This window comes from Sinohyriopsis cumingii, chromosome 5 (assembly GCF_028554795.1).
Source record: "Sinohyriopsis cumingii isolate HCF-2022 chromosome 5, ASM2855479v2, whole genome shotgun sequence".
NCBI lineage: Eukaryota > Metazoa > Mollusca > Bivalvia > Unionida > Unionidae > Sinohyriopsis > Sinohyriopsis cumingii.
In genome coordinates, this window is record NC_142965.1 from 71,384,944 (window position 1) to 71,457,032 (window position 72,089).

General features: G+C 39.5%; 3 protein-coding genes across 3 annotated transcripts; all 3 read left to right on the forward strand.

Moving 5' to 3' along the window:
• The first annotated feature begins 10,758 nt into the window (after positions 1-10,758).
• Positions 10,759-32,587, forward strand: LOC149799410 (ovochymase-like). Its single transcript, XM_089958751.1, has 11 exons — positions 10,759-10,859; positions 12,606-12,828; positions 13,124-13,284; positions 16,389-16,567; positions 17,501-17,645; positions 18,127-18,237; positions 20,137-20,311; positions 23,411-23,498; positions 24,632-24,803; positions 25,509-25,645; positions 32,335-32,587. The coding sequence occupies exons 1-11, from the start codon at positions 10,793-10,795 to the stop codon at positions 32,506-32,508; spliced, it is 1,632 nt and encodes a 543-aa protein (XP_089814877.1). The 5' UTR covers positions 10,759-10,792; the 3' UTR covers positions 32,509-32,587.
• Positions 32,588-56,697: 24,110 nt separating this feature from the next.
• LOC149799411 (uncharacterized) lies at positions 56,698-63,216 on the forward strand. Its single transcript, XM_089958753.1, has 2 exons — positions 56,698-57,162; positions 57,964-63,216. The coding sequence occupies exon 2, from the start codon at positions 58,859-58,861 to the stop codon at positions 63,200-63,202; it is 4,344 nt and encodes a 1,447-aa protein (XP_089814879.1). The 5' UTR covers positions 56,698-57,162; positions 57,964-58,858; the 3' UTR covers positions 63,203-63,216.
• Positions 63,217-65,491: 2,275 nt separating this feature from the next.
• On the forward strand, positions 65,492-71,844 carry LOC149799412 (uncharacterized). The gene is made up of 2 exons (XM_089958752.1): positions 65,492-70,473; positions 71,275-71,844. Exon 1 carries the CDS (start codon positions 65,501-65,503, stop codon positions 69,869-69,871), a length of 4,371 nt encoding a protein of 1,456 aa, XP_089814878.1. The 5' UTR covers positions 65,492-65,500; the 3' UTR covers positions 69,872-70,473; positions 71,275-71,844.
• The last annotated feature ends 245 nt before the right edge of the window (positions 71,845-72,089 follow it).

The window sequence follows — 72,089 nt, forward strand, 5'->3', positions numbered from 1 at the left end:
TCCATACCTGGTTGTTCTTAAATTAGGAATATCCAAGGTGTTGATATACCTAAAAGATTGTAATGCATTCTTGGCTGTTCTTAAATTAGGAATCTCCCAGGTGTTTACATACCTAAAATATTGTAATCGATATCTGGCTGTTCTTAAATTAGAAATCTCCAAGGTATTTATATACCTAAAGGATTGTAATCCATTTCTGGCTGTTATCTCCAAGGTGTTGACATACCTAATAGATTGTAATCCATACCTGGCTGTTCTTAAATTAGGATTCTCCAAGGTGTTTACATACCTAAAATATTGTAATCGATATCTGGCTGTTCTTAAATTAGAAATCTCCAAGGTATTTATATACCTAAAGGATTGTAATCCATTTCTGGCTGTTATCTCCAAGGTGTTGACATACCTAATAGATTGTAATCCATACCTGGCTGTTCTTAAATTAGGAATCTCCAAGGTGTTTACATACCTAAAATATTGTAATCGACATCTGGCTGTTCTTAAATTAGGAATCTCCAAGGTGTTTACATACCTAAAGGATCGTAATCCATACCTGGCAGTTCTTAAATTAGGAACCTCCAAGGTATTTACATACTTAAAATATTGTAACCCATGTCTGACTGTTCTTAAATTAGGAATCTTGAAGTGTTCACATACCGAAAAGACTGTAACCCATTCTTGGCAGTTCTTAATTAAGAACCTCCAAGGTGATAACATACCTGAGTAAGAAGAGTGTTTTTAAAATGAGCAGATAATTTAAGTACTTTGGACATTTCTCTTAAAAATAATTAAATTAAGTGCCATGGTTTTCATCCTACAGATGTGTAGAGCTGATATATTTGCCCAGTTAAAGAGTTGAGAGTAAGGTCTCTTGAAATTACTAAAGACAAATCTCAGAGTTCTTTCATGGAGTTTTACAGACTGATGAAATGACAGGTTAGGCGACACTGCTTGATGGATAATATGTTTCATTGTGTACATGTATGCTGGATAATGTTCTAAAGATTACATTGTGTAATTTGTTTCACTGGATCTGTGAATATGGTCAAACAGCAGTTTCTGTTATTTTCTTTTTATATTCTTCCGACACCATCTTTCATAATCATTGACAAACTTTTTTAGCATTTAGTTGTTAATCAGATGGTATTCATTGTGTATGTGCTATGACAAACATACACTGATTATGGTTGCATGTGAAAAAAATATGCAGAATCAAGGGTTCTTCAGAAACTCTTGGGATCCGTCCGTCTATGGGAGACGATGGCGTAGCTCCAACGTAAGCTTTTGTTTATCCTTCTTTCTAACTCTCTTTTCAGCTTGTTTTATTTTTCTCTCTTCCTCTGCGTTTTGAACTCCCTGCCTGACAGCAAGACACCAGCTGGAACGGTTGTTTGCACAGCTCTCCCAGTCGTTGACATTGATGTTTGCCGTCTTCATATCATTCTTGCAGACATCTTTGTAGCGCAGATGTCGTCGTCCAGTTGGTCGTGCACCTTCTGCTAACTCCCCATATAACAGGTCCTTGGGAATGCGGCCTGGGTCCATTCTCTTTACATGGCCAAGACAGCGAAGGCGACTTTCGCTGAGAATGGAGAACATGCTGTTCATGTTGGCGCGTTCTAGAACCTCTTTGTTGGGAACTTTGTACTGCCACTGGATGTGCAGAATGCGGCGCAGTCTGCGTTCTGCACCATGACGTTCGTTTTCTTCAAACCGATGGTCAGTCCAAATTCCTTACAAGCATGGGAGAGGCGGCATACCAGCTGCTGAAGTCCATCTTCCGTGTGTGATGTCAAGGCTGCATTGTCGACGAAGAGCAATTCACGGATGAGTACCTCTGTGACTTTAGTCTTAGCACGGAGACGGGCGATGTTGAACAGCTTGCCGTCAGCCCTGGTATGGATGTACACTCCCTCGCTGCAGTCCTTGAATGCGTACTGGAGAAGCATGGAGAAGAATATGGCAAAGAGCGTCGGCGCAAGGACACAGTCTTGTTTGACTCCGCTGATGACTGGCAATGCTTCAGATGTTGCGCCATTGAAGCACACTGTACTGTGCATGTTCTCGTGGAACGACATGATGACAGCAAGCAGACGTGGGGGCAGCCAATCTTCTGCAGGAGTCTGAAGAGTCCACTCCGACTAACCAGGTCAAACGCCTTCGTCAGGTCAATGAAGGCAATGTAGAGTTGCATCTGCTACTCGCGACACTTCTCCTGCAGCTGACGTAGTGAGAAGATCATGTCTACAGTTGACCTGCCGGCTCGAGATCCACACTGGGACTCTGGGTAGACGCGGGAGGCTAGGATCTGCAAGCGCGCCAAGGCAACACGGGCGAAAGCCTTTCCGACGATGCTGATGGGGGAGATGCCCTGATAGTTGTTGCAGTCGCTACGGTCTCCTTTGTTTTTGTACAAAGTGACGATGTTGGCGTCACGCATGTCCTGTGGGATGTATCCCTGTTCCCAGCAAAGACAGAGGAGTATGTGTAGGGGCTAGAGCAGTGCTGGTTTTCCGCTCTTGGGGACTTCAGGCGGAATGCCGTCGCTTCCAGGAGCCTTCCCACAGGCAAGGCAATCTATGGCTTTCCCGAGCTCTTCCAGGTGGTCTGTGTGTCTAGCTCCTCCATGACAGGCAGGTCTGGAATGGCGTCCAGGGCAGTTCCAGTGACATTGTTTTGGGTTGCATATAGCTCCTCTTGTATCCCCGGTGTCGGCAGCTGTCTGTAAACTGTTGCAAAGGTTCAGCCAGTAGATGTTGGCACAGCGGCGGGCGGTCTTCTGGGTATTGTTCCTTGCAATCCTGAGGGCTTGTAGTGTTCTGGGGCTAGGTGCAGCCTTGTATGCCAGGAGGGCTTTCCTCTTTGCCTCAGTCATGGGCTCCATCTCCTCCCAGTTTGCCTCATACCAGTCGACATTCTTTCGCTCCCTCTTCCCGTAAGCTGTGATGGCTGAATTGTACACAGAGTCACGGATATGGGACCACTTGGAGTCAATGGTGTCATCAGGTGTCACTTTGGTGAGGGCTTCCTTCAGTTTGCTGATGAACTGCTGTGTGTTCTCTGGGTTGCTTGCACAGCAGGTGTTGATGCGTGGGTGACCCTTCTTCTTGGTGTGGTGCAGCTTCTTGGGTAATATTCGCACCTTGCTGGCCACGAGGGAATGGTCTGTGTCGCAATCGGCACTGTGGTAGCTGCGGGTGAGGAGAACACTGGCCAGTTCTGCACGCCTGGTGATGACGAGGTCTAGCTGGTGCCAGTGGCGTGAACGTGGGTGTCTCCACGACACCTGGTGGATCTCCTTGCATTTGAAGAAAGTGTTGGTCACACATCGGCTGTAGGAGCAGCACATCTCCAGCAGTCGCTGACCATTCTCGTTGATCTTGCCCCTTCCGTAAAAGCCGAGACAGGTGGACCAGGCGTCATGGTCAGCTCCCACTCTAGCATTGAAGTCTCCTAGTAAGTAAAGGCTTTCATTGTTGGGGATGCTGGATATTGCCTGATCCAGAGCCTCATAAAACTTGTCTTTCTCCTTGTGGGTGGAGCAGAGGGTTGGGGCGTACACGCTGAAGATGTTGACCGGGCTTAACGATGTTGACAGCCGGAGGGCAAGGATTCTCTCAATACCTGATGATGGAGGTTTAATGAAGGAGATTAGCGTGTTCTTTACGGCAAAGCCTACACCAAGCTGCCTAGGTTCATCCGAGGGCTTCCTCTGCCAAAAAAACGTGTAATTGGCTTCCCTAATGGTGCCGCTGTCAGCCAGTCGGGTCTCCTGGAGGCAGGCAATGTCGATGTTCAGTCGGGAGAGTTCTCTATCAATGACGGCAGTCTTCCGTGCATCGTCGATCTGCTGTAGGTCAGCGGTCAATCCAGGACACATGGTCCTGATGTTCCAGGTTGCAAAACGAAGATTTGGAGTCTTCTTATTTCTTCTTTTAGTCTTTCCTGGTGCGGAGTTTTGTGGCCCACTTGTCGAGATGGTTCTCTAAGGTCCACGCACCCAGTGAAGCAGGCAGGCCATGGCGGGCAGCACCTTAATGACTGGGGGCTTCCCAGCTTGAGGCGGGCGGTAGCTGTCCTGTGAGACCTGGTGATCTCTCCCACCGTCAGAAGTAACCCCTGGCGCCAAGCTCTACGCCAATCGAGCTTTGACTTAGAACCGGTAAACTGCTACTTCTCATGCTGTGCCGACGCCGTACGACGACGCTGGAGTGTCCTCTCCAGTGGAGCTATGAAGCCTGGGCAGGGTGGTATGGATAATCAGCTGTTGTCCATGCAGCAGATCCCCCCTATCCGCGCAGCTGGTGGGCCCGAGGGAATGACGAATGCCGATACAGCTTGGCACCAACGGCGTCGCAGGAGTTGCCGGAATGACGTTGAAGTCAATGTCAGACCGCCTTAAGGACTCCATCTCCGGATTTTCTGTCAGGGTTTACTCCCTTAGCCTTTCCCATGAGTGGGTATAGCCACAAGGCAGCAGAGGTTTGGAATCGGAGTTTTCCTTTTCCTAGATGAACTACCATCCAAGGTTTACGAGTCGCATCTACCCGAAGCAACTGGTTTTAAGGCGCCAGTGGCCCGCCTTCACCCCTTCTCCTGTTAGTGGAAAACGTGGTCTGCAAGACTTCAAATCTAAGCCACTCGCGAAGGCCAGGAGCTGGGTTTTAGTTGACAGAGGCAATCGGACACTCAGACACGCAATCCGTATGTGGCATTTTTGGAGGATTGGGGCGCTTGACTCCCACTCCCACCCCGGGCAATGTCAACCTTAGACCACTCTTCTTCAGAAAGGCAGGGGAAAAAGTAGAAGAAAAAATAAGTAAAATGGTTTGTGTGCAAAATGTTTGTTCTACATCACAGACATGACCCAAACTTTGAGGAATTGCCTGCAATTGGGGTGAGAAAGAAATCTATTGATCTTGGTAAAAGATCAAGACCACGGTGAGTTTGACTAAAATAAGAAACAAGGTTTTTGGACAGTAATTTAGTGATTTAACACAGACATGGACTAAATATTGTGAATGGCTTGCTCTTGGAGTAAGGAACAAACCTTTTACACTTTGAGTCAAAAGGTTAAAAGTCACCGGATTACTTTGTATGAAACACAAACAAAAACCACCTAAAGCAGGCCAAAGAGATCGGTACACATGTCTGTACAGATGTTTAGGCCTTGTAAAGTTTCCTACTTGATAGTAGCCACATTTTTTTATACCTCAGTCATCATGTTCTTTCATAGTCTTTGATGTCACAATTAAACCTGGCATCCTGGTATAAAGGCTTTTCAAGTTTATCCAAATTATCCACTTTGTCATCAAATTGGCCACTGAAACTAAAAATGGCAAACGTCTAAAGGATCAAATTTAACAGAAAGCATCCCAGTACGGAAGCGATTCAAGTTTGTACAATTTGCCATCATATATGGCCTCCATTACTAAAACAGAGAAACCTTTATACTGCTTTTTCCAACGAAATATCTCAAACACTAAACAGATTTTGACATGATTTGGCAGAAAAAATTCTTGCATGGAGGGTTGTTCAGATTTATACAATGATACTGAACCGTTATTGCCATGATAATGAATGAAATAGACAAATCTTTGAGTGACTTCTTCATAAAAACTGTTGAACAGATATTGACCGTATTCGAGACATCACCGACGTGTGGACTAAATGTTGTAGATGACTTGTACTTGGAGCTACGAATAAGCTTTTTTGCTATTCGAGTCAAAAGGTCAAAGTTCACTTGTTTACTTTGTGTAAGCATGTTTAAGTAAATACCACCTAAAGTAGACACAAAAAAATTTGGTATGCATATTTTGCTTTGATTCTGTGTATTTCATGCTATTTTCCAACACATGATAGACTTATGAATGGTGGATAGCATATTTGGTGGATGAAGAACCATCGACTTATGGGAAACTACTGGCTACATATTTAGGAGACCATGTTAAATTTTCATTTAGTTAATGCAATATTTCAACATGTTTTATTTTTTTTTAAATGTTTGTGACAAGACTTTATTTAAGTTGTAGAGCACTCTATTACAACAATTTTTTAGTTAAATCTTATTTCAAGTTTCAAATTCGAAGATATAATTGCCACTTTTTAGAAGGTTATTCCTACTCTTTCATCACACAGAGTATTTCTTTCTGAGTCTTTCAAGTACATGCAAATGATGCCAGTTCGTCATCAAATTTGCGGCTGAAACTAAAAATAGCCAAACCTGTCAGAAAAGCAAGCAGCATAATTTGACTAAATTTAACAAATTGTATCATGGTGTGAAAGCAATTCAAGTTTGTACAAAATGATGCCAATTGCCATCATTTATGCCCTCCGTCACTAAAAAAAGGGAAATTTTTAAACTAACTTTTTCAACCTCTGAAAACAAACATAAAACAAACAAACCTCAACAGATTTTTATGTGATTTGACAAGATTCTTGCATAGAGGATTTTTCATATTTCAGGAAAGTGTCCTGGTAATGAGTTGTTACAAATGACGCCAATCTGCCATGGCCAATGTTACTAAAATTTGATGCAGATAATGCCGATTAGCTATCCTATATTACTGTTGTTACCAAATAAGAGTACAAGCTCAACATTTTGAAAACGGCTTGATATAATTTAATTCAATGTCACATAAAGCATCTTGGAATGGAGGCCATAATATAATATCTTTAATATCTTCTGCTCAAAGATCACTCAATGAAATTTTGTCAATAAATATTTATCAAGGCATAGAGGCCATTCAAATTTGTATTTTTAAAAAAATGCTGCTCGACTATTCCATATGACTAACAAACCTAAAGCCCAAAGAAAGTAAAATTGCTTTTTTCTTGTTGTTTTAAAGAAATAGACTAGTAAAAAAATGAAAAAATTAGAGAGCATCCTCACATAAAAGAGTTTCAAAATTTTGACAAAAGCATCATGGCATAACAATGACCAAAGGGCAGATGAGCTTATGGTGTGGCTTTTCATCATTCATGCACCGCTTACACGTGAACACTCTTAAGGCTTCATTTCTCAGAGACTTTGATCTCATTTGGTATGTAAGCTTAAATTATCAGGGTTTCTGAAGAGTTCGCTTATGTAGCAACATCTGTGCAAGATGATGAGGTCATGTGATTGAGCTTGTGAACACTCGTATAGGCCTTAATTCTGTTTAGATTTTGATCAGATTTGGTATGTAAGGTTATATCATAATGATTTCATATCACTTCGATTATAAGCGGCACCCATACATCCTTCTGATAGGCTTAGCTTGAGCACCTTCTAGGGACCATATTTCTCACGATATTTTTTTTTTTAATCAGATTTGGTATGTATGATCAAGAGATAGGGTGAGTTCAATTTTGAGTGGGATACACGCATATTAATGAGGATCTAGGCTGATTAGAAGGCGGAAATCAAACACGTTTGTACAGAAGTAACCAGATATAGACAGCCATCCATTCACTTATGATAACCTGTACAATATGCATTTACAAAATTACCGTCGTGCGATGAAGGTTACACGAGGTTGCTCGAATAAGATCAATTACCTAGTTTAATATTGCAAGCTGTTATGCTTCCATTGTTATTGACATTTTAGAGTGCTTCAAGTAAACAAAGTGGCTATTAATGCACCTATTTGCATTGGACTCATTGTAAATGCAGCAGATGCCCAGTGCTTAATTGTATTTCGTTATATGGATTCTATTAATTTTCAAATGAATAGCTTCATCAGCGAAATTTAGACAGAGATATAAATTATACACTTACATTGCAACCTTAGTCAATATTTCAAATTGATGTGTGGTGAGTTAACTGCGAAATTCGCGGTTTATTTTAGATTCAGATTTTAAATAGATTAATTCTTTCCCACAAAAGAAGTAATCAATGGGCACAAAAACTAACTTTTCCGGTCATAAAGTTAAAAAGTATATAGGCTTTATATAAATTAAGAATTATTTTAAGTCCTGAAGTAACTTTATTATGGGGGACCCCGAGTGGCCGAGTGGTCTAAAGCGCTCTCCGTTACGGATCACTGCCATCTCACCTCTGTCTGCGTGGGTTCGAGTCTAGGATTCGGCCAATGTGGGTATGTAAGAAAGCTTGCCAGTAGCTTCTCGTGGGTCGGTGGTTCTTCCCGGGGTTTTCCCGGGTTCTTCCTCCACCATTAATACTGGCCGCCATGCATAGCCTATTGTGTGCTGAAAAATGGCGTTGAACCCCACATCAACAGCAACAACAACTTTATGACGATTTATTATTTGTCTGCGCCGAGTCTCTTATGAAGAATTTTGGCACGCAGAAGGAGATACCACCGTTTCAATGTGATGTGACTCAGAGTTCGAAAGGACGAAGAAATGAAAGAAGACAGGCAACAGAGAAAATCTCTTTTTAACATGTGCATTCAGTGCACTGACTGCCCCTATCCCCTTCACGATGCAAGGTTGCTCAGTGGTTTGCATGCCGGATTGACTCTTTGAGTCAGTTGCGAATTATGTTACCCTTCATACAGTCCAACGCATTTTACTCCTGTTGTCTCAACACTATATATGTTTTTAAAAAATCTGGGCGTTTAAAATTAATCATTTAATCAATCAAACAATCAAAACTATTTTCGTAAGATTAGAATTCTGCTTGAAAGCGTCATAATCACGACACTTTATCCAGTACATGGTATCACAAGTCGAATCAAGTGGACCGTCATACCCACTGCCCTATCAACTACATGCGATTTTTGTAGATCCCGATATCGATATACTCTTCTAGACATTAGGGCTGGGTACCACGAACATTTTGTCTGTCGATAGCTGGAAAAATATGTTCTCCTCTTTTATAGTAAAATATTATACCCATTATATTATTTGAGAAAATAATTATTTTTAGATAAAAATTAAAAACATACAGCACCTCAAAAGAAAATTGTAGCCCCCCTCCCCCCCGCCCTCCCGAAATGTTTATGGTCGGTACCTTAAACCAGATTATTTTTGTATGTGTACGTTAATTGTTGTACATTTTGGTACAATTTGAAATCTACGAACTGTAACTAGACTTAGCTGATGAAGCTTACAGTATAGCTGACACCACGTAAATAACGTTCTGGCATTAGAAAACTTGTTGATAAAAGGAGAGAAGTGTTCACACCGAAAGCTACAATTCACTAGTCAAACTACTGAAATAATAGGCAAAAACATTTTATCAGAGAGGGCCAATAAACATAAAGCAGAATGACTCAACAAAAGTAGAAACTATTTAGTAGACCTGAGCAATTAGGTAAATTTCAAACAGAAAACAACTGGTTTCCTGGGAATTTTTTGAATAATTCTCGGTCTTACAAATGCATGTTCTTAATACATTAACATACAAAATCTCTGAATAATTCTCAGTCTTACAAATGCATGTTCTTAATACATTAACATACAGAATCTTTGAATAATTCTCGGTCTTACAAATGCATGTTCTTAATAGATTAACATACAGAAGTAAATAACTAAAAGATTACCTTTATGTTTGTTTTTTTTAAATCCAAATCTTTTCACAAATTTGGATCTTAACCAAATATAATTCACAAATCCCATCTGGCCACCATATGGCACACGTGACAGGTGTCAACAAGTGGCTAAGAGATGTTGTTGTTGTTGTTGTGGGGTTTAACGCCATTTTTCAGCACACGATAGGTTATGCATGGCAGCCAGTATTAATGGTGGAGGAAGAGCCCGGGAAAACCCCTGGAAGAACCACTTACCCACGAGAAGCTACTGGCAAGCTTTTTTACATACCCACATTGGCCGAATCCTAGAATAGAACCCACGCAGACAGAGGTGAGATGGCAGTGATCCGTAACGGAGAGCGCTTTAGACCACTCGGCCACTCGGGGCCCCTGATTAAGAGATGATGAATACAGTTATATTTGTAATATTCAAAATTAATTTGTGACAAATGCAACTACTTTGTAACAAAAAAAGAAGATAATTTCATGAATTATTTTCACATGTGAAGCCAAAAAAATGATATTAATAGCATTAAATTCCTAACAAGATTACTCATGAATTTCCTTACATTTCGTACCGACGGAAACTACAGAAGTACCGGTACGTGAAAAACTACCATGATACATACCATGGGACCCGGACCGCTCCTGGCCTAAGTGGTTAGAGCGTCCGCCTCTGTTGCGGTTGGTCACGGGTTCCAACCCAGGCAGAGTCATACCAAAGACTTATAAAAATGGTACTAACAGCTGCCTCGCTAGGCGTTCAGCATTAAGAGGTTAGTGTTAGGACTGGTCGGCCTGGTGTGAGGATAATGTGACTGGGTGGGACATGTTGCTACATGTCTGCGGCTACAGATCTCAGTGCTAGACAGCACTATAAACTGTCACACTGCAGACATCATAGCGATATGACTATTGTTTTAAAGGTACGTTAAGAAACCAAATCACACACACACGCACGCACACACGCACACACACACACACACACACACACGGTAAACTGGTACTCTACTATTCATATTCCCAAATTCTAAACCAGAGTTCACTGTAGAAGGAGGTGAGCGATCCAAATACGAACGGGGGACATACATTACACACACAAATTCCCTGTATCATATAACTTAAAGTGTCCCATAAAATGTAACACTTGATATTTTCTCATAACTGTAAGAACTTTTAAAGTATTATAAAATTTATAGCATAATAAAATATGGTCGCCAAAGAATGGACGAAAATGTGCAGCGTCTTAGCATACGTAACGGTATAAATAGGACTTGAGCCCGTTTCTAGTCACTGCTGTTTGGAACCTAACGGACAACATGATGCAGTCATTACTCGTCATTTTCGCTTTGGTTGTGGCCGTCACATCAGCCGCGAGTACTGTTTGTGAGTATATTCTAATATTTTTAGAACATGAAATTTGAAGCAGCATTAGATTGTGGCAGAATGCGCATGTGTGTGTGTGTGTGTGTGCGCGCGCGCGCGCGCTCTCTTTGGATTTTTAACGTAGCTTTAACAATTTTAGTAATATTGCTTCGATGTCAGCAGTGTGGCAGTTTATAGTGATGCCTAGCACTGGGGTATCATGTCTCAGACTTGTAGCATTATGTCCCACCCAGTCACATCATCCTGACACCAGGCCGACTAACCTCTTAATACTGAGCCGATAGCGAGGCAGACGTTAGTACAATTTCTATGTCTTGTGTATGACTAGACTGGGGTTCGAACCAGCGACCTCCCTCATCACAGGCGGACACTCTAACCACAATGCCACTGTAGAGGAGCGGGCAATGAGCATGAAGGAGACATCCATCATTTTAATTAGTTGCCAACTTCAAACACTTTCTCTTTTTCCGTCGTGTTGAACCAAATAACTATAATTCACAAGAACTTCCGTGTATACCATGCATTATTTTAAGGACTCGGAGGTCACATTAAAGTTGCATTGAGGTAAGCGAATCAAGACCACCCGATGAAACTTGCCAGTGATAGAAAGGGAGTTCACTAATGCACAAAGCGAGACACTATATGGAAATGTGTATACCCGGAAATTCAAGACTTAGAAAACTGAGGAATGGTTATTTCAATAAGAAAGCTTCCTTCATCTCGAGCGATGGCTGTCTATGGGAGCATGAATCAGCAGAATCTCAATCTATATCTGTCTGTCTGTCTGTCTCTCTCTCTCTCTCTCGTGAATTTTTTAATCGTATTGCTCATCGTTTGAATGACGTTAAAATTATTTGTTTTTCTCGTAATACCTTGCATTTGATATAAAATGATAAGGTGTCCGTATTGTACTTCGTTAACCATGCTTATTATTAGCGGAAACCAAAAAGAAACACGTTAAATAGTTTTATATTATAATGAGTACAAAGAATTGCTGAAGGCCTGACACCAGTCTAAAATTAAATACTTTTCCTTTTTTTACGACGAAACCGTTAACACCGGCTCTGTAGCGTGCAAGAGTTGAATTTAGTTTTATTTATTTATATAAAATTTAGTTTTATTTATTTTAACCGCACATTTAGCATGTTTTTTATTGGAGCGTTTGCCTTTCCAAGGAGACACCCATGCAGCCGACTAGGAAGGGCCAGGGTGAGAATAGAACCTGCGACTCTTGTATTATGAGTCATACGCAATACAAACAAAGCTACCTGAATTCTGCAGCATGCGACAGAGTATCGCTTAGTTATGAGTCTTACAGCTTAAGTCTAGATGGTGCGAACATTCAGATGTCTGATACAGTCAAAATATGGAAGAGCAGACATGCAGTGGATATATATTTACCAGGTGTTTAAACACTTTAGTTCAAACGCCTAACCGGCCCAAATCTTGTGATCTGATCTTAAATGATTACCCGTAGTTCATTATCTTGAATGCGTCAGGCATTACTTTTCGAACCATTTCGACTTTAGACTGCATATGGGCAGGATTTTAAACACAATTTAAACATATATACATTTATGATCCAGCTGTTTAAAATCTATTGACTGTAATCTTAATCTAACGAGCATTCAAAGACCGAATTTGTAGAGGAAGGTAAAAAAATCTAGAATTTTTGCGTGAACAGGATGCATACACCGTTCTGAACATTTCATTACCGCATGAACATGTATTATTATCATTTTGCAGACAATACCTGCGGCGGAACATTTACATCAACATCCGGGGTTTTGACCTCCCCAAACTACCCTGCTCACTATGGCAACAACCTTGCGTGTGAGTGGGTCATCCAGACCGGTGCCTCCATTTCCCTGACATTCACCAATTTCGAAATCGAAGGATCATACGTGGGCAATAACTATTGTCCTTACGATAGTGTCAAGATATACAATGGGAACTCATTGATAAATGAGTAAGTCAATATGTGTGTGTGTGTGTGTGTGTGTGTGTGTGAGAGAGAGAGAGAGAGAGAGAGAGAGAGAGAGAGAGAGAGAGAGAGAATGGATGTGAGTATTTGAGTGTGTGAGTGATTGTGTGTGTGTTTGTGTGAGAGTGTGTGTATGTTTGTGTATGTGAGAGAGAGAGAGAGAGAGAGAGAGAGAGAGAGACTCACAAGGGGTACAGATATTCCCTTTTATACAATAATTGCACCTACATACATACATACATACATACATACATACATACATACATACTATTACTTTCAGATACTGTGGCAATCTGTCCCCATTCACCATTACTGCTTCTTCTGGCACCATGAGGATTGTGCTCACCTCCGATGGTTCCATAACCCACAAAGGATTCTACGCCACTTGGGGCGACGCACCAGAAACCACCCCTGCCCCAGCAACTACGCCTGGATCTACAGGTGGGTTGTTGCTTGATTGTTTCTATGTTTTTATAACTTCGAAAGAAATTTATGCTGCTTTATTTACATTGTATAATCTAGTAGATACACTCTGATGAAGCATATTGTTTTCACACTAACCCATTTTATACGACAATACTAAAATACAAACATTAAAATTTATAGCACACTAGCGAAATAACAATCAACTAATTTAAGGTGTAGCAAGGGGGGATACGATAACGCTACAGTAACAAGCCACGTTCACTAGCGCTGAGCTTTGGTCAAACTGCAGGCGGAACGGTAAAAGCCGCATGGTCCCTACGAGACAACCCTTCTAGTGGAGCCTCAATGGCGGAGCGAACACAAACAATAAAATTAAACTCATAAATAATGGCGCAAAATTATATTGTATTGAATTCAAACAATTTTTGGAGAAGTGATGTAAATAGTTTACTCGAGTTTAACACGAAAGCAGTAATGTCGGTATTTAAAAATATGCCTATTTGTTTACAAGTTTGGAAAGAGATTACACATTTGTCAGAGCTAATCGTGTTGAAGAATGACATTAAAGAGTATAAAAGTGCAATTATATTGATTTCAAACATCAAAAAGATGTACTCCAGTTTTTTTGTAACAACGTTGCAGAATAGCAGGTAGATTTCAATAACATTGAAATAATCAGCATCGGCTCTGTAAACATAATTGTTTAAACCATACAAAACGAAGAAGGAATAAACTGCCTATTTTGTTGCTGGTCAATACACCCATTTTAATTCGGCCAAGCTTAAGGAAGAACTTGAAGATATCGTAAACTTTCTAAGGCCAGTTTACAATGATCCGACCAACACAGAGAAAGAATGTACTGGGGACATTTCGATTTAAAATATCACATGTTGATTCCATTGATGAAAATGATGTAGCAGCCAGAGATATAAATGTCAAAATTTTACATAAATCTGAAATCATTCACATTGTTTAAAAGGACTGAAGAAACGTTGCAAACTACTAAAAGCGAAGTACCCGCTATAGGTGGATATCCAGTTGGCATAAAATAAACAACAGTTTATTGGGGGAAAAGTATTCTCAAGACGTTTTTATTGCTTTTAATATATAAACAAAAAACAACAAAAACAAAAACAGTTTGAGAATTTTTACTTCGATTATAAAAATCCAGATTCTTATTATTTTTAAAAAAAATCAATTATAGGAACAAAATAAAAATAAATTCTTTACAAACTGGACTATCTGAAGGCGTAGGGTGTAGAGGCTATGTTTACAATCATATGTGCGAATTTCAACTGATCACAAAGCCACTGATGAGAAAGAAAGGGCATTATAAATAGTAAATAAAGAAAATGGTAAACATGAAAAATGTAATAAAGCAACTACACTGTAGTCAATATCCACTCATGATAATATATGTTATGGAAGAAATGAAGTAGGAGGCTTTTAAAAATATCAAGTTGATTCCAACTTCATCTCAAAAAGCTGAATAATACATACGATACAAAACATTTTAATTACCAGAGAATTACCCAAAATCAGTTGGTTGGCGAAGATTTCTTACATCACAAAGAGGAAATAAAATGCATCACACCTTTGACATTGTGTAAATATACGGATTTTAAAGATACAGTTTTCTGTGAACACTTGTTTGAAATTTTGTAGTGATTTTTTAAGATTTTTAATTAAAAAATCGAACAATCAAAAATAGATGTTGTAAATGTAGTCAACTTTTGCTCAAGGTAACGTGTGCTGGAGATACATTTGGTTGTAAAATGTCAAATACAACAGAGAAAAACTGATGGTAGAAAATGGTAAATCGTAACACACTTTAACAGTTGGCAATTGTAAGAAACTAACATAAAGCTATGCACAAACCTATTTGTCTTTAGAGCTGTTTTGTTAAAAAAATCCGTCTTTCATGAATCTATAAATTTTTGAATCGTTGCTAAATGCACTATTATTTTGCCAACGTATTAATGAATAAGTGAGCGTCATAATAGGAGACGTGATGAATGACCAATGGCCTGCATTTTGGATATTTGTAATTGGAATAGCATTTACCATTCCAATGGACCTAGCCTGATAATTAAGCATGGACTCTTTATTTTAAATTATTTCTCCATTAGAGTTATGGTATATATTTTTCTTTCCTTGAAATGTTATTTCATCTACCTCTTACAACACGATAATTTTGCACGTGTTGGTCTTAACACTAGTATTGCTTGCTTACTCAGCTCGTCGTTACATAAAAGTTGTCTCACCAGCATGGCTGACTAGTGAATATTGATTTTTTGGGGTCAAATACTACCATCCGAGTCATGCTGCGCTGATAAATATTTATTTATTTTTCGCATTCAAATTAGCACCAACCAGTCTTACTGCATTAATGTATAACGAATTTTGTAATGTAATCATACTGATATTGTGACTACCGTTTTTTGTGGTGTTTTTATATGTTGGTAATATTTGGTGTGAAAATTCTATTGATAAAACCCTCAGAATATATGTACTCACTTATACATCTATGTTTCACCCACTATCAATGAGACGATGCTGTATAGTTCATTATTTGCGCGATATATTTATTTTCAGTACATTCATGATAAATCTTCAAAAATAAAATACTCGGTAACATTTTATAAAAATGAATTTACAATAACCAGTAATAAACAAAAGATATCCTATATATAATGGCTGGCGCAAAATTTAAAGACCGTAAAAACGCAGCAAGTTCGTAAACGCGAAATGTTGTAACTTTAAAACTAGCCGGCAATAAATTATTTACCAGTCTTTTCATAATGCTTTCTTGATTCTTGTGGTCATCAATTTCTTTTATAGAAACGTTACTTTTGCACAATTTACTTTGAGAATCAATAAATAGTATTTTCACGTATTTTCTTTTTATGGTTTAATTAAAGCTTTATATAAATAAATAGTTTCATTAATATTTTTCCAGCCTAATTTTTCCCGGTAACAGTGGTTTGTGATAAAGGACCCATGTTTTTGAATGATTATGCAACATTATATTTACTTCTTTTTAATTAAATGTCAAAGATTTCATACTATTTATACTTATTTCGTCTATCGAAAACTGATGATATTTGTCTCATTTGTAGGATGTGGTGGTACATTTCCTCAGATTCCAGGGGAAATAACGTCTCCCAACTTTCCCAGTAACTACGGTAACAACCTGAACTGTATATATAACATACCTGGTGACGGAAACTTAATGTACATGACGTTTCCTAGTTTCAATGTTGAAACTGCTTCTGGATGTACATACGATTATGTTGCGGTAAGAGTTTAGAACATAGGTAGATTTGAAAAGTGACTACATTTCCATTTACAAGAAAGAGATTGTTAAACATGTGTAGTATTGTTTTGGTTAATTATTTTTTTTAATCAGGGTGCCAACATTATTGTTCTTCGACAACATAATGCTTAAAAAGGCTAACCGAATTTAATTCCTAATACGATTTTTTATCACTATAGATACCACCATGTCGGCTAATTCTGCCCGTCTGGTAATTCTGCGCAACGATACGTCATTTCTGTAAACATTGGATCACGTGTTATTTTTGTTTTAAAAAATCCATTTTGTATCAAGAAAGAACGATCGTACTTTAATTAAGGAAAGTGATATTCATAAAGTGTACGAAAATATTTCGCATTTCGACTCGAAATGCATATGAAAATGTGATTTCTAAATGTCAACATCAAGACCCACTCCATGACCGTCATGAACTGGTAACCCAGAAAATTCGATTTACTATTTATCTTTTAGAATCATACAAATAAATACACTATATAAAAGATGGAAATGTATACCTTAAAACAATACTGCATTTTAATCCAAGTTTCCAATTTTGCAAGAAGTTGTCAGAATATTCTGGTGACAATTACCTCTTTCCAAATGGTAAGCACTGCTGTATTTTATTTTGGTCAATCGGTCGAATTTGGTATGCGTATTCCTTCAGCATTGGAGACGGAAATCTTAAGTGCGCAGAAATGCCCGACAGCATTGTAATTGAAATTAAACTAATTTCAGTGGTGTTGAGTATTATACAAAGATGTAATTATGCCTCAAAAATGCAACGAATCATTACCATGACAACTACAGCTTTAAACATAATATTTCACTAAACGGATTCGTCTTCGCATTTCATCTCTATTGATTAGGTAATTAAATTATATTGTTTCTTTTGATTCTTTCCATCTTTGGTTTCAGATATACGAGACTTCCGGTACTAATGCTGTCCTATTGGGCCGATTTTGTGGAACCTCTGTATCCAGTGTTGAGGGACGGTCTTTTAGAGTTGTCTTCTCAACCGACAACTCAGTGGTTGCAGCTGGTTTCAGGGCAACATTCCAGCGTAAGAACCTCTTATATCATTTTTATTTTTGTTCTCTCTTTGATCCTTCTACTCCTTCACACAAAATAAAGTGAATCTCAGATTCATTGTTTCATATGTTCTTTGGGCTCGAACTCTTTCTCTTGCTCAGTTAAAAACGTTTGAACGCTTTGATATCTTGTCCATAGGATAGTCCTATATGTAAGACCTTGACGCTGATATTTATGTTTAGCGCTAAAACAAAACCAACATGTACTAGATCTTACATTGTGGGACTAGTCCATAAGACAATAACGTATACAAAACAACAGCAGCGCTATCAAACAAAAAAATAAAACCAGGTGCAAATAAAGAAAGAAAACTTTGAGAATAAAAAAAAAATGAATAGAGTCAGCATACCGTAATTTTGAGAAGAAACTTAATGATTAGGAAATGATGTCACATCCTGTTCTGGTACAATCCTGATTTCTATGATATGAGCACGTGCACTTTCATTTTGCAGATGTAACTTGCGCCAGCAAAGGTGGAACCTGCCAGAGCTCTTGCGATGCTGGAGATGAAATAAATAATGAGTTTCCCTGCGATTCGGGTGTTTGCTGTTTCAAACCCGTGTGTAAGTTGATTATCTGCCCAGCCGTAATTTGTTCGTGCAATTCTCTATATTTGTTAATAACTTAGATATACCTGAAAATGTATTAATTATTTACAACATAGAGGAACCGTTCCCTGCAGACTGATTGTTTGTTTTTAAGGTACGTATGTATTTCGGCCAGTGAAATAAAGTAATACTAGTAATATATCATATACGAAATATGTTCAGTTTTTAAAATCGCGACATTGATTGTTTAAAACTGTTCTTATCTGCAGTGTTATTTTTGATAAAGCACACATCTATTTGATGATTCAATGATTGTCCAAGAACCAGGAGTTGATATTCTCTATCGGTCATTTTTGTTCATTTCTAGTAATAGAAATGTGTCTGACATAGCTCGACTTTTGAAATGTCAATTAATTATTCAGTAAACTCAGCAGCAAAAGCGTCCTATGATTTTGTATTCCAATGACTATAAAACTTACAGCGTTAAACTACACGATGAACATCTCTTTATAAAGCAATCAGTCAGTAGCATGCACACGTGTCTAGTTACGACTGACTGCAAGAGTTAACATGAAATTGCAAGAGTTTACAAAGAGGGGGCCATTTTGGGTCAATTTTTGTGTAAATGAGTGAAAACCAGATGATGATGATGATGACGACGATGATAAAAATAATCTTAAATAAAAAGAGAGAAAATAGCAACAATGATGACGACAGCAACAATAAGAACACAAAATAATTTTTAATTATCAAGAGATATTGTTTGCAGTTCTGTTAAAATTACCACTTACCTAGAGGTACATTCACGCGTGCCAACCTCTGTTGGACCTTGATGCCATAACTTCAGCATGTACTAAGTACATGGTGTTGTCATCACTTGTCAACCCCTTATCTTCTGTGCATACCGTCGAAATGTTGTGAGCCTTATTAGAATTGCTTACGCAAATTCTCTTTTTGAGGCCTTTTCCACTTCATTTTGGCTGTCATTAATAAAACCATATTTTTTATGTGTTGGTGGTTTGTAATATGTTTAACGTAGTTTTAACAATTTGAATCATATCGCTACGATGTCTGCAGTGTGGCAGTTTACAGTGATGTCTTAAAAATTGGGTCATGATGTCGCAGACATGTGGCATCATGCCCCCCGCCCCCCCGTAACATTATCCTTACACCAGGCCGTTAAGTCCTAACACAAACCCGTTAATGCTAAGCGCCAAGTGATGCCGCTGCTGATACCGTTTTTATAAGTCTTTGAGATGACTCGACTGTGGTTCGCAAGATGTTGATTAAGTATTATCAACTTTGTAGTTGCTGGAACACCGGGCATATCAAATGTATCTAGGTTGTCATCTATATTGTATTGTGACCCTGAGACCTGAATTACACCATAAAGTAACATGTTCATGAGTATTTCCTCCTTTGTGTAAGGTTTTGTTCGTGCTTTAAGTTAAATAAGCTTTCAGCTTTCAATATCAGAACCTAAAATACCAGCTATAATTTTAAACCACCTAGTAACTGAAAATATAATTCTCTGTGGAGTAGAACGTTGAGGTGGCTTTATCTCTTTTCACTCGGTTTACGAAATAAGTAGTTATTTTAATTGCTTTACCCAATGGCCTATTAAACATAAGTGAAACGCTGTAGCTATTACTTTAGTCAAATTTTCAAGCCTCGCGTGTGATCTCGCGGATCGAGCACCTAACACATGGAACCAGCTGCGCGCAGACGCTTAAACTTGATAGCAGGCTGTTGGTCAATAACGATAACATTTGCAAGTATTTTTCAGTTGACAAAATGAAAATAAAAAAGTGCATTGATAACATCCAGATGCCTTTGTAAAATCAATATCCTTCTTATGACAACTACTATTAAATTGTCCCATCTAACATATATTTTGCACCTTCTTTTTACAAGTGCCGGATGATGTATGTGGCAAAGTGTCGTCTTCACGAATCGTCGGAGGCAGTGAGACCAAGGAACACACGTGGCCATGGCAGGTGTCTCTTCAGACCAGCTCCAACTTTCACTTCTGTGGTGGATCACTCATTAGTGACCAGTGGGTCATCACGGCCGCACACTGCGTCGATGGGTAAGTGGTTAATTTAGTCCTGTCACTCTGTCTGTGTCTGTGGAATAGGAGGTAAGTAGCAGATCAGAAGGATATGCGCGACTGTCTAGATGGGAACGTGAGGCAGTATAACACTCTAAACTTCGAAGGTGACACGGTTAAATACTATTTTCACCCAGCCTTGATCTAGGTTTAGCTTATATGGCCGAATCCCTCACAAGTAACAAACGGGTCATTGCAACTGCCAGTTTGTGTAAAGATAAGTCGATGATATGCCGAATTGGTCGTTTTGCCGTTCTATCCGTATGTTTATAGTGGAAAGCAAGCAGAATGGAACTTTTTACATTGACCACATCATTACCCTGCTCTCTGCATGGATCCCTCTATATTGTCCAGTGGGTCTCAATTACATTCCACAGCTTGGATGTTTGAACAGTTGACTATTAGGGTCTGACTTCCTCCCCATCTGATTCTTAAGAAAATTTGAAAATTGCCTTGGTTTTCTCTCTAAACCAACACCAGCTTTATCTAAGGTATATCCTTGGCGAACAGTTGGTTCTCGTCAATGCTCATCGCGTCGATGGCTGCAAAGAGGACCATCAGGATCTGTTTTATCTTTGTCAGTCTGTCTGTGAACAAAAGGAAATGCTCAGGCGTTCACTTCTTTTGATTATAACCAATAAGTGCTCTGAGGAGAGTCATCAATACTGTCTACTGTGTGGATTGGCAATTAGTAGCGATATCGACTGTGTGAGAGAGACTGAAATTGCTTGGCAAGCGTACCCAAAGTAAAAAATCCACTTCTGCGAGAGATCACTAAATATATGGCTTTTTCCTCATTTGATGGAAATGACTTGTGAGGTTTGATTTTGTTAGCGAGGAAAAGCAAGACTAAGAATCATATATCGATAAAGCACGTGTCTTTACAGAGCAGCACAGGCTTTCATGTTAGGGCGGGGAAGGGGGTCGGGCATAGGCCTAACAGTGACCAGCGCTCTCGTCCTCATAGGATCAAAGGATGACGAGCAGTTTTTCTCTCTGTCATTTAGAGAAAGGGAGAAAGATTAAGGTTGCGGACCGTGGAAGATGTTTCTCAAGTCAAAATACAACTTCCACTTCTTTAGAAGGTTCCACATCAGTGACCAATGCATTGCCACGGCTGGTCACTCTTTGAAAGTATAACATGTATACATTCAACATCTATATAGTTGAAGAGAAGCTACAGTGCAAAACACTTTAAATTCTATCCATAAACTTAGCTCCAGCTTCCATGGTGACTAAATGGTCGTCAGGACTGCCAGCTGTGTTGATGAGTCATTAAAAGTTGATCAGAATCGGTTCGTCAGTGTATCCTTTTCTCTGTCAGAGTAAGTGAATCTGTATGGCTGTTCTCTTTCTAGCATAACCCAGTATTCACTTGTAAGATTCCTGAACTTGAATGTACATCCGGTCTAAATTTGACATGTTTCCTAAGTATGAAAATGTCTACCTTTTATGAAATGAAGCATCTTTACCATTTAATATTATTATTCGGATTAATATCAAATATGTGCATGTTTTGTGTGCAAATCAGTCTGCTCGTTCTTATATATCAAAAAATAATTTTAGTGCCTGCTCACTCACAGTGAATTTTGTGAATACGCGGTTTGGCCTGGAGATCATAAAAAAGTCTGAGATTTAGTGTTCGCTATCAGCCAATCAAAAACGAACTTTCAAAAGTGATCTCAGTTGTGATTGGCAGAAACAAAATCTCAGGCTCGTGCATTGCATTATTTTTAAGTCGGATCTTATTCCACTTCTATTGGTCACTTATCAGTAACTAATAGATCGTTATAATTGCGCACCTTTTGATTGAGGTCTTTACTGAGAGAGAAATACAAGTAGAATATTTAATTCTGAGGCATTTGGAGTGCCTTGCTCAAAGACACACCACGGTTGCCAAAAAGGGCTGATCCGATGGTAGGATTCTAACCTGCATCTTTGCTAATTTTGATGTGTATATATATATTAATTACTTAATTTTTATTTGATCGGACAGACATATGCGTCTGTTCATCTGACTTTCCATGGGAGGGGGTGCTGTAGAAGGGTTGGGGTGAGGGAGAGGCAGGGAAGGAGGAGACCGGTATGGTACATCCTTAATTTTGTCACTTCAAGTACCAAGTCTTGTAAAATAGCTTTACCAGTGACGAGTGCGTCCTCACAATTGCTTGCCGTGTAAAAAGAAAGGAAACGAACAGCGCTAATCAACCGCTCATGTGACCTAGTGGTTGGATCCCCGACCGAGTCATACCAAAGACTTATTTAAAAAAATGGTACTAACAGATGCCTTGCTTGACGCCCAGCATTAAGAGATTAGTGTTAGGACTGGTATGCCTGGTGTCAGGTGTTAGGACTGGTCTGCATGGTGTCAGGATAATGTGACAGGGTCAAGCAACATGAATACTCAATACCTTTCTGTCCGTGAGGGGAATATAGCGCGGCAGCTGTCCTGAGTGGGTTATAGCGTGGTAGCTGTCCGTGAGTGGGATATAGTGTGTCAGCTGTCCGTGAGTGGGATATAGTGTGGCAGCTGAATACTGGAGATTAGCCGTAGCAAGTTTCTGTCCGAACTAAGTCTCCTGTAATTTGAGAAGTTGTACCTTGAGGTGGTTGGTGTTTCGGTAGAAGCAGGGTCCATCGATTTGAGCTAACGGCATTATCACTAATTCTGTGGAATTGAAGAAGCCTCTGAGTAAGCAATTAATCGAGTTGCTCTGATAGGCTGTAATACCATCTCTGACCCAACCAGACAGGTAAAAAAAGACAAAAATACAGCTGGACGTTTGCAGTATATTTGATCAGTTCATTCATTTTTAGAACTAAGAGAATAATAGAGAATCTTTAAACAGACGTCGTATGATAGTGTAGAGACTTACTGACTTCTTTCGAAAATCGTTAAGTACATAGTTAGTATTCCCTGAATAATTATTTGTTCAATATATTAGAATATCTGGGAATTTGTCATCATCATCTTCTTCCACATCCTCTTTCTCTTTTACTTCTTGATGTCATCAATATGTCAACACTCAGAGAAGAATGAATAGTAACATATATTTTTCCTGCGTCCTGTATTTACAGAGGAGTCGCGAAAGTGGTTCTTGGAGAACACGACAGACGTACATCAAGTGGCCGGGAACTGGCGCTAAGTGTGTCTAGAATTATTCCGGTATGATATACTATATTTAAAACTACATAATTTGGGGCATAACATAGCAAATCATATTTTGCAATTAGTCTCTCCTTTGTTGTTCGAATGGGCAGCAATGTTTGCAGCAAGTAACAAGACAGAACTCACATGAACACCATATTACAGATGACCGCTAAAAAGACACCTTTGAGCAAAGATGAGTTAAACTTGGGAGTTTTCAACGAATCTTGTTTCTGAGGTCACGTAGGTACACATTAAACCTGTATTATCCAAAATAATTGGATTACCTAAAAACTAAACGAAATCTGATCGAGAGGTAAGATAATAAAGCGTGAACACGTGTAACGTAGTTAAAGAGCCATCCCACCCCTTCAAGTTCGGATCATGAAGCTGTGCCAAATGCTGAACTTTTGTTTTGTTTGTTGTCACAATTTAATACACTTACAACGATTGCCTTAACTCGTTAATATTTGTTTTGTGAAATAAACAAGGTTTATTAAAATTGTTGGTTGGTAAAATTAAAAAAGTACTAGGAGATAATTTGCGAGTGGAGCCCCAAGATTTCGATTGCCTAAGGGCCTCCACACGGTTTAATCCGGCACTGCTTAAATTCTGCGATAATAACACGAAAGACTGTCGAATACAATATGCAAAATTAATGCAGTATATAGCTTTCTTCTCTTTAACCTAACTGTATTTTAGTTTGCGCATGATTTAAAATAAAATTAAAGAACCAAGTTCAACACACCTAGATTTTGGTATATGCCGCCACGTTATCAGTTAAAGCATGTTTCCACTCTGTGAATCTTGAGCTATCGCAACTGAGAGATCTGGCAATTCAGATCAGTACCGTGGTAATGCCTTGGTCATTTTCTGCTTTAAAAAAAATGGTAATGATGATGACGACGACGACGCAGAACCCTTGATTCTTGCATATCAACAAAGCAGAAGAAAGAAGAAATATGTTTAAGACATATTTTGTTTTTCATAAAAGAGGGGGGCTTAATGTCAGTGCACGAATGGCTGTTTAGTATGTAATCCTAGAATTACCTCTTGATAAAGATAGTCATATTCGTATGTTGAAAAATGGCACGAAACTGAGGAAGGTATTAACTTAAGCTACTGATAAATTATTATCTTCATTCATGCAGCATGAGAGTTATTCATCCGGTGCCCCCTACCCTAATGACATCGCCCTGCTGAAGCTGAATCAGAAAGTGACATTTTCAAGCTCAATGTCTCCGGCCTGCATTCCAAAAACGGACACGGAATTCGACACAAATACAGACGAATGCTGGATATCCGGATGGGGAGACACGAAAGGTGACATGTAATTTCCATTCAATCGCTTTAAATAAAAGTTGGATTTTCTTATGATTTAATTTCACATTAAAGGGAGCATGGAAAGAAAACACTAATTACAATCCTACATATATAGTTAAAAGTACCCCTAATATGTTCGTGTGATAAATAAGGACAAATCTCGTTTGCGTAAGATTCAGATTGAAGCAATTTGTTTCTGCTCTTTCCTTTTCTTCATCTTTATTTCTATGAAGACAATGTTACATCCAAACACAAACAATCTAGCTTAGCAGGTTTGACTAGACTTTCGAGTTTGTGTAAACTGAAGGCTTTTATACCTTATACGTGTATTATGCTTCTTAATCGTGAGAGAAGTTGTAACAATTTATGCAAATTACTTTGACAGCTCAGATATTGGCTTAGTCACTTCATGAAGTGGAGAAAAAAACCCCAAAGCGACAGATAACCGTTTACTTTTCTTTGGTTGGCCCACCAAATTTGTATGTGCAGTTTGACCTTGTATGGGTAACCACTTGCTCTTGCATATATCGGGACAAAGGAGCCAACCCAACACAACTTGGATCCGAAGCGAATGTTTGGCGTCATTCATGTAATTCACTTAGTTATGTAATTGGGCAAAGGATTTTCTATGCTAACTTTCCATAGTTTCTGATAGTTGACTTTTTCACAGAAGTAGGAATTTAAGTAAGCAATCTTTACCTAAAGGAACCGGAAACGAGAACCTTTTGAATGAGCTGAAGGTGAACCTGACTCCCCGATCTTCTTGCCGGAACATGTGGAGTGCCGACTATATCTTGGATACACATATATGTGTGGGCAATGGCGACATTGGCGCTTGCAATGTAAGTATTTTGAATTAGAATATACTGTGAAGTAAAACTGTTCAAAAATGCCTTGCTGGAAGAGCGCATGTTCAGTGGAGTGGACACTTAGACCTCTGCTTGTGGTCCTCACAACTTTGAGGACAAAAACCGAAAATTAATGAATTTTAATTAAAATAGCGATATTTTACATTTTTAGAAACGCATACACACGTGTGTGTTTGTCTGATAGTGTGAAAAGAAAAGCACGGAATCCTGCTTGGTTTCTGACACTGCTCTGCAGGTGTGGGCCGAATTTTTACTGGCATCGAATGATTCTAAACTCCAAAATATAATGTGCGACCAAAAAGATAATAACCACATTTCATAATATTTACAATAAATAAATACAATATGTTTAATATTCGTAATAGTAACTAGGAAGCGTATAATTTCTAAGGAAGTTTTAAACATTGATCTAGAAACTATAGCCACTGAACCAGTCGGATGAGGTAAACGGATTCTAAATACAAAGTAGACATGGCTCTATTACCATGTCGGATTATAGAGCGAATATGCCATAATTACGGCAACTTGACGTTTTAATTCTTGTTTTGTCGATTTCCTTTCATTGTTTTCCATGTTACATACTAGGAAAGCTATAAAAAGTATCCGCAAAGACATAATTATAAATATTTACCTTTAAACAAACCCAACAAATAACAAAGCTTGACCTTTTGGTTCATCATAGACATTTTATTGGTATCAAAAATGTAAACTGTAAACAACTTGCAAAATTATATTCACGCCAATTATCGTATAAATATAGATGAAACACTGGCACATATACAAGTACGAACACATTATTCCCATAGACTTGGAAATTGAAATGGCACATATATAAGTATGAACACATTATTCCCATAGACTTGGCAATTGAAATGGCACTTATACAAGTACGAACACATTATTCCCATTGACTTGGCAATTGAAATGGCACTTATACAAGTACGAACACATAATTCTCATAGACTTCGAAATTGAAATGGCACATGTACAAGTACGAACACATTATTCCCATTGACTTGGCAATTGAAATGGCACTTATACAAGTACGAACACATTATTCCCATAGACTTGGAAATTGAAATGGCACTTATACAAGTACGAACACATAATTCCCATAGACTTGGAAAATGAAATGACACATATACAAGTACGAACACATTATTCCCATTGACTTGGCAATTGAAATGGTACTTATACAAGTACGAACACATAATTCCCATAGACTTGGCAATTAGTATTTGATCTGATTGGGTAGCAACTTGATATGTTTACAAAGACCATTTATTCTGAAGCAAAAAACCCACAACCTAAATAAATATACAAATATTTGCTCCAGTTAACTGGTGTAATTTCAGAATCCGAACGTAACATAAGTCCTTTTCATTTCAGTGACCTGGAATAATTCATGCAATGAATCAGAAAAAGGGTGATAATCCGCCTTGGAATTTGCATATATATATATATATATATATATATATATATATATATATATATATATATATATATATATATAACTAGTATTGTTGGGGTCTTAAGAAGTTCACAGTGAATGAAACAAGGTTGGCAAGCATATTTCTTTTGTGACAATTGACGAAAAATGTGAAAGTTCTAAAGATGTGAATTTTTTGATGTATTATATAAAGAATGTTTATTATTTTCCCTACTCGGCTGGGCAATGCCCTCATCTGAAAGTGCATGTTACAAAATGGTTCACATCCAGCTTGTAAACGTATTGGTTCATTGTAATCTTTGTTGTGATGGTTGACTAAAAGATGCCAACTATAGTAATGAGCTCAGTTATTGGAGACGATACCCCACACACACAAAAGACGGTCTACCTATACAGCTGTCTTATTGCCTTAAATATCTTCAGAACATTTTAGCATCAATTGTCCATAATAAATAGAAAGATTCAATGAAATTATATAGTATTTAATTCACTCCACTTTTTTACGTTTGTCTCACACTTTACGGTGCTGCGTCATCGAACTTTAACACTTAAAGGCACGCAATGGCGTTAAAGGTGAAAATGACGCTTATGAATATAAGCATTTCCGAACAAATGGTATAATCTGAGTGTGTGTTTTAAATGGCAGACTCTTGGCCAGAATTATTGGGATTTTATAGGGAATTGGGCCTAGAAAATTATAGGAATTTTACGGGGAAATCCTAAAACAAAATATAGCGATGATGACCGGCCTATATTACGAGTTGAAAAACACATTTTAAACACTTTATCATATAAAGTAACCAACAGTGTTAGCATAAACAATATTTCTCTATATCACGAAGGATCCGACCTTAATATGACAGTCATTGTCACTGAAGAATGTTGTAAACCGGAGCTAATACCAACCACAAATAACACTGGACAACAAATTTTTACAAAAGTCATGTTACTGAAATAAAATTAGTCAATTCTTATCAATTTTTATGTGCTGAACACGAATATGACAGTCAAATTGCAAAATTGGCTCTAGTTTTTTTGTAATCTGCAAGAAATTAATGTTTACATAACGAAATGCATTCCAATAGTAAAAGGTCAACTGTAATAGCCTACCTATAAAAAATCAAGTCATTGACTACATCTTAGATTTCTTCGCCTGTCTCTTGTACAGCTGTTCGGGAGCATCTCTGAGGAGTGTCCAGCAGTAGTCAGCCAGCATTGTAGTGGACCATTTTCCCTGGTATCTTTGTTCCATTGTTGCGATATCTTGATGAAAACGTTCGCCGTGTTCATCACTAACAATACCACAGTTGCTAGGAAAGAAATCCAAATGGGAATGAAGGAAGTGAATCTTTAGAGACATATTGCAGCCAAATTTCTTATACTTCATCAACATGTCTTCTACTAGTTCCTTATAGTTTTCTGCCCTAACATTTCCGAGGAAGTTTGTAGAAACTAGGCGAAAAGCATTCCATGCTTGTTTCGCGTCACCTTCCAGCAAGTTGTTGAACCGGTCATCTTTGAAAAGCTCTCGAATCTGAGGACCCACAAAAACTCCCTCTTTAATCTTTGCTTCGCTGAGTCGAGGGAATTTTTCATGCAGGTATCGGAATGCTGGCAAAGTCCGGTCAATGGCTTTCACGAAGTTCTTCATCAAACCTAGTTTGATGTGAAGGGGTGGTAGCAAGATTTTCTGAGCCTCAACCAGAGCTGGGTGTTGGATATTCTTCTCTCCAATGGCTACATTCTGCCTGTGAGTCCATTCCTTCCTCATGTAGTGCATTTCCCTTGCTCGGCTATCCCACTCGCATAAGAAACACATGTATTTTGTATATCCTTGCTGCAGTCCCATTAAAAGGGCAACTACCTTCAAATCACCACAGAGGTGCCAGCTGTACTTGTTATACTCAATGGAATTCAGTAGCTGCCTTAAGTTATCGTATGTCTCTTTCATGTGGACAGCATACGCTACTGGAATAGATGGAAGAATGTTTCCATTGTGCAAAAGCACAGCCTTGAGACTCAGTTTCGAAGAGACCACAAATAGTCTCCATTCTTGTGGGTCATGAGTGATTTTTAAAGCATTCATGAGGCCCTCAATATCGGAACAGAATATCAGATTACTTTCCTTTCTGAAGAAAGGCTCCAATTGCTGGTGGCGCTTTCGATATGCAGTAATTGTGACATCTTCTTCTAGAAGATTCCATTGTTGGAGTCTTGATCCTAGCAATTCTGCCTTGTTCTTTGATAAGTCCAAATCACGAATCAGGTCATTTAGTTCTTCCTGTGTTATTCTGTGTGGGGTTGATGATGCACCACAGTGAAAATCTGGATCACTGCATGCTGATGGACCAGGAGAAGAACAGGTCGACTCACCTTTGTCTTCGTCAGATGAATCAAGAGAATATTCTGCTGGAGGTTCTGGAATAGGAAGTCCCTCACCATGTGGAACTGGTCTCAATGCAGACGGAATGTTTGGGTAGACTATTCTCGACTTCTTTCGCTTCGTTATTCCGCCGGAAAGAGGAGGAACCAAGCAGAAGTAACAGTCATTTAGGTGGTTGCTTGGCTCTCTCCACACCATTGGGACTGCAAACGGCATTGATGACCTTTTGCAATTCAACCACTGTGAAAGCTGTGTTGTACATGTAGCACAGCATATATGCGGAGCCCAAGGCTTGTCTTGGTCACCAACCTTGCATCCGAAGTAAAGATGATATGCCTTCTTCACTTGAGAATTGATACTTTTCTTCTGGTTGGCAAATGTCACTTCCCCACAAATATAGCAAAAATTGTCCGCGGTATTAACACACTTTCGAGGCATTACTGTTCTTTATTGTACGTAAATGGATAAAATAATAAGTTTTATGTAACAGTAGCTTGAACTGTCTCGCACAACGTCTAAAATATTTTAAATGCTGAACCTATCTGATTGGGCTTTATATAGTACACTGCTTACGTCAGCTTCAGCAGCCGCCTGGCATTAGTATAATAGGCCTACACATGTATAGTACACTGCTGACGTCAACTTACTTCAGCAGCCGCATGGCATTAGTATTGCATTGCATCAGAAAATGATGCAATCAACTGTGGATGATGTGAGCATGATGGTATTATGCAATGTTACATCATTATTCCGGATGTTGCTGCAGTCCTACTGGAGAAATTTACACAGTGAAACATAGAAAATGAGGTATATGAATATCTTCAAAACGAGAGCCAATACAAATTTTTCACGGTTATATTCGTGTTCGGCACACCAAAATACTACAGATTAGGGCCTTTTCAAGTCAGTAATGATTTCACTGTTGACCAGTGTAATTGTTCTCTAATCCAAGGAAGGACCATCCATCTCACAAAACTCATTTCACACTATGTTTTTTCTCATGTCACATTTGTATGATTCTATTAATCGTAATTCTAAGCCGAAATCGTCATTTCAGGCCACGCAGTACAAAAACAAGCCCCAAATTCTAAAATAATTATTTCTATGCCTGATTACTAAGCACTTATATATGAGAATATCCCAAGAAATCCTAATATTTATCATTGGCCATTTTACGAAACTAAACTGTACTACCATGAAGTGCCGTGAATACGGTTTAGTATGACGCCAGTACATAATAAATGGTTAAAATCCATACTGTCATGAAGTGCCACGAGTACGGATCAGTATGACACCAGTACCTACTAACTGGTTAATTGATTGGGTTGCGATTTATATCTTCCCATCAACCATTCTCCATAATCAATCATATATTCCCTAAATTCGATGAAAACTTTAAACATAGACGTAAGTACCGATACCACACACCATAGGCCTGTCATGGCATTAATAAAATCAGCTACATATACTTGATCTATACGTTATGCTGTCTTTCCAGTGGCCCTTGATTTCTCTACTTTTTTTGTCAGGTTCTTTTTTTCCATAGTGGACCTACTATGTCTCTTCATCCAGTTTCATGTCCACAAAATATTTGAATGGCTGTTTTGATAACCATATGTTGCGCGGCTTCAATTTTGCCTCTCAGTAATTTTCATCTCTGTATCTTTATTGTGTGTCAAAATGAAAGATGAGTGTTCAGGAAGATTTACATTTAATATGCAAGAACATGCCTTTGTTCAAATTTACCAAGTCAAATAAATGTTTAATTTTTCAATAATTTACGTACATTTCATGTTTTGTTCTGTATGAAATATCCCTATTTGCCCCTACTTTTTGAAGCAACCCTTCTGTATCTCCACTTGTTTACCAGTCGTTAGAAGGACTGCTTATGTACTTAGTGAGTGATCATTTATGAAGATACCATAATACATGGTTAGCCATGTGCATACGTTTGCCGGAGCACTCTGAAGACTTCTAGCCCTTAGGTTCAAATTCAGCTTGGTGCCAGGCCCATATGGATTCAAGTCACAATTATAACGAATCTAGTCCCAGAGTAGTTTACCCTCAAATATGTTGGTGTTGATCCTTGACTTGAATTTAGGCATTATTGGTATTAATTCAAAGTACACGTGTTTAGAAAATACGCATATTGGTGTGATTGTACGTATTGGTGTGATTGTAGGTATTTTCGGCGACAGTGCACAATGAATAAGCAGACATTGATGCGTGCATTGACGTGTAATATGTGACCTAAGACACCTTGGTTTGTTTACTTTCAACCTCTCCCCAAAAAAGAACAAACCAGACAAAAAAGAAACCCACAAAAAACATGCCGCTTGACCAATGAAATAAGTTTAATGTGAGTTAATCTTTGAAGACACTTTAGATTAACACGTGCTTTGTTATAATCGAAATATGCTGGAATGTTCATATTTAAACAAATGTGTGTAGAGACTATATGAGGCAAAATAAGCTCCACAAGCTACCGGACCATAGCGAAAAATGAGAACAGGGGACCAGTCAAGCTAAATTATTTCCTGCAAACATTCACACACAGCAAAACCATCTATGATCTATGGAATCCTATTAGGGCCAATCGCTCTATCGTGTAGTATTTCGAGCAATTGTCCCTAACAGGATTCCCCAATGATATAGTGGATCCAGTTTCTAACGAAACTCTCTGAACTATTAAACTATTTTTTTTAAACGGGAAATTATCTAAAATTGGTATAAGTACATTTGCCAGATCTTTTAAGATTTTGACTCATTTTAGATGCGTTTCACTGTAGTTATTTTGCAACTTATCAAAGTGTAATTTGTTTCATCTAGGGTGACTCCGGTGGCCCGCTATCGTGTCGTCAACCAACTGACCCCCGTTGGTTTTTGGCAGGTGCCACCTCCTGGGGTTACAGTGGCTGCCAGCAGGCAGGATATCCCAACGTGTACACCCGCGTGTCTCAGTACCGGAGCTGGATTGAGACGCATATAAGGCAAGACCGTTAAACAGAACAGGCAATGAAACCAGTTTTGATGCAATCAATGAAGTGAAGAAAGTCAACATTAATAAAATCTCTACTGTGTACGTCTTGTGTAACTTTTTGTATTTTCCTCAGTTATATATTTTAAATAAGAAAACATCTTAAGATGAGAAGGGTGATTAAAAACCTTGCCTTATTCTTTGAAAGTACATCAGCAAAATTGCACAAAACCCTGCCGTATTTCTTGCAAAGGTGCAAAGTGTTAGCTATTATGGAAAATGAGTCCCAGAGGGATTCTGTCTCAAGTTTGATGGAAGTTAGAACATCCGTTTTCAATATGCAAGCCTTGTAAATATATGACTTGAAATTTTATTTTTTTGAAAACATTGATATTAAATTTTGTTTTCATGTGTTAAAAAAGTAGCTTTTCTGTTACTTCCTTAAGGAGCTATTATTGAACGGATAACCCTACTGTAAATTACGAGTTTTCCTTCAATTAGCGACACTTCTAAGTGTAAAGTAAAATAATATTTAAATTTCCTGATATTAATACCTAATTTTGAACTCGGTTTATCAATCTCAAATATTGTTTAAGGCCTATCAACAACCGTCATTTTCATCCAAATCCATGTAACAATCACATCTTATGTACGTGTTTAGGCTAGAATAAACAGTAATACAAGAAAGAGTGAAAAGAACAAGCTTTGAAAAATTTAACAAATTATTTATTTCCATGGAAAAATACTGTTAAAATTAAACAAATAAGAACTTGATGTTTTAAGACTCAAATAAAAAAAAAAATCCTAGAATACAATTTTAGAAGTCCTAATAATGAAATGTTCTAATGAATTCAAGTTCTAGCCAAGATGGAAGGCGATGACGTATGTTGTATCATGTAAAGTGTTGTAGTCTACAGTTCCTTGTAGAAACACGAGAAATAACACTCCGGTGTTGGAAATCCGCGTAAATTTTTTTAAAGAAATGTCTTTGGTCAATAATTCTGTATGAGCACAAATATATTTCCAGGAAAAAATAATAATTCTTTTGAATCCAAATAATTCGAATAAACATTAAAATAACTCCAAACTGACACAACAAAAGAACACCTTGACATCAAGTGTTTTAAGCCCAGACTGAGATTATTTATCTAAAACAATGGTTTAAAACATAAATACTGCGCAAAAGAGATGCCCGGATGAGGGTTCGTGATCATGTTTATATCACGTACTCTCAACGTGGCCCTGAGAAAAACCAATCATTTACTCTAAGAGAAAAATAAAAAAGCTGTTTACTTCAATAAAAGTATTTACAAGTCGAGGGTCACGTATCCAATACAGACTCGATCTCACCCTTATTTTTCGCACAATAAAAATAAATAAATAAATAAAAGAACTTGTTCACGTGACTGTTACTACTTTTGAGTTAAGGTCGGGAACTAGATCAGCTTTATGCATTTACAAATGAGCAGTCAAGGTCAAACTTTTCTGGAAAAGTATCGAGTTCCTAGTAAACAAAACTACATTATTTTGACATATAATAAAATTAAAAATTAAAAGATTTTAAAACTTACAAACTATTAAATCAGATATAAACTTAATCAAACATACATAACGAACGCAGTACTTAATGTTCAAAGATCGGCATATTTGTAAAGGTGATTTTGTAAAAAAAGAAATCGCTTATCAGCAATGAACCCCGGTTTTCGCCAAAATCCCTACCGACTGGTTTATTACGGGACGATCCGCCAATGCAAGGAGAACACGATGCTGTATCAATTTACAACTTTTTGGCATATTTCAGTTTTACTAATTTCAGATGTGATTCAAAATATGAACGCTCTAAAGTGGCTTCTCGTTCTTCATTGTTCTACTCAAATAAATAACATGCCATCTGTAATGGTGTACAAGAGTCTCTCGCTATTAGTACCGTTGCAATGATATCCAAACAAAGTTATTTTGTAGATGCAACGGCAAACCATTGCAGTCATACAATTTACCGTGGTTGATTTTAGTGCTGCGATCACAAAATTACAGATACAAGAGTTATATTACAAGTGCAAAGATACAATATACTATTGAATCAATAAAATATGCCATCGCAACGATAAAAATGGCATAACTTTTTGTAAAATTTGTATCTTACTATTATTATTGCATGTACTGAATTTTGAAGCCCTTCTTCGATATTATTACTGCAAGTGTTGTAGTGGTGATCTGAATTAACATTTTAACTGTACTACTTTCTATATTCATTGCTATCAAGTCATGCATGGGTAAATGGATTTCGCCAACTTAATGAGTGTTTGTCTTAACCTAAATCCTTTCTTTTTATTACTAAACTAATAATACAGGTATTGCTAAATGATCACTCTCTCTCTCTCTCTCTCTCTCGCACACACAGTTAAAAGTATGCAAATAATATTATATCTGCGATATTGAACAAGCTACAGCTGAGAACACATGAATTCAAGGAGATCCACGCGAATTCTTTAAGATGTCACTTTACGGTCTGTTCGGAAGTATTTAAAGTTTAAGATTTGAGAAGCGTACAGGAAGTAAGGCATGTTACAGTTCGTATCCGTTGTGTCACGAATATCGTTGTTGATTTACATATCTTTGATAACTGGATTACCAAAGAATTGAGCTTTACAGTCTTTTGAACAAACCTTGGGGAGATCTAGATGTGATACAAACGTGTAATGTTCTATCTGACAAGAACTTTTTCTTACCTCAGAATGTGCAAATATATTTCCGTGAAGTTTGTCAAACAAACCCGCCAAATCAACATATTGAGCAAAATGTATTACCGAGGGTGAACACAGGATATACTCACCAAGCAATGCTGACATTGCGATTTAAGAAAAGCATTTGTCCCTGCAGGATAATTCGTGTTCGTGGAATGTAGGATGTCAAACATACATCAGTGTATTTTCAGAACATAAAGCAGTCAGTCGAAGATAGAAGTGGAGGGAACATGCAAGCAGGCTAGTGTTTCGCCCCTTAGCCCTCGCCAAGCTATTTGACTTATGAAGGGTAGAGTCGAAGTGCAAGAAGGATGTGTGTGACTCCATGGACTTATAGCCAGAGAAGGATAAACTGGAAGGTCCTTGTTGAGCGTTCTGAACGGTGGAGGGGAAAGTCGCCATATGAGCATGGATGCAAAGTTGTAATGTCGAATTATAGAACAGTAAATAGTGTTAAACTGCGGCCATATTTTGCTATTACTGTGTAAAGACTATATATATATATATATATATATATATATATATATATATATATATATATATATATATATATATATATATATGGAGAAAGAGAGAAGAAAAAGTGACTTATGCATGATAAAATGTAAATTCAAGAAGCCAAACTTTGGAGTGGTATTTCGATCAGGATAAAAGTGGGGAAACCTTACTGGTGAGTTCCTAATGTAGTGCCAAGATTTACCAGTACAATTAAATGAGAGCTGGATAACATGACTTGAATCAGTTTCTATCTTATTTCATTTGACATTTTATAATCATGATCGGTAGTGTAAGGGGGAAATGTGTGAGTGTGCAGTATTAGTGTTATACATGTCACTAAATGTAATATTATTTATATGATTTCCGTTGTCTTCATTCTTTGAGTGAGTATTGCCTGTCCCAAACATTAGACCTCCCCATCTTAAGTATTTAACTAAGTGTAGCGGAGTTCGTTATGTGAACTTAAGGTTAAATATTTGTTTTAAAAAGGAATTTAAATCTTGGTTTAAAAATATCCATTTTATAGTTTTTGATGAAATATAATGACAGGTCCCTGCTAGACTTTCATAAAGCGGTGGTTGTAACTGACAGTCTCACTTGATGTTGTTGCTGTCGTTGTTGTGGGGTTTAACGCCGTTTTTCAGCATACAATAGGCTATCGGTCTCACTTGAACAATCTGAAATAATGTCACATCTGTCGGAACTTATATTTGTATAGTAAAATTTTTCGCATGTTTGTGAATTTTAAGAAGATCAAAAGACATTCAGGCCCGGCCATATGATGTGCGGTGCCCCAAGCAGAAGAATTGCATTGTGAAGTTGATTTCCTGAAAGCACGGGGCCTATGGTCGACCGCTCCGGTGGCCTAGTGGTTAGAGCGTCCGCCTCGGATGCGGGAGGTTGTGGGTTCGATCCCTGGTCGAATCATATCAAAGACTTACAAAAATGGTACCTACAGCTCGCAATCAACATTAAGAGGTTAGTGTTAGGACTGGTCGGCCTGGTGTGAGTTCATACTACGTGTCTGCAGCATGATGCCCCAATGCTAGACATCACTATAAACTGTCACACTGCAGATATCGTAGCGATATGAATGAAAATTTTTTAAAGCTATGTTAAGAATCCAAATCACACACACTCATGGGTCCTAAAGGCGGTTGCGTCGTTTGCCTTGCCCTAGGGTCGGGCCTGAATACATTCGTCTTGATTTATTCGGGTAAAAGTAGTTGGATTTCCCTTTCATTCAAATAAATAAATAAATAAACCTTCACGTAATTTTCGAAGTTCACGTCTCACTTTCAAGCTCTATTTATGATAAATTTGTTTTGAAATAGATTAGTTATATTCCATTTAATATAATTGTTGCACCGTTTCCAAACGTTTCTGCTCGCTGCCCTTGTCTGACCTCTTTGTGACCAAAGCAGGGGGGAGGGTGTGTATTGTTGTTTATAGTAAATTTTGCAAAGTCTTAATTAAGATTTACCGAGGCTTTAATTTTCATTTTTTTTAAATAAAGTCTTTTTGTTTTTAATAATACAAAAAGCAGTTCTGTTCATTCTCCGGTACATCGAGTAGGCTGGCATATGAATTTAGATTCACAAAAATTGCTTACTTTGTTTTATAGTTACCCGACAGGTAAAATGAATTTTGACCCACAAACACTTTTCAAAATCCACTATATCAAAACCTTTTTAAAGTAACTCGTGCTTGTGGAAGTCAAAATATGACGTTTGGAAAGATATTTCCGAGTCCGATTTGTAAACCTACATAATAAATGAATAAAGAAATAAATAAATAAAAAGTGTAGCAGTGCTGAATGAATTAGCTGCAGTCTGGTCCCAATGCTTATTGAGAGGTAATACCGCCATAATTCTATGCATGCATTTTCTATTCTTCCTTGATGCATCATTGTAAATGGCTGCTTGCAAGTGCTACGTTCATAATCCTATCCATGCATATTGTATTCTTCATTGATACAAACTGTACATGGCAGTTTGCAAGTGCTGCTTTCCTTCTGCATTATTGTAAATGGCTGCTTGCAAGTGCTACGTTCATAATCCTATCCATGCATATTGTATTCTTCATTGATACAAACTGTACGTGGCAGTTTGCAAGTGCTGCTTTCCATCTGCATTATTGTAAATGGCTGCTTGCAAGTACTACATTCATAATTCTAGTCATGATTATAAGTGCTTAGATCTACTTTCATTCTACGTCACTGTATCTTATAGTTTGCCAGCTACTGAATGGATTCCGTAGTTTTTCATATGGCAAATTCTGTTAGTTATTATACGATTTTATATTCTATTTATTAACTTGCCACATTATAATCACATCAGTCCAGCTGCTGTTTTCATACAGATTTGACCTTGCAACAGTGTAAATACTAAGTTTTATCAGTATCGTCTTTGTTGTCCAACTGATGTTGCCATCTGTTGGGATAAGGGTCAAAACGTACCGGTACCAAAACGGACTAAAAGGCCCTACCCAAAAAGGCCCATTTATGTATCAATTACTAGTATCATGTCTAATAAAAAGAACTAATACGTAAATATCAAATCCTAGTTTTACTGGTAAATGTCTATAAATAATATGCAGTAGAGAATCATTGCACCGTATGTCACAATCGTACGTAAAGTGATCATGAAAATAATTGCGACACACTACATGTTCTATGTAAAATGAACAAAGAAGGCGAATAATAAGCATAAAAAAGAGAAACGCTACAGCCATTTTCGATTTATTAATCTGTTAATAATAACAATCATTATTGCTAATACACGAATATTAGAATCCAATATCAAATACTAAAACAATATTGCGCATAATGGCTGTCAAATACATTTAACAGCAAAATATAGTAAACAATTCTACAATAACAGCAACAAATAATCGTCTAACTATAAAAACATGCATGCATAACTTTTCACTTTGCGACCCAAAAACTTAACACAATTGCACAACAGTGGCTGCCGACGTTAATATTACGATATAGGATGCAATCCTAGAATAACAGAGGGATATAGTATTGTTGTTCATGTTTCCCATACTTTTATAAACATAAATTTCCAGGATGAAATTAATTTTTTCGACGTTCACATATGACCATTACTGCATGGAATAAGAAACATTTTAGATTATAAAACTTGCATTTTTAAATCTATAAATGTTTCTCTTTCAAGGCTCTCCAAAAACATCAAAAAGATGATCATACACAAAAATGTATCACACGAAACAAGTTTGATTATATTCCTATATTTTGGCATGTAAAGTAATTTCAATGTACATAAAAAAAAATTTATGCTCCTAAGTGGAAACAACATAATGAACATAAATTATGTATTGTTTCCTTTCAAACCTTCATTTCCGAAGAATTCTATAGCAAGATATATATATATATATATATATATATATATATATATATATATATATATATATATATATATATATATATATAATAAAAACAAATAACACGAATCTTGTCTTGTAACAAAAAGAGTTTAACCCTGAATTTATATGTGCCAATAAAATCCCAAACAAGGTTTTTCAAACAACCTAATCTCTTTAAGACGATATGGTTAAAAATCCATCATTAAAAAACATTTTCAAACGGGTTGATTTAAATTTGGACTAAAGACCTTCAAAATTATATACTTCTGTATAAACAAGGACTCAATTTTCTGTAAAATCAACTTGACTTCTTATAAGTTGTTAAACCAGTCCCCAAAGCTGTATTGATACAGGGCTCGTATCGTTTTTTCATATATACTACAAGGGATGACAATTTCTCATTTCAACTCCGAGATTCAACAATTTGGACTACAAATTTGGCTTAAAGCGAGTAGCAGTCCGTTTTCCATTTGGACATTTAGTTTGGTTTGTGGGGTCATTGCAACTGCATATAGAAAATTTGGAATTTGCCGCCACCGTGCGGTAGCGACATATGGTAGTCGCTTACCACCGGGCCTAGAAAATTTAAACTTATGATATATCAACTCATATCTGCATGAAATCGAAAAGAAAATTATTTATTTTCTCAGAAATGGCAAGTATTATAATCATTATGGCGTTAATCCACTGACAGACAAGACGAAATTATGGCGTAGATGAAACGTGACCCAGTACTCGCCATTTGCATTACAAGTCACATGACTTCACAAATCTCAAATGACATCAGAAGTCCAATAGTCACGTGATATCAATAACAAACTTCTTTATAATGTTGTTGTTTCAGAAATTCAATTACATTAAATAAAAGTCAGATAGTTGTAAAAGCAGAGAACATACGTCAACGTGGTAGTCACGTTTTACAACAAAACTCTTTCTTCTCGGAAAATATAAATATGGAGAATTTGTGTTCTTTCTTTTTTGTATTTTATTACAACCAGTATACGACTTTCATTTAAATTAAAAAAAAAAAAATTCTCTACAACATTTGGAGATGTGGGTTGTCAGATTTAAGTACTCATGGGACTAGCAATGCGAATCGCAAGTACCAGGTCCCTTTCATCAACCACGTAGTTTAATCATGTCTTTCAGCAGAATAAGGACAAAGATTTTAATACTCACAATTTCTGAGAGAAAGAAAAATTTAATTTTCATATCGATTTCATGCATGTCTCACTCGATCTAACAACGTTTAAAGTTTGCTAGGCCATCCGGGAAGCGGCAACGCTTTGCCACCACTTGACTCCCGAAAACTTAATCACGATAAGTTGAGTCATGATCATGACTCAATTATGTGCTTGTTTCGGGAGTCAAGTGGTGGCGGAAAATTCACGGAGTTTTCCCGTTTTTCATCAATATTTGCGAAATTCAATGCCTTTTCAGAGTTTGGAAAAAATTATTTCTTCTGAGTTTTTTCCGATAGCGTGGGAACCCTGTGTTGCTACAGTGTTTATACTAACACTCTCAGACCATACAGCTTGCCGACGGAGCTAAAAAAAAAACTTAGAGATTTGATCTTGTGCTGCATGTGCTGGTCCCAGAGTGTATTTAATGATTTTTCAAATCTGTAGCTTCGTCTCTCACGTCCTAGGTCGGTACACTGGACGGCTAAGCGAACCAGATCGGTCTCCCTCCGCAGCAGTGGCACCAAGTGGTAGAAGCCTAGTCCCATGTGTACTGCCCTTGAATTTTAGACGATGGTGTCAGCCTGAAAAATTTATAACCGATAACGAACAAATTTTTTTTGGTAAACGTAATACAATTTCTTATATATATCAGCATGTATAAATATTAATATGATACTGAAAATTATGTCATGCATATTAATAGACTAATGTCTTTATACTGATATGCTTTATTTTTGCTTTGCTTGCCTTCAACGCCGTGTCGTTGTTCGTTCGTACTTTCTGGTGGTATAATGACCAGACCTCAGGTGGAAACACTGGGTTGTCCAGCCACTGCCTGCGGAGGTACCCGATAAGGGTCCGTGTAGCATCGTTTGTAGCTTTTATTTGCAGCATCTGCACTGCTTGACGTATGTGAGCACTGGGCAGGAACTGAAGGGCCAGCACTTGACACACTCAACATACCTGGAAATTTCTTGCGTTTATCCCGAAAGCCACAAACATTACGAAAAGCACTTGGAAATTCAATCCACGATTATTGCCTTTAGTATCACCATTGTGTCAGGACTGAATATTTCAAGAATTTTCAGTACATGTCATTTTTATTCTTATAATTCAAATGTGCGTTGAGTTTGTTTGTACAAACTGTACAATTAGCTGCCAATGTGACATGGTATGCTGACAAAACAAGTTACGTTGGCGTACACCTGTGCCTTTAGCTGACGGTTTGGGACTGCGGGGTGTGTGCTGAGCATAGCTTTGAACAAAAAAGTTCACTTGCTGGCGTAATGTCACTGGACACTTCACGTTGAGACTTCTAGAAGTGCAGCGCTACAATGTAGAGTTTACGTTATCTCGCTGCAAGGACAAAAAGCATGCATATATGTACTTGAACAGTCTTGTCCAATGAGGAAATGTAATTGAATTAAAGATCACACATACACGCATTCTTGTAAAAACCTACAAAACGGGAATACGATTTTTACCATCAAAATGGGGACAATCTTATTTTAACAAATTCAGGTCGAGAAAGAGGTATTTTACTACGCGTTTGATATATACATGTCATTTGTAATTGATTTTGGTTGATTTCCAAGAAACACCTTATCCCAATCGTTATCATCAGAACGGGGACACACAACTATTCAGTGTTAGAAATTATACAATCAATTAGGGAACATTCAATAAGTATGTATTTTGATTCTAAATAAGGATCAATTCGATCTAAATATTGCAGTAATCTCGCCTCATGCACATAGTTCACATCCATATTAACGAACTAAATTAAAATTATCACGTGCAATTGTTATATTATGTTTGTCGCATATAGTAATAAAAATGTTTGTCCAGGATTTTGAGAAGAATTTTTTTCTCAGAATTGTGAAAATACAGAAAATGTGTCCCTTTATCTAAAATGAAATATAAAAAAATCTGCATGCTAGTCTTCAGTTAAAATAATTTTAGTGGCAAAAATATGGTTTAGAAATTAAAATGTCCCCCAAATTAAAAAAAAATAAACTTTGGTGTATTAAAATTTGCCACTTTAATGCAATCCTCTTCATTAATATGCCAATGCATGAAAAGATCTCTTCGATATGAAACACACCAACAATTTATTTTTTATGATGTCTTGGTTTAGTTGTAGTGAGCTCAGGACATAGCCGCATAAGTGTCCCTGGAACCAAATAGTCCCTATTAAAATGTAACTGTGTGGATTGATTGTACGACTCCATGTGCAGTATTTACGTCTAGGCGGTACGTTACGGCAATCTAATAACTAGTAACCATGCAGTTGTGATGTAGGCAGGTACTTGTGAAGTTGTGATGTAAATGTATAGTTGTGATATTGGTGGTCATGCATTAATTAGAGGAAAATTATTACAGTTTCTTAAATAGACCCCTTGCATGTAATAGAATTAATGCTCTGATTTAAAAAGGAAATAAAATATACAAGCAAATATGAATGGTTAGCATCTCTTGCCCATCGTAAAATCCATGGATAATATCTGCATGAAACCTTTAATTCAGTTTTCTTGTGTTCCCGATCTAATTTTGCGATTTTTTAATGAACATTGGACTATCCATTACTAAACATGTATATCAATATTGTCTATATTTGTATTTGTCTATGTTTACATAAATGCTTTAAATACTGTTAGTTCTTCTTGATGCCATCTACGGTGAGTAATTCGGAAGCAAAGTGAGCAAGCCCAAAGCAAAACAGGTTGAATTTGTACCGAGTAAACGGGGACGCAGCTGTCCGACTGATACACACGAGTAGAGTGGGACGTGTGTGTTATTGCACATAGCATGAGCTGTATATATACTGACAACGGGGTGATGCTCAGATACTCTTGTTTAAGGTTTGTATCATTAAATAAAGTTTTGGCATTCCATTTAAGTCCACATTACAAACCTGGACGTCCCCTTTTCTAGATGTGTCCAAGAGACCCAAACTCATTTAAGCACCTTGAAAAGGAAAAGTGGCCAAAACCTAAATGTATGCGAACATTAACTTAAATTTAAAATCCATAGACATAAACAAACAAAAAAAAAAAAAAATTTATAAAACAGATAACAATATTTAAAACTTTACATGGAATTTTAAGGCACACTATGTCAATAAAAACACTATAGAGCAAATGAAAGTGTGTGTGTGGGGGGGGGGGGTAGGTTTACCGAACCCAATATTAATTTAATGTGTAAATTGTATAAATAGATTCAAAAGACTAAGATCAGAACCAAAATCGGTCTGGGAAGGGTTATACATATACTGGTTTGGGTTTACAATGAGAAATGTGTGTGTGTGTTGTGTATATATATATATAAGAATAATAAACTAATGAAAAAGTCGGAAATACCAAACAAATTTAAATATATTAAAGACTTGCTACGTAAATACTGGTGTGACAGGGAAGAAAATACAAAAATGGTAGGATATAAGGTGGAGCAAGACAATATAGATAGAGCATGGGGGCACTGGACGAAACTAGGCTCCCTAAAATTTAAAAGCTTCTGCTTCAAATACATGCACATTGCGTGGTTGACAGGAGAGGTGGCAGTGCGATGGCATATGATCAGAGTATCTCCAAATTGTCCTCTGTGTAAAAAATAATCCTTTAGCAAAATACATACAATGGTGCAATGTGAAAAGATGCAAAAGGATAGGATAGAAGTCATTTTAGAAATATATAAAAAAAAAGAGATAAAGGTATCGGAGGAACAATATACTCTATCTAGATAGAAACTTCGATAAAATAAAAATAAAAACCTATAAAAAATAAATTATATAACGGCTACTATGATGGCCTGTGTGCAGGTTATCACAATAGGTCGATAGCCTGCTATGGCTACCTACCAGAGTAGGAGGGTAGGAAAGAGACACTAGTATAGCGCCCATGTAGGGTAGCTACGCAAATGCAGACCGGGGCCCCAGTCCCACCTCACTACCCTGGAATAAACCCAAATAAAATATAATTATTTTGGAACTCCGGTGCTACAAACTAATATTGAATCTTACCATATATACGAAAGTCTCTTTTTTAAGTTACAGCTACAATATGTAATTTAATGAATACTCTATTAAGTAATACTTTCCTAACTCCACCATTTTCGCTCAAGAGGGCTGGGACAGGGCACTTATGTGGGATAAGTACGAGATAATGACGTCGTGGGGCTATATCACATGGCGCCATGTGAAGTAGACAGGCCCGTGAAAGAGCCTAATTAAAAACATCCCACATAGAACATTAACACACAGATGCAAACACAACACAAATATAGGGTTTAGGAACCCCTTCTAATTTTTCTATATTTCCTCTGAACAACTATACAGCTCCCGTACTGAATAGTTAAATAAAAAACATTTGGAGAACTTTGGCCAATAACCTAAATTAAGAGCAGACCAAACTCGAGTCTGGAGATTTACAACTAAATAAAAAAAGTATGGACCCTCACTCGAGTACAGCCACCTAATTTTTAAGAGCAAATTATACGAGTGACACACATGATCACCCACATAAAACAATAAGTTTTCTTTTTCTAATCATAATTAATGCACCACTCACTCGTCGAAATTATATCTACATTATATATAATACAAATATATCTTAGTAAGACAACGGGAAGATTTGAAGAGTACTGCTGTCCCAACACGAAAACTATATACAGCACTCACACAATATAGCAAAAACACGGGACCTAGGAGACCTCTAGCAAAGGTCACAAATAATTTCTAGGGAAAGGATTTCGAGCAAGGTGAAGGAAACCTAGCTCGGATGAACAACCCTATAGGAAAAGACTATGGAACTATAAATATCCTATCAAAAATTTAATCAGATAAATCTCTGATCGAAATTCTTTATTAAAACATAACAACCCACCTATGGGGGACACACACACAAATCACCTTTTTTTTTAAATGGGGGTGGGATCTGTCTGCTGCCCCCTCCCCCCCAGTGAATGCTCCTAATATTGCCTTACCGCATTCAGTTAGCGTTGCAAGCAGCAGATAAAGAACTTACTAGATCTTTGCGTATTGTAACTGTTTATTTATTTTTAATCTGTAAGATAGTGACGAAGTTGTATTCGTTCTCTAAAGCCACGTGCTTTCTCGAAGATCTAAGTGATTTATATAGAACCTTACGAACGCAAAATTACAACCACAGCAGGGTGGTCCATCTTCTTTAACCACAGTATTGCCGCACTACTTCTTTGTGATATCTCTCATTACTAGGAAACATTAATTATTTTCGCAATGTATGGTTCAGAAATTACAAGGATACATTCAAATGTACTCTTTTTAACGAACTTTCATGACCACAGGAGTCTGACGTTTTATCCGTAAAGTACGGCGAAATCTGTGACATGTTCATTTATACCACCGATAAGGTGATTTTATGTTGCCTGAGATTTCGCCGTACTTTATTGATATAGCGTCTGATTCCTGTGATCAGACGACTCCTGGTTGTAAATATCGTACAGTATGTCACCCATTTTGACGCACCTCACAAACGCCTATCTTATCCTGTGATACTAGTGTACATAAGCGCTGCTGAAAATAATATATTTCAGAATAGCATCAATAGCACATAAAAAAGTTTATTGGTAAAATGACATTAAAAATTGAGCCTAGAGGTTTTCTTATCATTGTCTTCATTTTGGAACATATTTTGTCGCAAAAGCTGAAATAATCAAATTGTGGAAAATTGTGTTCATATCATGATAACAATGTTTTTCTTTTAATATTTATGATTAGAAGTATTAGATTTAGTGTACGATTGTATTCCAATACTTAATTTGCATTGTTAATGCACAGAACCGTATCCTTTGAATATAGTTTATTTTAACTTTAAAACTTGTTTGCATCCATTAAAACTTGTGTCTCTAAAATTGGAAATAATCAGGACTTTCATTTACTTGCAATTCTTACCATTATCAAACCAATTAAAAATAATAATTTGGTTAAAGAATTTTAAAAATATACATGCAAATATAGCATCCTTAGGTTTTGATCATTCTGCGGTTCTTTGTCATATTCATATTTTTTTAAAAACTTGAAAAGAATTTTTGAAATATTAATGTAATTATGCATGATTCTGACTTACTATGTGTGCTGCACTTTGTCATATAAAAGTAGCTTTGTAAATATCTATGAGAGAGAGAGAGTGCACTAAAACTTGCACATTTCATTAAATTATTGTAACTGTATACATGTATTCTGGGTCGATGAGCATGTTCTGGGACAGTCTGAGGGTCTTTTCTTCAGCAAGTATCAACAAGGGAAAAATCTCAACTAATCTTTCTCGATACTTATATAATGCAGAATTTTACTTATCACTGTATTTTGTTCAGGTTTAATTCAATACAATTGTATACATGTATAATGGGTAGGTGAGAGCGAGTTCGGTCAGTCTTGTGGTAGCCCAATTACTTCGTGGGTGATAGGCAGAAAATTCAAACTGTTGGATGTCTAATTCATGCCAAACATTGTTGGAAATATTGAAACATAAAATTTGACCATAGATTAGACTGGTCAGATTCAGGGAGGCAAACAAGTGTTAAAAAAAACTGCCAAATCGTTTAGAGAAGTTTTTGCTTTAATATTCTTCAAAGAAATAGCCAATGGAAATTTTGTGGACGCACACATTAAGGTCAACAAGTATTGGTTGCTTGACTTGGTATTAGGTAAGAAACCGACAGTCGACCATTTTTCGGCTAAACAGTTTGTCAAATGGTCAAATGCTGGGATAGGTTGCAGATGATTAATGTGCCTTAGGTATCTTATGATTGGGAGTTCCTACCATTTGACAAGTGTGTTGGTGTTGTGTGGTTTAGCGCCATTTTTCAGTACACGATAGGCTATACATGGCAGCTAGTATTAATGGTGGAGGAAGAACCCGGGAAAACCCCGGAAAGAACCACCGACCCACGAGAAGCAAATGGCAAGCTTTCTCACATACCCACATTGGCCGAATCCGAGACTCGAACCCACGCAGACATAGGTGAGATTGCAATGATTCGTAACGTAGAGCGCTTTAGACCACTCGGGGCCCCTTGACAAGTGTGACAAGATATACAGTACCTATGAACATCACTTTTAATTGTTGGCATTAAAAACGATTCAGGATCTTGTGATAAGTCTCACTGACACTTAAGTGACCAGATTAAGGAGTTTTATGACGACTATGAATTTTCTGGCTATACGACTTAGGAACAGCAATTCGATTGCTCAGTGACCTCTCATCACCAGCAGGTATAGCAGGTGGTCTACATTTTCTCATAATAACCCCATTTTTCACAGAGCAACAAACTGGTATTCGTGTGGCTTCAATTTCTGAAACCTAGTCTTTTGTCTTCTCTGAGGAATATTACTTGGGGGCCTATAACCCGTAATACAATGTATTACTTGCTTATCAAGTATATGTTACTTTCTGAAATTTGCTTGTGGATTCTATTATTTTGCGAAGAAACTTACGAATCTCTTTCTCTCGTGAATAGACAAGAAAAAGTATGGCCCTGAGGTGCAATTATCTGCAATTTGCTCAAACCTTATGTGGTCATTACTGTTACAAAATGCTGAATTGCACTGCATTACTATAAAATAATATACATGCTCTAAATTGATAAAGCTGTTAATGAAAATATATAAACAAATTAGGACCTTAAACCAGTGCTGTCCAACCCGCGGACGATTTTAAATGACCCGCCAGAGCTCGAGCAGCTATACAGTCGTTGCTTTTCAGTTTTCTGCTGTGGCCCTCGGCTTCAAGAAAAACATATTTACACCCACAAAATGTCCAAATACAAATGAGGTGGGAAGGGTCAACAGAAATGTAACATTGTGTTCAAATTGTATACAATTTGATACATTTATTTTATGCTTCTTGCAGGCCACCTCCTTTCCGAATGCTAATACCCTGGGAAAGAAGCAGACTAATGCAGCAATATAACTCGAACAATAGTTAAAAAATACGATGCCCAAACATGCTGTAAAGTGGTATAACCTCTTGTTGCTAGGGTCAGGGGAGTAGTCGTATTATAAGAAATTGACCGGTCACAGCACCATCTGTTGTTATAATGAGATATTATTTTATGCTAACTTCCCTGATGCTAACTTGCAACATGATTGATGTTACATTATAATCATGATTGTAGAAGGTGCAATCTGTCATAAAGAATATTTTGAAGTTACATTGTTGCAAAGGCAAAATCTGTGCAATGCAGAATAAAATCAACAGTTGGAATGATGTAACTTGTGTTATAGCAAGTTTATAAATAGAATATTAAAACATGGAAACTAGATAACTTTTTTTGCAGAACAATTTTTATCAGAAAAAAATAGGGACTGTACATAAACTATAATTCTGTGATGAAGATAAAAAGAACACATCTTAAAATATGTATTATAAACACTCAGGCCCAACTGCACTGACACAAAGCTGCCGTCACATAATGCACTTGCAGATCTGGGTCTCAGCAGTTTGATACGAGTAATCATTAGAATAAAAAAAATAGACCCTGATGTGCCAGTGCATTAGGCACCACCAGATTGGGGTCTATGTTGTCTGTAGTTGACCTGACTTAAGGATGAGTATACATCGTACATTTATCGTACCCTCAAAAACCAGTCATGTGACAAATGGTGGCTGACCTAAACTTGTTATATGACCTTGTGAACAGCAGATTGCACTAAAACATGTACGTCCTTTCTAAATTATTTTTGAGGCTTAAAACTGAAATGAATTTAAGAAAATTCTTTTTAACTTTCTTTTGTATAAGATTTTCAAATTATCCACCATGGCAGCCATATTGGAAGTAAGATCTGCACCATTATCATATATGACCAACTAGATACCATTAAAAGACTTTTGAAGAAACCCCCATATTGATATGAACATCTATTCAGGACAATTAGTAACAAGATTTAATCAGACTTTCCATTCAAGATTTTCAAAGTGTGTGTTGTGGCTGCTATATTAGATGTCAGACTGGCACCATTTCAATTTAGGATTTAGCCTCCCCCCCCCCCCCGTACAAAGTCTCTTCCTGAATACCTCATGATAATACTGACCACACATGTTGCAATAACAAGACATTCAAGATGGACAGATTGGAAGTGGAGCAGAACTGTTTTTATCTAGGACCAACCACACGTCATAAAAAAATTTCTAGTGAAAACTATGTCAACAGAACTTTCCATTCAGAAGCAGCTACATATCAACATTTTCTAGATGGCTGCCTTGGTCATATTTTATTTTTTACATTAGACTGGCACTGTTTTCAATCTTGCATAGGTAGACATCATACCAGGTATTTTATTGAGGTGGAGTAGTGACAACAAGATTTCCAAGGTGACCTATGAGGCTGCCATATCGGGAGTCTACATGGAACCATTTTTATTTAGGTCCAACCAATCTCACTAGTCTTCCAATGTTGTTTTCCCACATAAAGGCCATATCAATATGTTCCATTTAGGTTTATTCACCAATGAACCTAACGTCGGTACTGCATGGTGAATTGAAACTAAAGCCATAGAGTATGCTTTCATGGTTGCCATTGGGATCATCAATTTTCATGGGACAGCCCAGTTGTCACTGGACTCATTCAGTTTCCAACGAAGAAACTTAACTACATGGATGTCCATAACATTCTGTCAGCGAGCTTCACAGTCCAGCTGTGACCTTTGACCCTGCCGTGCCCATTTAGTAACCAATGAATCACTCACTTAAAGAATCATCAGAAGCAGCAGGCAGGCTCCCCAGCAAAACATACATTATAAATAAAAAGTTTACTGGACATAGATAAGTTTGTATAAATTGACATTAATTCTATTAATGATCATTCAATATATGCACACACCCGTTGTGTTTTTAGAAATATAATATTTTGTTCATCAGCTCTCTGTCCAATGATACAGCTGGCTTAACTAGACACACTTTAAACTGCTTGTGTAACCTTCAAGTGAATAATAACCAGACCCAACTGATTATGTGACCATCAAGTGATTACCAGACCCAATCGCTGTGTGTGTGTGTGTGTGATATGGATTTTTTAAGTAGCTTTTAACAATTTTTCAGTCATATCGCTACGATGTCTGAAGTGTGACAGTTTATAGTGATGTCTAGCACTGGGGCATCATGCCACAAACATGTAGCATGATGTCCCACCCAGTCACATTATCCTGACACCAGGCTGACGAGTTCTAATACTAACCTCTTAAAGCTTTTGTATCAGGCAAAGCAGCTGTTAGTACCATTTTTGTAAGTCTTTGGCATGACTCGGCTGGGGATCAACCCACGATCTCCCACATCCTAGGCGGATGTTCTAACTACTAGGCCAATGAAGCGGTCACCCAACTGACCTTCAAGTAAATACTAAAGTCCATCTGATGGATAGCTGACTTTGTATATGGCTGATGTGAACATTTTTGCCATTACATGCAATAAAACATTTCCAGTGCAATAGACTTAATATTCCAGTGAATGTCCAAATGACAGGTCATTCATGGTTAATTACATTTTAAGAGTTTTTCATTTTAAAATTCACTTTACTGTTTTCTATGTACATTCATACTACTTGCCTGCATTATAACATGGCAGTTGGGGTCTAAATGACAATTGCGGGAAGGAATAAAAAAATGTAAAATTTGAGAAATGTACGTGTGTCATTGGGAATGGGAATAAACAAAATACCAGTTAAAAGTAAAGCAATAATTTAAAGCTTTATTTTGTTATTTGACAACACATATTGTTATATTTTTAATACAACAATTTAGGCATAATGCTTCTGACAGTGATGGATGCTGAAAATTCTAAATATCATAAATTAAAATTCTGAACCGTAGGTAATGAATACCGCATTATATCTGTAATTGTATGAAGTCATTATAATAATTCGGCACGTATTCTGTCTTCAAAATGTTATGAAAATGAATGTGTGTGTGTGTGTGTAATTTGGATTTTTAACGTAGCCTTAACAATTTTGTAGTCATATTGCTATGAAGTTTGCAGTGTGGCAATTTATAGTGCTGTCTAGCACTGGGGCATCATGCCGCAGACATGTAGCATGATGTCCCACCCAGTCACATTATCTTGACACCAGGATGACCAGTCCTAACACTAACCCTTTAATGACGAGCACCGTGCAAGGCAGATATTAATACCATTTTTATAAGTCATTGGTATGACATGGCCGAGGACCAAACCCATGACCTTCTGCATCTCAGGCAGATGCTCTAACCACTAGGCCACTGGAGCAGTCAGGAAAATGAATACAAGGGATCAACCATGTAAACTGGGAGTTCTGGGTTTGGAGGCATCAAAATGGGGTCTATGAATTTTGTGGAAAATAAATTTAAATCCCAAATAATATTCTTGCTCTAATTTATTTGTTGTTGTTGTTCTAGGGTTTAACGCCATTTTTCAGCACAAGATAGGCTATACATGGCAGCCAGGATAAATGGTGGAGGAAGAACCCTGGAAAACCCAGGGAAGAACCACCGACCCACGAGAAGCTACTGGCAGGCTTTCCCGCTTATCCACTCTAGCCGAGCCTTGGACTCGAACCCACGCAGCCAGAGGTGAGATGGCAGTGATCCAGAACGGTGAGTGCTTTAGACCACTCGGGGCCCCCGCTCTGATTTAGAGAAGAAAAAATAATTACATTCATTATATCGATTGAGGAAAAATAAACTAATCTTTTAAAAGAAAAGAAAATCTTTTGGTTTGCAGGAAAATCCAAGAAAACCCAAGAAATTATCAGGTCAGTTCCTAAGCAACACTTTCATAACACTAAAAAAAAAGATGAAAAACGATTGATTCAGTCAAAATACACATCCAGGTCAATACTACTTTTATACACTCTATAAAAATGTATATTATGGTTTTATGGTATTTTCTTAATTCTCACTTTTGTTCCTGCTTTGCTCATTTTCTCCAAAACAGTGCTGAATCAGGGTTCATACAAGACTTTTACGATGAAATTTAAAAACTTTAAAAAAACATTTAAAAACCTTGAACATACTTTTTCAAAACCTTCAATTACATTCAATATTTATTTAAGGGAGCACTGTAGTGTAATTCAGTTTATTTTCAAATTGAAATGCAACAGACTTTACGAAAAGAATACATGCAACAATACCATAATTTTGCTATTTGTATTTATTATTATTACAAGTTGGCTACAGGAAACTGCATGATGCACAAGTCAGATTCTGGGAACAATCATTAACATAACAACAAGAACCTCTAATGGCAGAAATAATCACAGAATCACTTAGAAGTCAGCAACATATATAATCATTTAAACAGAAAAAAATAAAAATGTTCTGGAGCAAACAAGGTAGGTCCAAAGATGTGTACAGGTGATGTCACTGAGTCTTGATTATTTTTGTTTCTTTTCAACGAGCTGGTCCATCTCCTTCACGACAACCACCTTGTCCCTGATACTTCTCCTCAGAGGTTGATTCTGCCAACAATGGAAGGTGACCATACTTTTTTGCATCAAGAGACTTTTTGTCTGCAGATTTCTCCGTGGTTGGAATGTCAGACACAAGTCTGCAACGCTTTTAGTTCCTGTAAGTCTTTGTCTTTTGCCTTCCTCTTGAGAGATTATTTATCTGCTTCTTTTGCTTTTTTCATTTATTCCATGTGCTGTTTGTACTTATTTCTGGCACTAGATGCATAAGCAAGTAGCTCATTGGTCACAGGAACACAGGCAGGCCCTCATGCATTTTTCAGTGCCTGGCCACAAAGAATTCTTTCTGCAAATTTTCAGTTGTCTGTTTGTTCAAAATGAATCCTCGCTTTACTGTTGCTTGGCAATGGGATATAAGTAGAAGCTGCTTGGCCATGGGACATAAGAAGCTGGCCATGGGACATAAGAAGAAGCTGGCCATGGGACATAAGTAGAAGCTAGCCATGGGACATAAGCAGAAGCTGACCATGGGATATAAGTAGAAGCTGGCTAAGTATAAACTGCTTGGCCATGGGACATAAGAAGAAGCTGGCCATGGGTTATAAGTAGAAGCTGGCCATGGGATCTAAGAAGAAGCTGGCCATGGGATCTAAGAAGAAGCTGGCCATGGGATATAAGTAGAAGCTGGCCATGGGACATAAGAAGCTGGCCATGGGATATAGGTAGAAGCTGGCCATAGGACATAAGAAGAAGCTGGCCATGGGACATAAGAAGCTGGCCATGGGACATAAGTAGAAGCTGGCCATGGGACATAAGCAGAAGCTGGCCATGGGATATAAGTAGAAGCTGGCTAAGTATAAACCGCTTGGCCATGGGACATAAGAAGAAGCTGGCCATGGGATATAAGTAGAATCTGGCCATGGGATCTAAGAAGAAGCTGGCCATGGGATATAAGTAGAAGCTGGCCATGGGACATAAGAAGCTGGCCATGGGACATAAGAAGAAGCTGGCCATAGGATATAAGTAGAAGCTGGTCATGGGATATAAGTAGAAGCTGGCCATAGGACATAAGAAGAAGCTGGCCATGGGACATAAGAAGCTGGCCATGGGATATAAGTAGAAGCTGCTTGGCCATGGGACATAAGAAGCTGGCCATGGGACATAATAAGAAGCTGGCCATGGGACATAAGAAGCTGGCCATGGGACATAAGAAGATGCTGGTAATGGGACATAAGCAGAAGCTGGCCATGGGATATAAGTAGAAGCTGGCTAAGTATAAACTGCTTGGCCATGGGACATAAGAAGAAGCTGGCCATGGGATATAAGTAGAAGCTGGCCATGGGATATAAGAAGAAGCTGGCCATGGGACATAAGTAGAAGCTGGCCATGTGATATAAGTAAAAGCTGGCCATGGGACATAAGAAGAAGCTGGCCATGGGATATAAGTAGAAGTTGGCCATGGGAAGTAAGAAGAAGCTGGCCATGGGACATAAGAAGAAGTTGGACATGGGATATAAGTAGAAGCTGGCCATGGAACATAAGTAGAAGCTGGCCATGGGATATAAGAAGAAGCTGGCCATGGGACATAAGAAGCTGGCCATGGGATGTAAGTAGAAGCTGGTAATGGGACATAAGTAGAAGCTGGCCATGTGATATAAGTAGAAGCTGGCCATGGGACATAAGAAGAAGCTGGCCATGGGACATGAGTAGAAGCTGACCATGGGATATAAGTAGAAGCTGGCTAAGTATAAACTGCTTGGTCATGGGACATAAGAAGAAGCTGGCCATGGGATATAAGCAGAAGCTGGCCATGGGATATAAGTAGAAGCTGGCCATGGGACATAAGTAGAAGCTGGCTATGGGACATTAGTAGAAGCTGGCCATGGGATATAAGTAGAAGCTGGCCATGGGACATAAGTAGAAGCTGGCCATGGGACATAAGTAGAAGCTGGCCATGGGACATAAGTAGAAGCTGGCCATGGGACATAAGTAGAAGCTGGCCATGGGATGTAAGTAGAAGCTGGCCATGGGATATAAGTAGAAGCTGGCCATGGGATATAAGTAGAAGCTGCTTGAATCCTAAAATCCATCCCACAGATCAGCATACTCTTTCTTGTCATTCTCAAAGTTGATCATAAATCCAGTTTATAACTAGATCAAAATCCTAACACTATCATTTGCAACAGAATTTTTTCAAACTGTTTCATAAGCATATCGACAGTTTCTTCGTTAATCATATTGCTGCCTCAACATCCTCCAGCCATCTGTATCATAAATTAGTTTCTCATAAATGAAAATCTACTTCCACCATGATGCTGGCTTTGAAAATTCTGGTTATGTACTTCTGCTTTTAAAAAATTATACCTATCTGTTTCAGTTGTAACCATTTGGAGAGATGACAGAGTAGCACCAGAGTAAGCAATTTTCCTAGGAAAAGATGTTCTGCAATGTTTATTTGTTACCAATGGCAGATTGTAACATTTGTAATTTCCCTTATCATTTAAAAGTGCAAATACTGTGAACATACATCATGCTTTACATTCAACATTAATACTGCCTTATGCTGTGACATTGTTCCAATTTCAGCTAGTTCAGTTTTTTGAGAATACATTTATTTCTCAAGTAATTACCCGTGAGAGCAAAAGTGGGAATGATGGTGTCTCGCAACATCCATAAAATCTTCCCTTCTGGCAGGGGAGTCATGAAACAGGTGAAAGACTGCAGACAAAAGAGTTTCTATATCCCACGTGGCAGCTGAGCAACCTCTTCTAAAAGCATTGTGCAACACATGTACCAGACTACAGGAATTTCATCCCTGCCACTACTATTCCAACTGCATCTTGCAAGAATCTTTGCACCTTCACACTCACAATGGGTCCATCCATGAACAACTGTATAAGGCCTCTGTGGTGATAACTGGACTCAAGTGTGCAAGTATGTCCTCTGCTTTTGCATAGCCAAGGAAGAGAGTGTGTGTGTGTGATTTGGATTTTTAACGTAGCTGTAACAATTTTTCAGCCATATCGTGATGATGTCTGCAGTGTGGCAGTTTATAGTGATGTCTAGCACATTATGCTGACACCATGCCAACCAGTCCTAACACTAACCTCTAAATGTTGAGCACCAAGCGAGGCAGCTGTTAGTACCATTTTTGAAAGTCTTTGGTACGACTTGGCCAGGGATTTAACCCACGACCTACCGCATCCGAGGCAGACACTCTAACCACTAGGCCACCGGAGTGGTCCAGCCAAGGAAGAGAGAGTCGTAATAAATTGTCTTGACACAATCTGAATGGCATATTCGGATATATATGTCCATTTGTATTCCTGAAAGTCAGCATAAAGACTTTCATCAAAAAGCTTGGACCAAATATTCTTCCTTAGCTCAAAAGCAAAACAGATAAAGTCCAAAGGTCCACAAATAAATTGTTCTCTTATCTGCGCTAGCAAAGGAAGAATCAATCTCACTGTTCTGTAAGCATAGCTCTAAATACCGGACCGTTATCTGAACATAAATTCATGCAGATGACTGTTAGTGATCTGAACATGAATTCATGCAGATGACTGTTAGTGATCTGAACATGAATTCATGTGGATAACTGTTAGTAATCTGAACATGAATTCATGTGGATTACTGTTAGTGAACTTCAATGGCCTATCATCTTTGCTTTCTGAACATCATTGTTTGTTACATATCTGCTGAGATCAATGGATGTCAACCTGGATGAGGACACAGATGCTGCAGCTGCAGACTTAATACTACAAGGGTTGCAAAATAAGTCATCAAAGATGCATCTCCATCAATATATTGGTACAAGTGATGAAGTGGCTGCAAGACACCACTCCTGAAAACAATCAAATAGTAATAAATCCAACATATTGTTTCTATTCTGATACTTCATTACACAAATATAGACACACACAAAGAGCATGTTAATACTGCTTAAAGTAAATATTCAAGAAATATTGTTTTTATGTAGGAAGATGGTTGTGATGTTTTACCCCAACCCCTTGTATTATACATGTATTTATAAGTCTGTAAGTGGAGCCAGGTAAGCTTTGTTTTTCCAAGTGCCTAAGTTGGCTAATCCTCTTACGTAACCCAGTCTTTGTTTGAGCTCTTGAGTGGAAATCTGGCGGGAATCTTTGTACATGGGAACACGTGACGTAGACAACTTCAAAGAGCCGGAAGCCGACAATGGTAGGCTGGACCGTACATGGGGACACACAGACTGACATTTTTATGATTGACAGTTCGATCAAATGACCAGAGTCCGTCGCCATCCAATCGGGATGCGTTGTAGGTGGGACTTGATTCGAGAAACTGGCGTAAGACTGGTACAAGCCTGAAATTCGTCAGTTGGTGTTTAAGAGTCGCAGTGACACACACTCCGTTAGCCATTCGTAAAAATTGGCGGAATTTAGGAAATTCATGAAATAGCTTCGATCAGGTAAGTTTGATGTTACGTTGATTCTGCTTGATACGACTGCTGTTAATTGAAGAGAATTTGTCGTATGTATACATTTTACTTGTATTGAAGTATGAATAGTTAATTATGACCTTAATAGTTTGCATTTTTTTCATGACTTTAGCTAGTACTTTTGTTTACGATTGATTACGATGTTGATTCGTTGCCTCATTATTCATAATGTTACCATGTACACCTTATTTGTGAGGCGAAAATGTTCTCTTCTTTCGCTAGTAATATGTGTGCATATTATTTCGTGGATTATTACGTTTACGCCCTTTTGAAAGGACGATTTGTATTTGTGAAGAATTGTATTGCTCGCTAGCCGCTATAAGAATTAATATTGTAATTCTTTGCGTAGTTATATTTTGGTAGACAAGAAATTTGTTTACGTAATGATAGATTTTGCCATTGAGTAACGGATTGCCGTTTATCACCATTTGAATGTGAATATTGTGGATTTGGTACGCTTGTGTAGGAAATATATATAAATATATATAAATATATAGATAGTCATATTACTAATCGTAGTAATATTTTAGTACAATCGTATTTAAAATATTTTGTATGTATATACTGATAGGGCTCAGTATGTAGATATTTGAATCCTTTGTGTGATTGTGTTATGGCGCCATTTTTGTAAGCGGCGGAAGTGTATGGGAATTTCGATGTGTGCGCATGCGCGACCCAAATGTCCCGCCTTAAACTGATGGTTCAGTTCAGTGACGTAGTGTGAGGGAAGATTTTTATAACCCTATGCTAATGCATTATACCTTTCAACAGGAAGCTTTCGGGGGACGAAAGAATTTCAGAGAATTTCGGGGGACGAGAGAAGTTCAGAGAATTTCGGGTGACGGTGAGAGATACCGAGTGAATTTCGGGTGACCTCAAGGAATATCGTCAAGGGTTCCGGATACTAGAAGAGGAACCGGAAGTCAAGACAACGGCAAGGAACAAGGATTATAGAAGAGGAAGCGGAAGTGGAGATCACGAAAGGAGAGAAAGACAAGGGAACGAAGAGATTTAGATGAGTAGCACTCAAGAAGGGAAAAATCTCCTCACACTGTGAACTCAAATGATGATCAAAGGGATCATTGGGTGAAAGAGAGACATTGATTACTTTAAATTCTTTTAAATTTCATTTATTAAATTGTTATTGTTTAAATTTCATCTTTGTATTTCTTTTAATTTAACTGTCGGCATTGCTGACTGGGGGCTCGTAGCCATAAATATATTTAGTCAATAAATAATATAGTGTCCAGAATTAACCTTCTGAATAAGGACCAGGGGAACTTCTCATAATTCGTTAAAGTCTATAAGAAGAACCCCACCCCTAGACCACTACACCCCCACAGTGGGCGCTTCGTCCGGGATATGAATTAGACATATATATTATTTTGGGACTTAAAGTTATTGGTAGAAGTATTAGTGAACAGTGTGAGATATTTTCCATTCTTTGTATTTGAAATTTTGTGATTTTCTCATCTTGTATTTTTATTGTCATATGTGCAGGCTTTGTAGATCTTCCATTCATAGCAGTACGTGTGAAGCAGATATCGAACAAATATCTTACCTGAACGAAACTAGTTGTTGTCGACAGGTAAGTATTTAAACTGGTATTACAAATATCTGTATATTGTTTGAATTTTGAGACAAGGTATCACTTTACATTAGTATAATGGCTACCGAACGACAAATGATAAAGGAATACCGCGCCATGGGGTCGGAAGATCTTGGATACGAGGGAGATCGCCTGGCAACCTTTATAGAAGAAAGGATCAAGGAATGGAAGGCCGAAAAAGCAGCGGAAAGAGAAGCCCAGAGAGAACTAGCCAAGATAGCAGCGGACCAAGAGTTAGCCAAGATAGCAGCGGACCAAGAGTTAGCCAAGATAGCAGCGGACCGAGACGCCCAGAAAGAGCTGGAGCTAGCCAGACTCGCTCACACTCTGGAGATGGAAAAGGTCAGAGTTGAAGCTAGGACCAACGGACGGGACGACGCCAGTACAAGCTCTGGAACAACCGGCCGACCTTCCATCGACCACCGGATAGTCCAGGTCAACATGTCACGCTTCAATGATAGGGAGGAGGCTATTGACGATTTTCTCGTCCAGTTTGAGAAACTCGCACGCGCTCATCAGGTCCCTGAACAGCACTGGGCCATTAATGTCTCAGCATTTTTGCAAGGTGCAGCTCGGGAAGTCTACCACGGCTTAACTGCAGAAGAGGCTGATGACTACACTGCCCTCAAGAAGGCGCTTCTCTGCCATTATCGGCTGACCGCCGAGACTTACCGGAAACTTTTCCGGGACTCGGTGAAAAAGGTAACAGAGACCCACTCTCAATTCCACAACCGTGTTCGAGGTTTATTTGAGAAGTGGATGAAAATGGCCGAAGTCGAACGCACGTACGAAGGGCTACGCGAGGTAATACTCAAGGAACATGTCCTGGGTACTTACCGTCGCGAGTTGACAGTTTTCTTAGCAGAAAGAGAACACCGGACGCTCGAAGAGATCGCTAACATGGCGGAGCGATACGAGCAGGCGCACTCGAAGAGTGGAGGTTCCGGGGTTGCTGACCGACCCCGACCCTCTGAGTCGCGTCGTATGGGGGAGGTTGAGCCGGCTGTCCGTAACCGTCAGGGCGACGGGAAGGTCGGAGGGGCACCTACAGGTAGGGCTGCCGCCTATCGACCTGGACAGGCCTCACCCACGAAACCAGGACTTGCAAGTCGGCGAGGGCCGCCGACATGTTTTAATTGCAAGCGCCTGGGGCATTTTGCCAGGGACTGTCCCAAGGGCAGGCAGACCCAGGTGAATGTCGTAGCTAAGAAGGAAGGTGTGCCGGAAGCGAGTCGCAACCCAGCCAACCTTGCGGCCGCAACTGTCAATGGTGAAGGCGCCACCATCTTGTATGACACTGGGTGCAGCGTCCCCGCGCTTGTCGACAAGAAATATGTCAAGCCGGAGGACTATACAGGGGAGGTAATAGAAGTTCAGTACGCGAACTGCGCGCGTGACTCATTACCAGTAGCTGTCATTGACCTCGATTCACCATACGTGAAGGGGAAAATTGAAGCTGCTTGCTTGGAGGGGCTATCACATGACGTCATATTGGGTTGCCGTTATGTGTTACCCCAGCCGAACCCCGAAACCTGCACACCTATGCCAGTGAGTGCTGTTGAAACCAGGGCCATGAGTCGACAGCCGAAACAAAAGCCAATCCAAGTTACATCGACACCGGTTAGTAATGTTATTCCAGCGGAGTTAAGGAAGCTGCAACAGGAGGACGCAACTCTGGCGCAGTTGCACAAACACGCAGAAGCGGGAACAGAAAGGGAAACTCCGAACGGCGCGGTGAAGTTTGTCTACAAGAAGGGAATCTTGTATCGCCACGCCAGGAAACACAACGAACACTTCAAGCAAGTCGTCGTGCCAAAGGAAAAGCGTTGCGAAGTACTGAAACTTGCACACGAGAGTCTCATGGGTGGACACATGGGAATTGCTAAGACGCGTGACCGTCTTGTAAAAGAGTTTTACTGGCCAGGGGTCCAGGGAGACGTAAAACGGTTCTGTCTCTCCTGTGACAAATGCCAGAGAATGGCACCGAAAACGGATCAACGACCCATCCCTTTGGGGAGTACGCCCCTTATCGATGAACCATTTAGACGTGTTGCCATGGATTTAATCGGACCGATAAAACCCGCGTCTGCGCACGGAAATCGATATATTTTAACGGTTGTCGATTATGCTACACGCTATCCGGAGGCCGTTGCGTTGCGTAACATTGACACGGAAACCGTCGCGGAAGCTCTGTTTGCGATCTGGTCAAGAGTCGGAGTGCCCGACGAGATCTTGACCGATCAAGGAACACAATTTATGAGTCGTGTGATGGCGGAGGTGAATCGTCTCATGTCGATTAAACACCTCACGACTACACCGTATCACCCCCAATGTAACGGATTGGTCGAACGGTTTAATGGGACCTTGAAAAACACGCTCAAGAAATTGTGCGAAGGCCGCCCCAAGGATTGGGACCGGTATATTCCGGCCATGCTTTTTGCATACCGGGAAGTACCGCAAGCGAGTTTGGGGTTCTCTCCCTTTGAACTCTTGTACGGGAGAACCGTACGCGGCCCAATCGCCGTACTGAGACAGCTGTGGACAGACGACCACGCTGTAGAGGAAGTACGCACTACCTACCAGTACGTCGCGGACTTGCGCAACAAACTGGAAGAGGTTTGTTCTCTCGCGCAAGAAAATCTCAAACGAGCTAAGGCGCAACAGGCGAAAAATTACAATAAGCGCGCAAAACCACGTCAGTTTGAGGTAGGGGACAAAGTGTTGTTGTTGTTGCCCCAGGAACACAACAAGTTGCAAGTTTCCTGGAGGGGTCCATACGTCGTCACCAAGAAGGTCGGAGGTCAAACCTACCGGATACAGCTACCGACGAAAGAGAAATTGTACCATGCCAATTTGCTCAAGAGGTACCGGGAAAGGGAGACCGCCAGCGATTTTGTTGTCGCAGCGATAGTCACCGAGGATATCGAAGGCGATACGGAAGGTGCTAACACTGTCCCGAGCTGTCCATTAACGAGGGCCGAGACTCCGTCGGACGTGGAGTGTGACCCCATGTTAACTGAAGGGCAGCGGAACGAGATAGAGACCTTGCTGGCCGGATATTCCGACGTGCTAACAGAAAAACCCGGGAGGACGACGCTTGTCGAGTTCGGGTTAAAGATGGTGGACGACCGACCAGTTCAGCGTAAACCCTACCCCTTGCCCCACGCGAAACGACAAGTTGTAAGGGAAGAAATCGAGCAGATGATTGCTCTGGGAGTAATCGAACCTGCCGACTCTCCGTACAGCTCACCAGTAGTCTTAGTGCAGAAGAAGGACGGCACCCATCGGTTCTGCGTCGACTACCGGAAGCTGAATCAGGTGACAGAATTTCAAGTTGAAATGCTACCTGACCCCGAACATATCTTCGCTTCGGTCTCGAAAGCGAAATATTTTTCCAAACTGGATTTGTCCAAGGGGTATTGGCAAATTCCGGTAAGGAAAGAAGACCGACCGAAGCTTGCTTTTGCTACTCCCGACGGGACATACCAATGGTTGGTGATGCCGTTCGGGGTACAAAACGCGCCCAGCGTCTTTACCAGAATGATGCGGAAGTTGTTGGAGCCCTTGCGCGATAGGGGTGTCCACAACTTCATGGATGACCTCTTGTTAGCTACAGAGACATGGGGTGAACACCTCGCTCTGTTAGCTGACGTTTTGGAGCGGCTACGTCAGGAGGGCTTGACAGCCCGCCCTTCCAAATGTCACCTTGGTTTCAGGACATTAGACTATTTAGGACATACCCTGAGCCAAGGCACGCTGTCTCCAGAGAAGTCGAAGGTGGAGCAGTTGAGAAACGCCGCACGCCCCACCACGAAAACGGAAGTGAGGTCATTCCTGGGACTGGCCGGATATTACCGGAGGTATGTCGCTAATTTCAGCGCGATTGCGGGCCCGTTGTCTGACCTAACCAAGAAACGGACCCCGAGTAAGTTCGTTTGGACAGATGCGTGTGAGCACGCATTCCAAACGCTAAAGGATAGACTTACATCCGACGCAGTTGTTCGTCTACCGGACTTGGATAAAGAATTCGTTCTGCGCACCGATGCATGCGACACGGGACTGGGAGCAGTACTACTCCAGGAGCATGACAAGACGCTTTTTCCTGTCGCATACGGCAGCCGGAAGTTGTCTGCTGCCGAGAAGAATTACTCAGTATCGGAGAGGGAATGTCTTGGAATCGTGTTCGGCATATCACGGTTCGAGCGATACCTATATGGACGTAAGTTCATATTGGAGACCGACCACCAACCACTCGCCTATCTGGCGCAGGCAAAGTTGTCCAATGGTCGATTGATGCGATGGTCGCTGTTTTTACAGCAGTATCAGATGCAGATCAGATACGTGAAAGGATCTGAAAACGTAGGCGCAGATTTCATGAGTAGAAGCGCCGAAATGATATAGATCATTTGTTATATTTTCGTGTTCATACTCAGTTTAGCATTTAGTTCATTTTGCTGATTTTGTTCTTTATATCGTGTAACACTTTTGCTTTTTTAGTTTGAGTGAATAAAATCCTGATTTTATTCTCAAGCGTGGGGGGATGTGATGTTTTACCCCAACCCCTTGTATTATACATGTATTTATAAGTCTGTAAGTGGAGCCAGGTAAGCTTTGTTTTTCCAAGTGCCTAAGTTGGCTAATCCTCTTACGTAACCCAGTCTTTGTTTGAGCTCTTGAGTGGAAATCTGGCGGGAATCTTTGTACATGGGAACACGTGACGTAGACAACTTCAAAGAGCCGGAAGCCGACAATGGTAGGCTGGACCGTACATGGGGACACACAGACTGACATTTTTATGATTGACAGTTCGATCAAATGACCAGAGTCCGTCGCCATCCAATCGGGATGCGTTGTAGGTGGGACTTGATTCGAGAAACTGGCGTAAGACTGGTACAAGCCTGAAATTCGTCAGTTGGTGTTTAAGAGTCGCAGTGACACACACTCCGTTAGCCATTCGTAAAAATTGGCGGAATTTAGGAAATTCATGAAATAGCTTCGATCAGGTAAGTTTGATGTTACGTTGATTCTGCTTGATACGACTGCTGTTAATTGAAGAGAATTTGTCGTATGTATACATTTTACTTGTATTGAAGTATGAATAGTTAATTATGACCTTAATAGTTTGCATTTTTTTCATGACTTTAGCTAGTACTTTTGTTTACGATTGATTACGATGTTGATTCGTTGCCTCATTATTCATAATGTTACCATGTACACCTTATTTGTGAGGCGAAAATGTTCTCTTCTTTCGCTAGTAATATGTGTGCATATTATTTCGTGGATTATTACGTTTACGCCCTTTTGAAAGGACGATTTGTATTTGTGAAGAATTGTATTGCTCGCTAGCCGCTATAAGAATTAATATTGTAATTCTTTGCGTAGTTATATTTTGGTAGACAAGAAATTTGTTTACGTAATGATAGATTTTGCCATTGAGTAACGGATTGCCGTTTATCACCATTTGAATGTGAATATTGTGGATTTGGTACGCTTGTGTAGGAAATATATATAAATATATATAAATATATAGATAGTCATATTACTAATCGTAGTAATATTTTAGTACAATCGTATTTAAAATATTTTGTATGTATATACTGATAGGGCTCAGTATGTAGATATTTGAATCCTTTGTGTGATTGTGTTATGGCGCCATTTTTGTAAGCGGCGGAAGTGTATGGGAATTTCGATGTGTGCGCATGCGCGACCCAAATGTCCCGCCTTAAACTGATGGTTCAGTTCAGTGACGTAGTGTGAGGGAAGATTTTTATAACCCTATGCTAATGCATTATACCTTTCAACAGGAAGCTTTCGGGGGACGAAAGAATTTCAGAGAATTTCGGGGGACGAGAGAAGTTCAGAGAATTTCGGGTGACGGTGAGAGATACCGAGTGAATTTCGGGTGACCTCAAGGAATATCGTCAAGGGTTCCGGATACTAGAAGAGGAACCGGAAGTCAAGACAACGGCAAGGAACAAGGATTATAGAAGAGGAAGCGGAAGTGGAGATCACGAAAGGAGAGAAAGACAAGGGAACGAAGAGATTTAGATGAGTAGCACTCAAGAAGGGAAAAATCTCCTCACACTGTGAACTCAAATGATGATCAAAGGGATCATTGGGTGAAAGAGAGACATTGATTACTTTAAATTCTTTTAAATTTCATTTATTAAATTGTTATTGTTTAAATTTCATCTTTGTATTTCTTTTAATTTAACTGTCGGCATTGCTGACTGGGGGCTCGTAGCCATAAATATATTTAGTCAATAAATAATATAGTGTCCAGAATTAACCTTCTGAATAAGGACCAGGGGAACTTCTCATAATTCGTTAAAGTCTATAAGAAGAACCCCACCCCTAGACCACTACACCCCCACAGTGGGCGCTTCGTCCGGGATATGAATTAGACATATATATTATTTTGGGACTTAAAGTTATTGGTAGAAGTATTAGTGAACAGTGTGAGATATTTTCCATTCTTTGTATTTGAAATTTTGTGATTTTCTCATCTTGTATTTTTATTGTCATATGTGCAGGCTTTGTAGATCTTCCATTCATAGCAGTACGTGTGAAGCAGATATCGAACAAATATCTTACCTGAACGAAACTAGTTGTTGTCGACAGGTAAGTATTTAAACTGGTATTACAAATATCTGTATATTGTTTGAATTTTGAGACAAGGTATCACTTTACATTAGTATAATGGCTACCGAACGACAAATGATAAAGGAATACCGCGCCATGGGGTCGGAAGATCTTGGATACGAGGGAGATCGCCTGGCAACCTTTATAGAAGAAAGGATCAAGGAATGGAAGGCCGAAAAAGCAGCGGAAAGAGAAGCCCAGAGAGAACTAGCCAAGATAGCAGCGGACCAAGAGTTAGCCAAGATAGCAGCGGACCAAGAGTTAGCCAAGATAGCAGCGGACCAAGAGTTAGCCAAGATAGCAGCGGACCGAGACGCCCAGAAAGAGCTGGAGCTAGCCAGACTCGCTCACACTCTGGAGATGGAAAAGGTCAGAGTTGAAGCTAGGACCAACGGACGGGACGACGCCAGTACAAGCTCTGGAACAACCGGCCGACCTTCCATCGACCACCGGATAGTCCAGGTCAACATGTCACGCTTCAATGATAGGGAGGAGGCTATTGACGATTTTCTCGTCCAGTTTGAGAAACTCGCACGCGCTCATCAGGTCCCTGAACAGCACTGGGCCATTAATGTCTCAGCATTTTTGCAAGGTGCAGCTCGGGAAGTCTACCACGGCTTAACTGCAGAAGAGGCTGATGACTACACTGCCCTCAAGAAGGCGCTTCTCTGCCATTATCGGCTGACCGCCGAGACTTACCGGAAACTTTTCCGGGACTCGGTGAAAAAGGTAACAGAGACCCACTCTCAATTCCACAACCGTGTTCGAGGTTTATTTGAGAAGTGGATGAAAATGGCCGAAGTCGAACGCACGTACGAAGGGCTACGCGAGGTAATACTCAAGGAACATGTCCTGGGTACTTACCGTCGCGAGTTGACAGTTTTCTTAGCAGAAAGAGAACACCGGACGCTCGAAGAGATCGCTAACATGGCGGAGCGATACGAGCAGGCGCACTCGAAGAGTGGAGGTTCCGGGGTTGCTGACCGACCCCGACCCTCTGAGTCGCGTCGTATGGGGGAGGTTGAGCCGGCTGTCCGTAACCGTCAGGGCGACGGGAAGGTCGGAGGGGCACCTACAGGTAGGGCTGCCGCCTATCGACCTGGACAGGCCTCACCCACGAAACCAGGACTTGCAAGTCGGCGAGGGCCGCCGACATGTTTTAATTGCAAGCGCCTGGGGCATTTTGCCAGGGACTGTCCCAAGGGCAGGCAGACCCAGGTGAATGTCGTAGCTAAGAAGGAAGGTGTGCCGGAAGCGAGTCGCAACCCAGCCAACCTTGCGGCCGCAACTGTCAATGGTGAAGGCGCCACCATCTTGTATGACACTGGGTGCAGCGTCCCCGCGCTTGTCGACAAGAAATATGTCAAGCCGGAGGACTATACAGGGGAGGTAATAGAAGTTCAGTACGCGAACTGCGCGCGTGACTCATTACCAGTAGCTGTCATTGACCTCGATTCACCATACGTGAAGGGGAAAATTGAAGCTGCTTGCTTGGAGGGGCTATCACATGACGTCATATTGGGTTGCCGTTATGTGTTACCCCAGCCGAACCCCGAAACCTGCACACCTATGCCAGTGAGTGCTGTTGAAACCAGGGCCATGAGTCGACAGCCGAAACAAAAGCCAATCCAAGTTACATCGACACCGGTTAGTAATGTTATTCCAGCGGAGTTAAGGAAGCTGCAACAGGAGGACGCAACTCTGGCGCAGTTGCACAAACACGCAGAAGCGGGAACAGAAAGGGAAACTCCGAACGGCGCGGTGAAGTTTGTCTACAAGAAGGGAATCTTGTATCGCCACGCCAGGAAACACAACGAACACTTCAAGCAAGTCGTCGTGCCAAAGGAAAAGCGTTGCGAAGTACTGAAACTTGCACACGAGAGTCTCATGGGTGGACACATGGGAATTGCTAAGACGCGTGACCGTCTTGTAAAAGAGTTTTACTGGCCAGGGGTCCAGGGAGACGTAAAACGGTTCTGTCTCTCCTGTGACAAATGCCAGAGAATGGCACCGAAAACGGATCAACGACCCATCCCTTTGGGGAGTACGCCCCTTATCGATGAACCATTTAGACGTGTTGCCATGGATTTAATCGGACCGATAAAACCCGCGTCTGCGCACGGAAATCGATATATTTTAACGGTTGTCGATTATGCTACACGCTATCCGGAGGCCGTTGCGTTGCGTAACATTGACACGGAAACCGTCGCGGAAGCTCTGTTTGCGATCTGGTCAAGAGTCGGAGTGCCCGACGAGATCTTGACCGATCAAGGAACACAATTTATGAGTCGTGTGATGGCGGAGGTGAATCGTCTCATGTCGATTAAACACCTCACGACTACACCGTATCACCCCCAATGTAACGGATTGGTCGAACGGTTTAATGGGACCTTGAAAAACACGCTCAAGAAATTGTGCGAAGGCCGCCCCAAGGATTGGGACCGGTATATTCCGGCCATGCTTTTTGCATACCGGGAAGTACCGCAAGCGAGTTTGGGGTTCTCTCCCTTTGAACTCTTGTACGGGAGAACCGTACGCGGCCCAATCGCCGTACTGAGACAGCTGTGGACAGACGACCACGCTGTAGAGGAAGTACGCACTACCTACCAGTACGTCGCGGACTTGCGCAACAAACTGGAAGAGGTTTGTTCTCTCGCGCAAGAAAATCTCAAACGAGCTAAGGCGCAACAGGCGAAAAATTACAATAAGCGCGCAAAACCACGTCAGTTTGAGGTAGGGGACAAAGTGTTGTTGTTGTTGCCCCAGGAACACAACAAGTTGCAAGTTTCCTGGAGGGGTCCATACGTCGTCACCAAGAAGGTCGGAGGTCAAACCTACCGGATACAGCTACCGACGAAAGAGAAATTGTACCATGCCAATTTGCTCAAGAGGTACCGGGAAAGGGAGACCGCCAGCGATTTTGTTGTCGCAGCGATAGTCACCGAGGATATCGAAGGCGATACGGAAGGTGCTAACACTGTCCCGAGCTGTCCATTAACGAGGGCCGAGACTCCGTCGGACGTGGAGTGTGACCCCATGTTAACTGAAGGGCAGCGGAACGAGATAGAGACCTTGCTGGCCGGATATTCCGACGTGCTAACAGAAAAACCCGGGAGGACGACGCTTGTCGAGTTCGGGTTAAAGATGGTGGACGACCGACCAGTTCAGCGTAAACCCTACCCCTTGCCCCACGCGAAACGACAAGTTGTAAGGGAAGAAATCGAGCAGATGATTGCTCTGGGAGTAATCGAACCAGCCGACTCTCCGTACAGCTCACCAGTAGTCTTAGTGCAGAAGAAGGACGGCACCCATCGGTTCTGCGTCGACTACCGGAAGCTGAATCAGGTGACAGAATTTCAAGTTGAAATGCTACCTGACCCCGAACATATCTTCGCTTCGGTCTCGAAAGCGAAATATTTTTCCAAACTGGATTTGTCCAAGGGGTATTGGCAAATTCCGGTAAGGAAAGAAGACCGACCGAAGCTTGCTTTTGCTACTCCCGACGGGACATACCAATGGTTGGTGATGCCGTTCGGGGTACAAAACGCGCCCAGCGTCTTTACCAGAATGATGCGGAAGTTGTTGGAGCCCTTGCGCGATAGGGGTGTCCACAACTTCATGGATGACCTCTTGTTAGCTACAGAGACATGGGGTGAACACCTCGCTCTGTTAGCTGACGTTTTGGAGCGGCTACGTCAGGAGGGCTTGACAGCCCGCCCTTCCAAATGTCACCTTGGTTTCAGGACATTAGACTATTTAGGACATACCCTGAGCCAAGGCACGCTGTCTCCAGAGAAGTCGAAGGTGGAGCAGTTGAGAAACGCCGCACGCCCCACCACGAAAACGGAAGTGAGGTCATTCCTGGGACTGGCCGGATATTACCGGAGGTATGTCGCTAATTTCAGCGCGATTGCGGGCCCGTTGTCTGACCTAACCAAGAAACGGACCCCGAGTAAGTTCGTTTGGACAGATGCGTGTGAGCACGCATTCCAAACGCTAAAGGATAGACTTACATCCGACGCAGTTGTTCGTCTACCGGACTTGGATAAAGAATTCGTTCTGCGCACCGATGCATGCGACACGGGACTGGGAGCAGTACTACTCCAGGAGCATGACAAGACGCTTTTTCCTGTCGCATACGGCAGCCGGAAGTTGTCTGCTGCCGAGAAGAATTACTCAGTATCGGAGAGGGAATGTCTTGGAATCGTGTTCGGCATATCACGGTTCGAGCGATACCTATATGGACGTAAGTTCATATTGGAGACCGACCACCAACCACTCGCCTATCTGGCGCAGGCAAAGTTGTCCAATGGTCGATTGATGCGATGGTCGCTGTTTTTACAGCAGTATCAGATGCAGATCAGATACGTGAAAGGATCTGAAAACGTAGGCGCAGATTTCATGAGTAGAAGCGCCGAAATGATATAGATCATTTGTTATATTTTCGTGTTCATACTCAGTTTAGCATTTAGTTCATTTTGCTGATTTTGTTCTTTATATCGTGTAACACTTTTGCTTTTTTAGTTTGAGTGAATAAAATCCTGATTTTATTCTCAAGCGTGGGGGGATGTGATGTTTTACCCCAACCCCTTGTATTATACATGTATTTATAAGTCTGTAAGTGGAGCCAGGTAAGCTTTGTTTTTCCAAGTGCCTAAGTTGGCTAATCCTCTTACGTAACCCAGTCTTTGTTTGAGCTCTTGAGTGGAAATCTGGCGGGAATCTTTGTACATGGGAACACGTGACGTAGACAACTTCAAAGAGCCGGAAGCCGACAATGGTAGGCTGGACCGTACATGGGGACACACAGACTGACATTTTTATGATTGACAGTTCGATCAAATGACCAGAGTCCGTCGCCATCCAATCGGGATGCGTTGTAGGTGGGACTTGATTCGAGAAACTGGCGTAAGACTGGTACAAGCCTGAAATTCGTCAGTTGGTGTTTAAGAGTCGCAGTGACACACACTCCGTTAGCCATTCGTAAAAATTGGCGGAATTTAGGAAATTCATGAAATAGCTTCGATCAGGTAAGTTTGATGTTACGTTGATTCTGCTTGATACGACTGCTGTTAATTGAAGAGAATTTGTCGTATGTATACATTTTACTTGTATTGAAGTATGAATAGTTAATTATGACCTTAATAGTTTGCATTTTTTTCATGACTTTAGCTAGTACTTTTGTTTACGATTGATTACGATGTTGATTCGTTGCCTCATTATTCATAATGTTACCATGTACACCTTATTTGTGAGGCGAAAATGTTCTCTTCTTTCGCTAGTAATATGTGTGCATATTATTTCGTGGATTATTACGTTTACGCCCTTTTGAAAGGACGATTTGTATTTGTGAAGAATTGTATTGCTCGCTAGCCGCTATAAGAATTAATATTGTAATTCTTTGCGTAGTTATATTTTGGTAGACAAGAAATTTGTTTACGTAATGATAGATTTTGCCATTGAGTAACGGATTGCCGTTTATCACCATTTGAATGTGAATATTGTGGATTTGGTACGCTTGTGTAGGAAATATATATAAATATATATAAATATATAGATAGTCATATTACTAATCGTAGTAATATTTTAGTACAATCGTATTTAAAATATTTTGTATGTATATACTGATAGGGCTCAGTATGTAGATATTTGAATCCTTTGTGTGATTGTGTTATGGCGCCATTTTTGTAAGCGGCGGAAGTGTATGGGAATTTCGATGTGTGCGCATGCGCGACCCAAATGTCCCGCCTTAAACTGATGGTTCAGTTCAGTGACGTAGTGTGAGGGAAGATTTTTATAACCCTATGCTAATGCATTATACCTTTCAACAGGAAGCTTTCGGGGGACGAAAGAATTTCAGAGAATTTCGGGGGACGAGAGAAGTTCAGAGAATTTCGGGTGACGGTGAGAGATACCGAGTGAATTTCGGGTGACCTCAAGGAATATCGTCAAGGGTTCCGGATACTAGAAGAGGAACCGGAAGTCAAGACAACGGCAAGGAACAAGGATTATAGAAGAGGAAGCGGAAGTGGAGATCACGAAAGGAGAGAAAGACAAGGGAACGAAGAGATTTAGATGAGTAGCACTCAAGAAGGGAAAAATCTCCTCACACTGTGAACTCAAATGATGATCAAAGGGATCATTGGGTGAAAGAGAGACATTGATTACTTTAAATTCTTTTAAATTTCATTTATTAAATTGTTATTGTTTAAATTTCATCTTTGTATTTCTTTTAATTTAACTGTCGGCATTGCTGACTGGGGGCTCGTAGCCATAAATATATTTAGTCAATAAATAATATAGTGTCCAGAATTAACCTTCTGAATAAGGACCAGGGGAACTTCTCATAATTCGTTAAAGTCTATAAGAAGAACCCCACCCCTAGACCACTACACCCCCACAATGGTGAAGGATGGAAGGAAGAAAGTTATTTCTTTCATTGGCCACACAACCCTGTGTCCAGGTATTGTAAAGTATTTGTTAAGCTGTTAGGCTATTCTCATGCCAAAATTGGAGATTTACTCATGGTTAGTTGCCATTTACTCATGGTTAGTTGCCAGATACTGTGTCTCATGACCCTAGTAGTGTTATTTTAGCAGCAGTTTATACATGAAAATATAAATAAAATTAGACAGGAAATATAGGT

Bases quoted from the DNA above. Each gene is read 5' to 3' on its own strand.
- LOC149799410 (XM_089958751.1), top strand. From the start codon at position 10,793: ATGATGCAGTCATTACTCGTCATTTTCGCTTTGGTTGTGGCCGTCACA. The intron at 13,285-16,388 runs GTGGGTTGTTGC...TCTCATTTGTAG, and splicing joins AACTACGCCTGGATCTACAG to GATGTGGTGGTACATTTCCT. The intron at 17,646-18,126 runs GTAAGAACCTCT...TTCATTTTGCAG, and splicing joins TTTCAGGGCAACATTCCAGC to ATGTAACTTGCGCCAGCAAA.
- LOC149799411 (XM_089958753.1), top strand. From the start codon at position 58,859: ATGGCTACCGAACGACAAATGATAAAGGAATACCGCGCCATGGGGTCG.
- LOC149799412 (XM_089958752.1), top strand. From the start codon at position 65,501: ATGGCTACCGAACGACAAATGATAAAGGAATACCGCGCCATGGGGTCG.